At 61.1% G+C, this 56,009-nt stretch overlaps 1 protein-coding gene across 1 annotated transcript; it reads right to left on the minus strand.

Moving 5' to 3' along the window:
* Window positions 1–1,088: 1,088 nt before the first annotated feature.
* LDLRAP1 (low density lipoprotein receptor adaptor protein 1) lies at window positions 1,089–23,655 on the minus strand. The gene is made up of 9 exons (XM_002715969.6): window positions 23,461–23,655; window positions 14,146–14,288; window positions 13,414–13,526; window positions 11,680–11,794; window positions 7,359–7,431; window positions 6,979–7,062; window positions 5,699–5,829; window positions 4,258–4,292; window positions 1,089–2,606 (listed from the first exon to the last, which is right to left on the minus strand). The coding sequence occupies exons 1-9, from the start codon at window positions 23,546–23,548 to the stop codon at window positions 2,462–2,464; spliced, it is 927 nt and encodes a 308-aa protein (XP_002716015.3). The 5' UTR covers window positions 23,549–23,655; the 3' UTR covers window positions 1,089–2,461.
* Between the last annotated feature and the right edge of the window lie 32,354 nt (window positions 23,656–56,009).

Here is a 56,009-nt window from a genome sequence, read left to right on the forward strand (position 1 = left end):
CTCCAGGCTGTTACAGGAAAGCCCCGGAGAGAACGAACTGGGACGGAATCTCCTGGTGGGAGGCGAGACCCCGACGTGTGTCCCATGTCCGTGAAGCTGAAGGTCGTGAGGAGGTCATGACACAGCGGAAAGGTGGCTCTGTGCTGGGGACCCGGACACCCAGATTCAAACGGAAAGCTGCACTTGCCGGGTGCCTTTGCAGACCAGTGGGGAAGAATGTCTTAGCCCTTCCGTTACCTGCTCCGGATTCACAGAGACGTCCCAATGGCTGACGTCAGGGGGCGCTGCCTGGGCTCCGGACACTAAACACAGCTTGGAAAGGGAGAGGGAGAGGGGTGTTCCGAGGAGACCCCCACAGCCTGGGGACTCCCTGGCCGGTGGCAGCGGCAGCGGAGGGGAGCTGGAGAGAGCAGCCTGACCCCAGCCAGGGCTCCTGGGAGGCAGGGACAGCAGCTCAGGGCACCAGACTGGGACTTGAAGCGGGTCTGCCTTCCCCCATGAGCCTTGGTGCCCTGGGGAGGCCAGGGAGCTCGCCTGATCCAGGCTCGACACCGCCCGGCGCACAGGCAGGGCTCAGCCAACACCGCTGTCACCGGCTGTGCTTGGTCCGGGAGAGAGGCCTTTGAACCGCCCGAGTGGGGAGACCGCTACACCCTGCTCGCGGTGAGGAAACTGAGGCCCAAAGAAAGATGCGACCGATCCAGTGGCAGAACCACAGCTGGGCTTCGGGCCTCCCCCATCACACTGCGGCCACGAGGCTGGGGTCCATGTTCTGCACAAGGTCAGCAGGATAAACGTCATGGATCGACTCCGGGACGCGATGGAAACTGTCCGCCCGGGGCCCCCAGACCTCGGCTTTCCGAGGCTTCTTCAGGGAGGCTGACAGCCGGCTGGCTGACGCGGCCAGGAATGACCTCATCCCACACACAGCCACCCGCAGGGCGGGCCTGCTGGGCCTCGGAGCAGGTGCCGCGTCAGAGCTCGCGGCCCCGCCAGGCCTGGGTCACTGCAGCTCCTGTGTCAGCCAAGGGCGGGAGCCACGGGATGCTGGCCTCCCTCCCACCTGCCCGTCCCCGTCACAGACCGCCTGCGCTTCCAAAGAACATTTATTATTTGGTTTTGTCCTCGTTAGGACTTCCTTTATAGCATGACAAAGTAAAGCCGGAGATGCGCCCGCAGACACGGGGCGGAAGGTCGCCGCGTTTCTCAGGCCCCGGGGCCCCCTCGGGCCCAGGACGGCCTGGGTCCCACTGAGCCCTGCTGCCTTCCGGCACACGCAGAGCCGGATCCCGGGAAGGCCACGTGGGAGCCGGGTCTGAGAAGCTGGGGCGCGCCCAGAAGTCGGCCCTGCCCCCGCCCCCCCCCCCCCCCCAGTGCGTTCTGATTCACGGCCTCTAAATAGACACAGTGTTTCCCTGGGGCTGCTGGCACCTGCTCCCACCAGCCAGGCCGCTGGGAGGCGCCGCACGCACGGCTGCGGTCAGAGGGGAGGCCCGGTGGAGGGGTTCCGCGGCCACGGCGCTGGGACAGGGCACAGCCAGGCGCCTCTGGGGGCCGGTTTTGTCCTGCTCTCTGAAGGAGCAGACCCCCCAGCGCTGCAGTCGGCAGCGAGACCGCTCGCGGGGCGCCGAGGCTCCTGCCAGTTCCGAGTGGAAAGGCACCAGATGGTGTGTTATGAAACACGTTTTGGTCAGAAAATAGCTGGGGTTTTTTGGTTCCTCGGAGGACAACAAAGCTAAGGGTGGGGGGAAGGCGGCGGAGGCGGGAAGAGCAGCATTGGCATCGGCTCTTGGCTCTCCCCTCGACCTCTTCCACGCACACAGCCTCGGCTTCCTCATCTGTGAAATGGGCAGGAAGTCTCTGCATGAGGCTGGGTGTTGGGCTTCACAGCCGCCCCAGGGAGGGACACGGAGACACAGAGGCCACGGCAGTGAGGAGCCCCTTCTCCTGGAGCTGGGCAGGAAGAAGGCAGCCCGGGGCTGTGCGGGCTTTAAAGTGCTGGGCTTTGGTTAGGGGCTGCCCCTCTGTCTCTGAGGGAGGCGAGCGGGGGCCTCAGTCCTCAGTGGAGGCGGTGGGGGCGGGGGGTGGTCCCCCTGGGCCCAGAGGATGATGGGAATCCAACCGCCATGGAAATCCGCGTCTTCACAGAGAGAGAGGGGACGAGAAATGCTTTGGTCGCCGTCCTGAGCTCCTGGACCGGAGCGGCCTGGGCAGGCAGAGGGTGCAGGAGGCCGGTCCGGGCCCCACCCAAGGCCAGCAGCGGCTGCGAGTCACTGAATAAATATTCAAGGCATCTCTCAGTTCTTAGAGAAAGAGCAGGTTTAAAAAAAAAAAAACAACCTGCTCTTTCCCCGATTTGGCTGGCTGCAGCTTTGATCTGCGGGCTGTGGGAGCCGCCGGCCGGAGCCGGCTCCCCTGCCGCGGGCGGCTTTGGTCCGTCACGTGGTAGGGCCTCGGGCCCTCAGAAACTGAAGAGGTCTTCCTGCTCGGGGCCACTGCTCTCAGGCTTGTCCCAGTCGACAGGTGACAGGCACTGGGCGTAGTGGATGTCCTGCGCTGTCAGGCCCGTGTCCAGCAGCTGAGGGTTGGTGCGCGACTGGGCCAGCCTGGAAGGCAGAGCCGTGTGAGCCAGGAGCCTGGGTGGTGGGCTGGCCCGGCCACCAGCGGGCATGCGTGGGAAAGCGGCAGGACACAGGGCCGCGGGACTAAGTCCCAGATGCCAAGGGACAGAGAGACTCCCCGAGGGTCCGACGACGCCCATGAGTGGCCAGTGCACCCTCACTGTGCCAGGACTGCATCAGGGAAGGCCCGGGAAAGAGCAGAGGCCTGGGCTGGCAGAGCGCGGGAGGGCAGGCCGCGACCACATACAGCACTGTGCTTTTTAAAGCACAAATCTGAGGGGCGGGCGCTTGGGGCAGGGGTTAAGTCACTGCTTGGGATGCCTGCATCCCGTATCTGAGTGCCTGGCCTTTAAGTCCTGGCCACTCTGCTTCAGATCCAGCTTCCTGCTGATGTGCAGGTGGGAGGGAGGCAGCAGGTGACGGCTCAGGTAGTTGGGTTCCTGCTACCCACATGGGAGACCCACGTAGAGCTCCAGGCTCATGGCTTTGGTCCGGCCCAGCACCGGCTGTTGTGGGCATTTGGGCAGTGAACCACCAGATAAAAGAGCTCTCTGCCTTTCAAATAAAAAAAAAAATACATTTTTAAAATTACAAAATGAATCTTAAAAGGGACACACATGTGCAAAAGGAGATCCCATGCCCACGCCCTGGAGGCTGTCGGTCATTGGAAGGGCTGGGGGCTGCTGGGTTCCGAGTCTGAGCAGCCAGAGGGCCAGTGCCCGGCACCGCACACGCACAGCGTTGGCTGACCTGAGCCCACGGTCTGGGTGGCGTCAGCGCCTGCTGAATGCTTTGCTGGGTTTTGAGATCGCTAATAAAGGGCACATGGTACATGAATAATCCGGAAAAAGCAAACGCCAAGGTTTTCTCCAAACCAGGAGGTTGTGGTCAGCCGGGAAGGCAGGAGAGGCGGGAGAAGGTTATCTGTGCCTCCATCGAGGGGTCCCGAGCTAGACCAAGGGGTTTCCACCAGGCTTAGGGGTGGGGGTGGGGGCAGGCAGAGGAGGGAGGGAGAAGGCAAAGGGCAAAGCACCTAGCTCTGCTCCCCCCAGAAGGTCCACAATCATTGGTTCCAACCCCAAGCAAAGTCCTGAATGAGAGGGCAGAGGTTGCAGGGGGCGGCGGGGGGTGGGGGGGGCACTGCCGAGGGCCCCAAGGGGAAAAGGGAGACCAGCTGCCCAGGACGCTGGGCTTCCACCCTGAGCTACCTGGGCCTCTCCTTGGTGGCAGGCAGCCATGGCCACAGGGAGGGGCACGGGACAATGGGGAAATGTCACCAGCCTCCTTCCGGGGCCTCAGGAAGCACCGCCTGCCCCTGCTCATCCCCTGCAGGGCGCAAAGCCTGCAAAAAAGCCAAGGTTCAAGGGCGACACCAAGTGTGGGAAGAGGGGAGCTCAGCTCATCGCGGCAGGGCAGCCACCAGGGTCGTCTTGGCTCAACCGCAGGAGCCTTCTAGAAGCTGGGCCTACCCGCCCTTCCCCAGGAGGCAGCTGAGCGGAGGGCCCCAGTGGTGCCAGGCGCTGGAGGATTCGAGCGGCTCAAGTTCTCAGCCGCAGCAAAGGGTCCCAGGAAGAAAGGGCCCCAGCGTGCGGAGGCCAGGGCCCCCGGGCAGCGCGAGGGACCCAGCGGACGTTACCTTGAGAACGCTTCGTCCAGGCCATCGTCCAGTTCCTTGGGGGGAACAAAGCCACAGGTGAGGATTCCGGAGAGGGGAGGTGGCGCTCAGAGCAGGGCCTGCCCCAGCCCCAGCACAAGGAGGCGCTTGGAGGGAACCTGCCCGGCTGTTGCCGCCAGCAGCTGAGCCCGAGGGGCAGCCAGAGCTGGTGGGCCCCGGGTTTCAATCCCCAGCTCTGCCACTGGCTGCCTGCCCCAGGGCTGGGGGCCCGGCCCGGCTCCTCTTGGAGACAGCGTTCCCATGGGGAGCATGAAGGGGTCTTTCAGACTCCAAAAGCAGGCGGCTGCGGGAGGCGGCTCGCCTGCTCTCCCCCACGCTCACCAGGGAGGGGTCCCGGGATACAGCACGGCACAAAGCTCACGGCCAGGAGGAAGAGCGGGGAGGGCGGGCAAGGGGCTCCTCGACAGTTGTTCAGCGGCCGCAGGGTCCCAGCGGATGGGACTGTACAGCCTCGGTCCCCCCAGAGACAGGACGAGCCGCCGTGGGAGCTCGCATCCGGGGCTGACCACCGCCCTGCGGCTAGGGGAGACTTGAACGCTCCAGGATCTGTGTGAAGCACTGTTTTTGTACCACAGTCTGAAGTAACAACCAAGTGAAAAATTAAAATTAGAAAGCAGGGGCCAGCACTGCAGCACAGCAGTTAATGTGAAAGCCACCTCTGCCTGTAGCACTGGTACCCGACGTGGGCGCCAGTTCCTGTCCCGGCTGCTCCACTTCTGATCCAGCTCCCTGCTAATGCACCTGGGAAAGCAGCGGAAGGTGGCCCAGGTGTTGGCCCCTGAACCCACGTGGGAGACCTAGATAGAGTTTCAGGCTCCTGGCTTCGGCTTGGATCAGATCTGACCATTGTGGCCATTTGGAGAACGAACCAGCGGATGGAAGATCTCTCTCTCCCTCTGCAACTATGCCTTTCAAGTAAATAAACAAATTTTAAAAACAGAACAGAACCAAACCATTCAGGTTCCTCCAAGAGACTGTGCACAGAGGTCACTGCCCTCCCTGAGAACAGGAAAAAGCTGAGGCCGAGGGGTCAGGGCTCGGCCTGAGTCACAGTGAGTGCCGGGAGCCCACGTCCTGGCTCCTCGCTCAGTTGGCTGGGGGGGAGGGGTGCCAGGCGCAAACTCCACCGCACCAGGAACAAGGGAGCCTTTGGCTGGGCCCGGGGTGGCCCAGAGGCCGGGCATTGTGAGGAGACAGCTGTGCTGGGAGCCAGGGCTGCCGGGGACGCAGCCTCGGGCTCAACGGGGACATTGTTCGCCCTCCTCCCTGGGCCTGGGTGCTGCTAGGCTGGGGCCGGTGGTCACAGCGCCAGGGACTGGACCTGAGCAGCCTTAGGCTTGTCCAGGAATCCGACCCAGGCCCCCAGGACCCTGTGGGGGTCCCCAGCCATACAGCCACTCACCCAGACAACACTGCTGCTGCCCAAGGCTTGGGACCGCGGTGCCTCATCCATGTTAGTGGTGTTGGCGCTGACCGTGGACAGCGGGGCCTTGGCCATCTCTTCCAAGTCCAGCAGGTTCCCGGTGGCGACCTCTACGACAGGGTCCGGTTTGGGGTGTCAGCTGGCAAGGAGCCTCTTTTCTTCAGCCCACCCCCCACTGTGTCCTGGAGCCCCCTGGGCTGTCCTGGTCCTGACTCCCCGCTGAGACGTGGCCTTCCCAGGCCCAGCACCCACAGCCCACAGTGATCTCACCCTGGCCCCTTCCCAGCCAGCACCTGGACTGTGGGCCCAGAACCTGTCCCCCCATGTGTTTAAACGGAAGCTCTTCTGTTCACAACAACTTTTAAGTTTGTCAAGACAGGGGTTGGTGTTGGGGCCCAGGGGGAACCGCCACCTGCAGCGCCAGCATCCCACACCGGAGCACCAGTTAGAGCCTGGCTGCTCTGCTTCCAATCCAGTTCCCTGCTGGTGCACTTGGAGAGGCAGTGGAGGACGGCCCAAGTGCTTGGGACCCCGTCATCCACCCTGGGCGACCTGGACGGAGTTCTAGGCTCCTGGCTTCAACCCTGGTTGTTACAGACATTTGGGGAGTGGCCAGCAGATAGAAGACCTCTGTCTCTCCCTCTGTCATTCTGCCTTTCAAAAAAAAAAAAAAAAATCTTAAAAAGGTTTATCAAGCAAGCACACCAGTAAGATGTGGCGTGTGGTGATGGACGGAGACACACTGGCTCCCCGTAACCGTGGGCTGCGCATCCGCGGATTCAGCCAGCCTCGGTCAGAGATGCTGGGGGCGCCCCTGCACCTGCACTGGGGCCGTGCTGGCTTTCGTCCCCATCCTCGTTCCCTGACACCGCAGTATCACGTGTCAGAAGCCACTAGAGACGTTGCAGTGCGGAGGGGGCATGGGCGGGCTCCGCGCGCACACCACACACACTGCCCACACCACCTATCCATACCAGGGCCTGAGCCTTCTCCAGGCCGCCAGTCTGCGGGGGTCCTGGAGCCGACCCCCCAGGGACGCTGGGGGCGGCCATATTTATCTGTTTGCACAGGGCGGCAGCTGGAAGAACACACACCCAAATGAGGACTTTCCGCCCGTGTCCATGTTTTCTAATTTATCTACAGTGAATGTATATTAGTTACCTGACAACAAAACAAAAACAAAAACCCCAAGTGTGCCCTGGGCTCTCTCCTGGTCCTGCAGCTGAGCCAGAGCCCGCCCGCCCCAACCCTGGACTCACGGTTCTTCAGCGACGGGGCGCTGTCCCGGCGGGTCCCCACGGCGTCCCCGCCCTCCTGGCTGGCTTTCTCCCTCTTCTCTTTCTCTGTGGGACCAACGCACAGCACGTGGGAGCCTCGGGCCCCGGCACTCTGTCCCCAGCACTCACTGTCAGAGGCCAGCATCAGCACCCGGCCAGGCAGAAGCCATGAGCCTCCCCAGCCTGGGCTGGGCCACAGCTGCCGCCGCTCTCCAGCGGGGGACACACACTCGGGGGAAGGGCCGAGGGCAGACTCTCGCGCCGGGCCAGGCCGGGCACAGTGCTGGGAGCCAGACCAGGCCTGACTTGGGGCCTCTACCTGTCCCCGACCCCACCCCGCCCAGTCCCTGGGAAACACTCACCTTCCTTGGACACCTGCCAAAACTCGAAGGCGACTCTGAAGGCCTGGGCGACGGTGAGGGTGACAGCCTGCGCCTGCCAACAGGAAGAGGGGCGGGGAGGGGCACGTCTGAACTCCCGCACAGCTGCTCCCGCGGGTTCCACCCCAGGCAGGGCCCCGAGCACCAACGCCACCCCCTGGCGGAGGCAGCAGGGACCCCACCCCACCACCGCTAGGCCGAAGTTCCCTTCACCTCCATCTACCCTCCATCAGATGAACGGGGAGGCTCGCTTCCTCCAAGAAGCCCTCCCTGACTACCTGAGGACTTCATTCACTACCTTAGCCCGTGGAGTTGGAAAACAAAAGAGCCAGGGCTGCAAGGTCAGACCCTGGCCTGGACCGTGCAGGATCAGAGGGGCCGACACTGGGTCTCAGCAAGCGCGAAGGCGGCTTATCAACTTCCCCACGGAAGCCGGGTGTTGGCGAGTGGAGTGTCGGCCCCCAAAACCATCCAGCGCCCGACCCACCTGCCGGGAGGGGCCACGGCCTGGAGAACCCCCTATCCACCCCTTTATTCCCTGTCACCAGCACTGGGCTCCTCCGGCCCTACCCACCTCCCTCTGGCTTGCAGGCCCGTGTGCTCCCTAAAACCAACATGCTGTCTGCACGCGCCAGTGCCCCAGTAGCAGGCGCTGGCCAAGGGCAGACCTGTGGGAGCCTCGCTCCGGCCAGGCCCTGTCCCGGCTCACTCTCACCTCAGCGCTGTCTCCCCGATCCCACGGCAGGATGAGCCAGCACCACTGCCGGGCACGGGAGCCCTGGAGCTTCCTCCTGAAAGCCCAGCCCAGGGAAGACAGCACCCGATCCTTCCAAGGGAGCCGGCCCACGCCCACCCAGGCCCACCCAGGCCCACCCAGGCCCGGCCGGCAGCCCTCCCTCCCCCACTCAACTTAGCTTAATTGAGAAATGAGTCTGTGGCCACTGCCCTGAAAATTCTTTTTCCAAAAAATTTAAGATCCCTAAACAAGCTGACTGATCTGTGCCAATTAAACCTCACGAAGTATAAAATCTCATTTGAATGTCTCCGTCATTTACATTTTTGATGGAAGTACGGGCGCTTTATGGCAAAACTTAAATATGGTAATTAAGTACGAAGCTCTTCACAGCTGTTTACAATTTGAGCTGTCACGTCTGAATCAAGTTTAATAGACCCAGTTACCATTGAGAATCGTCCATGAACTAAAAATATGGGCTAATTACCAGCCCGAGTCAGGCCCTCCGCACCCAGGCGCGGGCTGGTCACCGACGTGGCCAGGACATGGAAACACCCGTACCCCCGCCTGCAGGAAACCTGGGGACCCAGGCGCCCACTGTGTTTGCATAAATCCGCCACATCATTTGCATACATCCCCTCCCCTTTGCCCTGGTGTCCCGAGCTGTAAATTAAACCAAAGATGACCCCAGAGGCTGATATGTGCAGGTGGCCGCAAGCCCAGGCCGCCTGCTTCCTGGTGTGGCCGCAGGAGACTGGCACTACGGCTGGACCTCTCTCCAAAGCCTGATTAGAAACCGCCCTGTGTCTGGAGTGGGGCTGATCCCGAGTTCCTCCCCTCCACCCCGCATGGCCCTTCCCATGACTGCACACGCCCCCCATCCCCTGCCTCGGCCGAGTCCTCGGGTCCTCGGTGCCCAGAACAGGGCTCGGCCCAGGACAGGCGGCCCCACCTCTGGGAGGCCGCTGCTGGCAGGTGGCCGTAGGACCCGAGGCACCCATTTCACCTTACAGGAAACTGCTAGCAAACCTGAGAATCTCGGCTTCCAAATAGGGCCAGCCTGCACTGGGCCAAGGCCCATGCCACGCCAAGGCCTGTGCCGAGCCAAGGCCTTGGGTGCCGGGCGAAAGATGAGCCATCCCCTGCAGAGAGCAGCACAGAGAAAACCTGGAATCCGACTGCCCGGAAGGAACCGGCGCCCGCTCAGCGCGGCCCTCCTGGCCTTGCCTGCACTCAAGCCTGTCTAAAGGTCTCTGGCCCAGGCCGGGCCTCCCTCTGAACCGCTGAGCCATCTCCTTTCTCTTCCTCCCAGACCCCCAACCCACCCCAGAGGAAGACACTGCCCCCAGAAATGCCCCTCACAGCCAGGGCTCACACTTGGCAGTGCCAGGGCACATGAGCTGGCTGGCCCCACCCCCGCCCTGTGCTCACTTGGGTCTGTAGGGAGGAAGAGACGAACAATGGGGACCTGATGAGCTTGTATTTTAAGTCTGTGTGGCCTCCTTAGAGCCACTGTTCGGGGACAAGGCTGTCACGGGAGGAGCCCCTGCGGCTCAGGACCCTGGGGAGTGGCCGGGGACACCATGTCTGCAGGAAACAAGGCAGGAAAAAGAAACCAAGATCTTCGGGCAAGCCCGGTGGTCTCTGCCCTCCCGCAGACCAGAAGCGGCCCCCAGGGGAGCAGGCTCTCACCCCAGGTCACACAGCACATTCAGGCCCTGGCTCGGCCCTACCCGTGACACCTGTGGCAGGGTCGCCACATCCTAACCCGTGCAACCTATGCGGAGCTGAGCTGACACCTGCACAGCAGGGCTCTCTGCCTGGGTAAGGGAAGGACCTCAGGCAGGGATCATCTTGCCTTACCCTGGGAAGCTAATGTCACCACAGGGAGATGGGGGGGGGGGGGGCGGAGTCCAGAGACAAAGGCTAAGCGAGGGGCCTTGGGGGAGGGGCCGAGGTGGCAGGGAGATGTGGAAAGGAGGAATGAGTCTCCCCAGAGCTTCCGGAAGAAACAGACCCAGGGACCTTGTGACCTGCGTGTGCTGCTGTAGGCCATCCAGTCTGTGGTCATTTCCGGCAGCACCCAGAGAATCCCACGCCAATGGCCGAGTGTGCCCCACAGGCAGAGCTATGAGCAGCAGCTAGCAGAGGCCAGCAGCCCCTGTGCAGGGCACCATCTCAGAGCTCAGGGGCCTGAGAAGTGAAAGCTTCAGGGGCCAGCGCTGTGGCGTAGTGGGTAAAGATACTGACTGCAGTGCCGGCATCCCACATGGGCGTTGGTTCTAGTCTGGCTGCTCCACTTCCAATCCAGCTCCCTGCTATGGCCTGGGAAAGCAGTGGAAGATGCCCCGAGTCCTTGGGCCCCTGCACCCATGTGGGAGATAGGGAAGAAACTCCTGGCTTTGGATAAGCTCAGCTTTGTCCGTTGTGGCCATCTTGGAGAGTGAACCAGCAGATGGAAGACCTCTCTCTCTCTCTCTGCCTTTCTGAAACTCTTTCAAATAAATAAATAAATCTTAAAAGAAAAAAGAAATGACAGCTTCAACAGTGAAGGGGACCCGCTCTGGCTCCTGTGCCCAAGTTCAAGTCAGATGTCCAGGGACCAGCAAGGTCCTCCCACCAGTGATGCAGATCACGGGGTCACTAGAAATCGGATAAAGAGCTCTGGGCCCCTCAGGCATGAAGGGTGGGGAGGAAATGAGGGTGTAAGGCCCACTCAGCCCCACCAGCTGCGTCCCCATTGCCACACTGGGCGCCTGGGAGCCTTGTTTCCTCCTAAAAATAATACACTCAACACAGACTGCAACAGCGCTGACCCTGCAGCCTCACCGTGTGGATTAAATGAGATAATACCTGGGGCCAGCGCTGTGGCGCAGCGGGTTAACGCCCAGGCCTAAAGCGCCAGCATCCCATAGGGGCATTGGTTCTAGTCCCAGCTGCTCCACTTCTGATCCAGCTCTCTGCTGTGGCCTGGGAAAGCAGTAGAAGATGGCCCAAGTCCTTGGGCCCCTGCACCCACATGGGAGACCTGGAAGAAGCTCCTGGCTCCTGGCTTCGGACTGGTGCAGCTCTGGCCATTGCGGCCATCTGGGGAGTGAACCATCAGATGGAAGATTCTCTCTCTCTCTCTCTCTCTCTCTGTATAACTCTGATTTTCAAATAAATAAATAAATCTTTTTAAAAAAATGAGGTAATACCTGAGAGCCAGGGGCTGCGAAGGGCTGGGAGCAGGTACCCCAAAGGCCACCTCCCTCCCTGCTCTGGCCCAGCAGGCCTGGCCTCCGGCGGGGGCTCTTGTCTGGGCCCATGCTGGCGACCCCCAGATAACAGCCCACACTACAATGAGGACAGCCTGGGGCCAGTCACCACCCACTGCCCATCCTGACCGTGGCCCTAACTCGGTTCTCAGCATCCACCTGGGGTTCCTGGAGATGGCACCTTTTTAAATAAGGGACTGCCACCTTTGGGTTCCACCTCTCCCAGTGGACGGGCCCTGTAGACCAGGCTTCCAGGGCAAGGCCAGAGCCCAGCCCCAGCCCAGCCCCGCCCCAGCCCCGCCCCCACACTGACCATTTTGCGCTTGGTGCAGAGGAAGGCGTGGCACTCGAGGTTCTCGCTGTGCTGGCTCTGGACGATGTAGGCAAACACCTTGTCGTGCACCTTGTCGGCCGTGCAGTAGGAGATCCTGGAAGGGAAGCGGGAGGGATGACGCTGGCCCGGCCCCTGGGATGCGCTGTGCCCCAGAGGCTGCCACTCCCCCTCCACCAGGGCGGGCCTCCGGAGAGCCAGCCTTGGTCTCTAGACCAGAATCCCAGGCCGCCTCCTGGGGAGGGACCCAGACCAGGTGGGAGGGACGTGGTGGGAGTGGTTAGACCGGAGGAAGGACAGTGCTCCTCTTCCCCTCCCCCCACACTGGGCTGTATCCCCAAACAGCTGAGCCCTGGGCACCCAGCAGGCAGCGTGCCATTGGTTTTCTAGATATCGCCTCTTTCTAATTCTGCCCTCTGGGATGGGTTCCATAATCATCCCCACTGAAATGGAGGCTAAAGATCTAGGAACACAGAGCCGGTGACGGAGCTGGGGCCTGAGCTCCCCTGTGGGACTCGAGGCTACAGGCCCAGCCAGGCTGCCCCGGGAGGGTCTGTGCCTACTGGCCGCACACAGGACCCCACCCTGTGCTCCCGTGCCCTTCGCCTGGCCGCCCCTGCCCAGGGGTCAGAGGAGACCCGGGCCGTCTCTGCCAGGGTGCCTGGGATTGTTAGCGAGTCCCCCTGGAGGCGTGGAGGAGCTGGGAGTCAGGGTGGGAACGTGTGGGTCAGGGGACACAACAGCCCCTCTACATGGAACACGCTGCCCACCCAATCTCTGTGCACAGCCTGGGCACCCTGAGCCCTCGGGACACCGGTCCCCTCTGCATGCCGCCTCAACCACCCTGGCGGCTCAGAGGCGAGACAGGAGCTGGGCAGGCCCGGCCCCTCTCCCATCACAGGAACCAGCCCCACTTAACCCGGGGCTGGGCAGAGGGAGGAGCGCCAGGTCCAGCCTCCTGCCTAACTACTCCTGGGTCCTTGGCACCAATCAACCAGATCTTGCTACTCTTCAAGGCCCAGCAGAGAGGCAGCACTCCCAGCAAGTGGGAACCACTCTTCTCTACCTCCCTTCACCCGCTCCTCGACCGGAAGCTCCTTGTGGGCAGGGGCTGGGCCACACTTCTCATCCGAGAGAGCTCGTGCCTGGGAATGCTGGCAAGAGGCAGGCGTGCAGGGTCAGGAGGGGAAGAGGAAGACATGAGCTGGACCCCCCCGAGCACTGTGGGTGCCCAGCTCAGCCACCTCCTCACCACACCACCTCAGGCCATCCTCAGCCTCAGCATCTCCACAGGCACAGTGGACCTGGGTTCTCCCTTCCAGTTCTGAAACCCCACAACCAGCCAGGCGGGAGGAGGTGGGGGGCAGCCTGAGGCCCCACCGACTGGGGCCAGGGAGCCACTGTCGAGACAGGGCATCTATCCCCGGCCCAGGCTCCGCCTGAGGCCTCCCCGGGAAGGCAGCCAGCCAGAAGTCCAGGGCTGAGCTGCCGCGTTCACGGCGGAAGGCAGGCCATGACTCGGCAGCCCCCTGCTGCGAGCCTGACTCAGCAGCCTCTGCGGGGCAGGCGGGGTGTGCAGGCCTGGCTCGAGCCTCAGCCACCTGCCACTCCCGGCGACTGCAGGGTGACCGAGAGCTACGGACCCAGCGCCTCCCGCCGCCCCATCCAGCAGCTGCGGGAACTGAAGCGGCGTGGTCCCTAGGGTTGGGGGCGTACCTGTAAATGGACACGTTCTCGATGAGCTGGTCGGTGAGGTTGTCGGTCAGGATGATGCCCCGAGGCGACACCTTGAGGGTCACTTTCTGCAGCTTCTTCCCGCTGGCCTTGGCCTTGGGGCAGACAGGGGTCAGAGGCACCTCCCCTGGGGCCCACCCTGGTGGCCACACCCAGCCCTCCTGGGTCTCAGCACAGGAGGCCAGCAGGAAGACCACCCTCTGTGCCGAGCAGTGCCCACCGCCTGCGAGCACTGGACCTTGAGCAAGGCAGGCAGCAGGAAACGGACTCAGAGGCTCAGGGACTTGCCTGGGGACACGCGCTGGAGGGGGCCCAGACTCAGGGCTGAGAGGGCTGTGAACCCACAGGACTCTGCCCCACCCATGCCTCACCCAGGGCCAGGCAGAGGGCAATCTGGTCTCTCGGAGCTGGAGGAGGGGGTTACGTAATCTCTCAGGCCACTGGGAAAATAACTGAGTGACAGCAACCCCCCACCACCTGTCACCAGGGCTTAGGCAGGGAGCCTGCGCCGGGGGAGGGGAAGCTGGAAGGGAATGGGGCCACAATGGCTGGAGTGGAGGATGCTGGCCCCTCCCCCCCAAGACTGGACCCACGGGGACTGGAGGGCAGGACCAGGCTCAGACATGCCTCATGAGTCACAAGCTGGGGACGAGGGCTCTGGGCAGCAGCTGGCCGGGGCTCGTGGCTCCCATCCCACCCGACCCGGGGGCTCACCGTGGCCACGATCCTCTTCACGGCGGCGGCCGACAGCTCCTCGCCCTTGGGCTGCTCCACCAGCGTCATGCCCAGGTACTTGAGGCTGAACAGCATGCCCTCCAGCAGCGTCTCCCGGGTGTCCGTCCAGTTCTCGGGCAGCTCTGGGCGGGATGCAACAGGACAGGCGCTCAGCCCTGCTGGGCACGGCCCCCCCCAGCCCAGCTCTCACCAGCCCTTCTAGGAGAACCCAGCAAGGGGCGCCAGGGTCCTCTCGCCCACCATAACTACGACTTTTAATAAAGGCGTAACATTTTCCAGAACATTCCACGTGCCTTGTAGGAAATTTCCCATACAATCTTCCCATCCACCCTCACAGGGACCCGGGAGGCACTTTTAACCAACCCCCACCCCATCCCAGCCGACGGATGCTGGGGCCCAGGAGGCCCAAGTTCACAGCCCAAATCGGTGCCACGTGCCCCAGTTCTGAACTTCAACACTGACCCTGGTCACGGGCAAACCTTGATGAACCTGGAGTGTGATCTGGGAGGTGGGCATTCGCCCTGTTTCTCAGGCTGAGAGAGGAGGTTCTAAGACCAGGGCCACACAGGTCACCTGGGCGGCTGTCACGGCCCCAGCTCCATTGCCTCAGGCCATCTGCACGGGGTGGGGGAGGGGCTCTTTCCAGTGGCACCACCCACGTGATACAAATCCCAGCTGTGCTCCAGGCCCCTGTGAGAGGGACCACACCCACCCATGGGCCTTGGCTGTGGCACACGGCGGACTACTTGGCAGCTGGGGGTGGTCTTTGAACCCTTTGCTGCTGCCAGAGTCAGGCAGGCTGGGAGAGCAGGAGTCAGCCCCGCCCTGCCCCACCCACGGCGGCAGGGGTGTGAGGGACACAGTCCCCACGGGGGTCCAGACGGCCCACAGCACCCGTCACTCAGCCAGGAGCAAGGAGGCAGCACGGAAGGACGCTCCCCGGGCCCCTAGTGGCCCCATCCCCAGGAAGAATGGATGCCCACGCTGCTGCCTCCTCCTGGGGCTTCGTCCCTGGCTCTGATGGACAAGCCACAGGAACAGGGCTCAGGGCCTTGGGCTTCCTGCACTGTCAGGAGGGAAACCTGGACTCAGGGGTACCATGCCCAGTCGGAGCCCCTGCAGCTTCTCCCAGCTCCTGTCCCAGAGCCCTAGGCCTCTGGGGGGCTCTGCCTCCCTCCACCACGGCCAGGGGCAGCCTGCACAACCCAACACACACACGCACGTCTCTGGATTTGACTGTCCCTCTCTGAGCCCACTTCCGCAAGTGAAGTGAGAGCGTGCATGAGGAGGAGGGGTCAGACAGAAACTGCCAGCTGCACCCGCCCCCTCCCCACCCGCTCAGAGCTGCGTGCGCCGCCGGACGGCTGGGCCTCAGAACCTGGCTTGCAGCTGCTGCTCAGGATTGCTGAGTGGGGGGCCGAGGACAACCCCGCCCCTCCTCCGGCCCCCGCCCGAGGCCTCTTCCGGACACGAGATGACCCCAGGGCCCTAGGCGGCCCCCTCCTCTATCCCATCCACAAGCCTGCCCCACGGGATTTACACAAAGAACCAGCAGGTCCCTGAGGTGCACCCAGTCCTGAGCTGGGTGGTGGAGACCCTGGTGCTCTCAAAGAAATCGAGCCCAACACATCCCCAGGGTCCACCCAGTACACGGCAACGACCGCAATGGCTGTGCCCATTACCTCGGACACACGCAGATACCCTGCAAGCTGGCACCGTCACTCCCATTCTACAGATGAGGGGACGGGCTCAAAGGACCCGGGCTTTAAAGCTCAAGTCTTGACAATCAGACCACACAATAGCTTAATTCTGGCCAAAGGCCAGGAAGAGGTTCTTGGAGCAGGAGATATTCCTATTCCCACCTGGAATTAGGTGCACTTAGTGCCTCCCTTTCTCCCTGCAGGCCAAGATACGCAGACCAACACTCTCACTCTGAAACTCATCTAAGCTGGGATGGCAAGAGGTGCTGACGTGCCCGTCGCCTGTGCCCTTGGCAGACATGGTTAATCGATTGCAGCTCTGATTGCTTCTCAACGCAAGGCCCCCTGCGGGTGATACCAATCGATGGGGGGTGGCCTTGCTCATCTCATTACCCATTCCTGCCCTATAGCAAACAACCTTCCTCCCCCCATTGTCACGTCCCCCCTCTCCCATTTCCTCCTGCTCAGCCCTCTCCTGGCCCCCTTCCAAAGCCACTTCCGCTGCCTCCATTCCAAACGGCCAAAACTTCCAAGGTCACTAGTGATCTCTCTGCTGTCAAAACAGTCCCCAGTGCTCTTGACCTCCAAGATGCCTGGCATTTTTCTGCACTTCCTCCTGCCCTGGGCTGACTCTCCTCTGTCCTACCCCCTCCCTGGATGCTGTCAGCCCCTGCCAGCCTCAGAAACCCTCTGCCCAAACCCCTCACGATGGGGTTACGAGGGAGATCAGAAAGGACGGGAGCTGGGCTAGGTCGTGCGGCAAGTCTTGAGGACCTGACCACCAGCTCTGCCCGTTACTGGCACTCCCCGCGGGGCCTGCGTGTCCCCCCCCCCCCCCCCCAGCAGCTCCACGCAGAACAAGCCTCGCGAGGTGGCACTCGCTCTTCCACTCCAGGCTCCAGTGGCTCCTTCTATGCAAAACACCCTTCTGCTCAGCACGTGACCAGGGCCCCACACCTCCAGCCTCTCCCGGGAGGCCTTCTCTGAGGCAGTGTGGCCCAGTGGTTAGGAGCCAGGGCCTGGATCCGGCATCCCAGGGCTGTCTCATGGCTGCGTGATCCTGAGTCAGTTAATCACCTCCCCCGAGCCGGCTTTCAACAGTCCCTAGTTCACAGGGCTGAGAGCCCTGGGTATAACAAGTGGGATAATGAGATGAAAGAACACACGAAGGGCGGGGCTGTGGCAGGCACTCCCTGAGCCTTCCATGGGGCTGTGCCAGGACAAAGCCAGGAGCTCAAAACTTCATCTGGGTCTCCTATGTGAGTGACAGGGGCCCAAGTGCTTGGACCATCAAGAGCCACGTTCCCAGGGCATGAGTAGGGAGCTGGATCCAAAGTGGAGCAGCTGAGGCCTGACCCCATGCTGACGGCAGCGGCTTAACCTGCAGCACCAGAGCCTCACCCTGTGCACCGTTCTGGAGCGGAAGCCTGCCTCCAGTTCTCTTGCAGCCTCATTGCCCACCAGCCCACCCTCACCGACCTGCCATTTGCATTTGTCCCCAGGGCTCAGAGGAGAAGGGGTCCCCGCCAGTCTCCTCCTCCTCTTCCCTGCCCCATCTCCACCCAGTCACCTGGTCCCCCCCCACCCCCGGCCCAGCAGGATGCTCCTTTCTTCCAGGGAACCCTGTCCCCCGTACTGCACGTCTGGGCACGTGACACCCCCCTTCCCGGGGCCTCTTGGAGCCACATTCTCCCTACAGAAGCCAGCACTGGGGCCTTCAGCCCAGACGTACACGCAGAGCTTCCTGCCCCACCTGGACAGGACGCAGGGCAGCGCTGCAGCCGCCCGGCTGGGGCCACGCGCTCCCCCCACCCCCCGCCCAGGCACATACAGGCCCGCGTCCGCAGCCCCATTTCAGTCCCAGTTATTTCTGGCCCTGTGGTGGGGGAATGACTGCGCTATTTTCACTTAGCACTTTTACAGATGACCTGCTGCTGGCGTTAGCCGGGGACAGACCATATGTCCAGGCTGACCGACAGCAGGGAATCGCTTGCTTCTTCCGTGAAGGCCTCCCACCAGGAGCCAGGGCCGGGCAGGATGCCTCGTGTCCCTTCTGCTGCCCCCGCAGACCCGGCGGATGGTGCCCGGAACATCAGCGCCGCCCGGGCCCTGGCTCCGGCTGCCTCCAGCCTGGAGGGGCAATGGCTTCAGAAGCCGACAACATCTCGGGGTGGCGGGGGGGACCTCAGCTCCACCCTGCTGGAGCAGGCCACGGGCCGGCTGCCTCCTTAGCTGACAAACAGGACCGACACCAGAAGCACCATTGGCCGGAGGCTCTGGGAGCGGAAGTGCTTGGCAAATCCCAGAAGTTAAAGCTGTTGAGACTGTTTCGGAAGCTGCACAGGAGAAACGGGCCCCAGAGTCCAGAGCCCAGCGGGGGCAGTCAGCCGTGTCTTCCCTTTGAAATAGGGACCGGGGCCAGCGCTGGGCTACAGCAGGTTAAGCTGCCTCTTACAAGGCCAGCACCCCATATGGGAGCGCTGGTTCAAGTTCCGGCTGCTCCACTTCTGATCCAGGTCCCCGCTAATGCACCTGGGAAAGCAGTGGAGGAGGGCCCAAGCACTTTGGCCCCCGCACCCATGTGGGAGCCCCTGGGGGGCTGCTGTAGCCATCTGGGGTGTGAATCAACAGATTGAAGATCTCTGTCTCTCCCTCCCTCCATCATTCTACCTCTCAAATAAACAAAATAAATCTTAAAAAAGAAACAGGGACCGTAACAGCGTCCACCTCTTGGGGCAGCTGCGAGGATGAAGCGAGGCCCCACAGGGTGGGCCTGCAGCCTTGTCCTGCGCCCAAGCATGAGTGCCGGTCATTACCAAGGGCCCGGTACGCTGTTTTTAATGTGCACACGCCCTCTTACAGCGCTTCTGGAGAAGGCTCAAGGCTCCATCGGCATTCCCATTTCACAAGCAGACAAACTCAGCGTCATGGCTCCTGGCTCAGCACGGGGACACGAGTCCCACCCCCACTCCTGCAGCCCACCACACCCTGCACCAAGGCAGGGGTCAGGCTGAGCTCTGCTCTCAAACACCCCAGGAGAGGCTGCCCAAAAGAAGCATCTGGCGCTCAGCGGGCAGTGGGGGACCTGTGCCTCCTGGAGGCCACGTGGGTGTCCCTCCCTACCAGAGCTGCCAGAGGCAGAGCTCCAGCCTCTGGTTAAGTGTCCCCTGCACCTGCTGTCCCCTCTGGCCAGCTCGCTCTGCCCAGATCCTTCTCTCCACAGATTCACCTGTGCCTCCCAAGTGTCCTTCCCCCAGAGGCTCACTGAGCAGCCCCAGCCACCCTCATGTCCTCTGTGCCACTGACCGCCAGGCTGCCTGTGGGCGTCTCTGGCTGTGGAGACGCGGCAGCCAGCATGGCCTGGGGAATTCAGATGGCCGGGCACAGCATCCTGCACCCACTGCTGCCAGGAGCCGCCCCTCCCAGGGCACGGCCACCCGGCCTCCCAGAGCACTGCAGTGGCCACAGGCTTCACAGTGCCCTCTCCCGAGTCCCCTTTCTCCTTGTCCTGACGACAGCTCCCAGGACCTCTTCCCAAGTACACGGTTGGCACTCAGATCTGCATCCACCCCTAGAATAACCCGACAAAGACCCCACCCCATCTAAAGCAGCAGTCCCCGTAGGTTCCTCAGCCGCTTTATAGTGGGTCGTAGCATTGCCACCATCACCAGCCCTGCTACCTCTTGGCATCCCTGTCACTTTGTCGACTCTTTCGCCAGGCTGATCAGAAGAGGGGCCGGCTTTGTAGCTGGTTAAGCTGTCTCCTGCAGCGCCAGCATCCCATATGGGCAGTGGTTTGAGCCCCAGCTGCTCCACTTCCAATCCAGCTCCTTGCGAATACACCTGGGAAAGCAGCGGAGGATGGCCCGAGTGCTTGTTCCTGTACCCACATTGGAGATCCAGAAGAAACTCCTGGCTCCTGGCTTCGGATCGGCCCAGCTCCAGCCGTTGCAGCCATTTGGGGAGTGAATGAGTGAATGGACCATCTCTCTCTCTTCCCCTCCCCTCCCCCTGTAATCGTCCCTTTCAAATAAATAAATCTAAAAAAAAATTATCAGAAGCAACACAACTCAGTCCCACAGACTCCGCAGTCAGTGCCCACCTGCCCAGAGCTCAGCAAATGGAGCGGTTTGGGGGGCGTTGAATATTTACACGGGGCGGGCGTTCAGTATAGCAGCTTAGATGCCCACAACCACCATAGGAGCACCTGGGTTCAATTCCGGGCTCCTGACTCGGGCTTCTTGTCAATGCAGACCCTGGGAGGCAGCGACAGTGGCTCAAGTGATTGGGTTCCTGCCACGCACGTGGGAAATCAGGATCAAGTTCCCAATTCCTGGCTTTGAGCTGGCCCAGTGCCAGCCATTACGGGCATTTGGAGAATGAACCAATGGCTGCGAGTTCACTCTCTCTCAAATACCTCTTTAAATACTTATTTATACTCCTACAACAAATATTATAAATCAATATGAATAGATCCTTCCCCCCACTTACCAACATAAACTAACATAAACTAACTTTGCTGGAACCTGCACCCCATGTCCTTTTTTTTTTTTTTTTTTTACAGGCAGAGTGGACAATGAGAGAGAGAGACAGAGAGAAAGGTCTTCCTTTGCCGTTGGTTCACCTTCCAACGGCTGCCGCGGCCAGCGCGCTGCGGCCGGTGCACCATGCTGATCCAAAGGCAGGAGCCAGGTGCTTCTCCTGGTCTCCCATGGGGTGCAGGGCCCAAGCACCTGGGCCATCCTCCACTGCACTCCCTGGCCACAGCAGAGAGCTGGCCTGGAAGAGGAGCAACCGGGACAGAATCCGGCGCCCCGACCGGGACTAGAACCCGGTGTGCTGGCGCCGCAAGGCGGAGGATTAGCCTAGTGAGCCGCGGCGCCAGCCTCCCATGTCCTCTTTAAAGATTTACTTATTTATTTGAATGGCAGAGTGACAGAGAGAGAGAGATCGATCTTCCATCTGCTGGTTCACTCCACAGAAGGCCACAACAGCAGGGGCTGGTCCAGGTCGAAGCCAAGAACTCAGTGGGTCTCCCATGTGGACGGCAGGGGCTTGGGCCTCACCCACTCCTTTCCCAGGTGCACAGCAGGGAGCTGGGTTGGGAGCAGAGCGGCCGGGACTTGAACGAGGTGCTCCGAAGCGGGATGCTGGCATCACAAGCAGCGAAGTGACCTCCTGCACCACAGTGGCGGCCCCTGAACCCCATTTTTCACCCCTTCTCTTTGAGTTCTCTGACAGGTTGGCACATCCCCCAAAGGGGTCTGAGGGTCAGAGTGACCCCGGAACCTTTGGAAAGAAAGGTACTAAGGGACCAAGGTGAGCCACCCTTCTGGGCACTGGGAAGAAAGGAGAATCCTTGGATAGGGAGTGAGGTGAAACATTTACGGTTCCCCGAGAGATGGGAAAAAGCCCTTGTGGGAGAGGGAGCCAGGAGGCCTCGGGCCCAGGGTGGAAGCCTGGGGCGCTGGCTTTGCTGTGTGACCTCAGGCGAGCTGCAGCCACCTCTGGGCTTCTTCCTCCACCAGGAGGAATTAAACAATATTCGCGCTAATCCTAGGTGAGAACCTTGAGGGTGAGGAGCAGGTCACAGGTGGCGGCAGGAGTCAAGTCTACCCCAAACTCAAACCCGAGGCCATAGCCAAGACCTGGCTGGTTCACAGCCCGGAGCAAGGCTGCGCCCGCACCCCAGCACAGGTGCCCCCTCGGCTTCCCTCTGGCAGTCGTGGCCACCGCTGTCTTCAGGGGCTGCCTTCTGCTGCTGCCAGGGCGACAGTCCCCCGGGGCACCGCTGAGACCCCTGCCTCAGCTCCGCCTCTGGGAAGCTCACTTTACTGGGCCTCGTTCCGCTGTCTCTGAATCCCCTGCTCGGGTCCCTCCACAGGAGCATGTGAAATCACGCAAACAAAAACACTGGTCAGACAGCGACAGAGGCCGTGGTCACCGGTCACCGTGGTGACCACTGGCTGAGCTCTTCCTCCATGCGCCAAAGGCCATCTCACTCAACCTGGCACGGTGGGCAGGAAGCAGGCACCACCTCCCTTCCAGTCTGCAGGTGAGGGAAACGAGACGTAAGAAGGGCAGCTGGGACTCTGGCCCTGGGCTCACAGGGGCCTGGGGGAGGGAGACCCACTCTGCTCGTCTTTTCCCTGGAGGTGCAGCCCGGCTGTGGCCTGCCCCAGCACAGCTCCCACCATGTGAGGGTCCACACCGCCCCAGGAGGGAGTGGGAGAGTCCACACAGCAGCCAGGAGAGCTGGGATTATCCGGGCTCTGCTTCCCAGCCCCGCCAGCCCGGGAGCTGTGTCCACTTTGCAGATGAGGAAGGCAGGGGTCAGAGAGGGCAGGGACTTGCTCAAGGGTTGGACAGGCAACAGAAACCCTCCCAGCACCCCATGGCTGCCTCTTCCCCTTCCCCAGAGTGAAGGCACTCCTGGGCCTCCCTCCCGGGGGCTGTGGCACCCACCATCTCCCCTACACCCCTGGACGTCCCGGCGGGGTTCTGCCACCCTGCAACAGCCGGGCATTCCCAGCAGTCCTGGTCAAATCCCACGCATTTTTTTTAAAAGGGCTATTTTGGGAGTAAGTGTGGGAGATGGCACATCCCTGGCCTGCGGCCCCAGCGGGTCGGTGACCCCACCCTCCGCAGCAGGCACCAGCCGCTCCCAAGGCCAGTCTGGGCTAGGAGGCCGGCGCAGCTGCCACCGCAGAGGGGGCAAGAGGCGGGCAGGGCGGGCTCCCAGGCCCAGACACGCTGGCGCGCCCGGGACCAGCGAGGGCGGAGCCCCCGGAGGCCCCGCGGGAATGGAGGGCAGGGCGCACACAGCCCCGGAGCTGCTTCCAGGTGGGGTGAGGGCGGCGGCCCCAGGTGGGCGGCACCGCCAGGAGTGCGGGGCTCGGCTGCACCCCAGCCACAAGGGCCCGTGCGACTGACCCCGCGAAGGAGAAGCGGCCTGGGCTCGGTTTCCCGGGCCGCCGCGGAAGGCGCCAGGTGATGAGTTTCCCGAGCGGAACCTGAGACGGGGCCAGGTGAGGCTCCTCCCAGCCGCGCGGGGAGAAGGGGCGCCCGGGGACCTGGGAGGAGGGGAGGTGCGAGGGCAGGCCGCCGCGGGTCTCGCCACCGGGACCCTCCCGCTGCCAACAGGTGGGTACCTGCCACCTCCTCAGGCTCACACCTGGGCGGCCGGGAGGCGGGGCCGGCGGCGTTCGAGGGGGCGACACCTTCCCCAGCCCGGGCACCGCCGCCGAGCTCCCGCCGCCACCTGGCTGCCCCGCGCGGCGAGGTGGGGAGGTGCGCGCGCGGGGTGGGGGGGTCGCACAGCTCTGTCCTCCGGACTTGCAAGACCACCCCTCGCTGCACCTAGGGACCCCGCCCTCGGCCCCCTCCCCAATCCTGCCCCCACCCCGGCTGCACAGGTAGGGAGCGGCGTGACCCGGGCGACCCCCGAGCCCTGCACGCCGGGCAAGGGCCGCTCCGGGCCGCGAGCGCGGGTCAGGCCCCGCCTCTGCCCCGACTTGGCCGAACTCCGGGCTCCCGCGGGAGGCCAGCGCCTCGGCCCGGCCCGGCCCGGCCCGGCCAGCGCGCACACACTCACTGCGATGCCGGCCGCCGCCCCCCCAGCTCTGCTTGGCCAGGCTGGGGCTCCGGATCAGTGCCCGCCCCGCGGACTTGAGCGCGTCCATGGCCCGTTCCGGCCACCGCCACCGCCGCCGCCGCCGCCAAAACTCCGCCAGGAAAACTTTGCGCCCGGCCAGGCGGCGGCGGGCTGCGCGCTCCTCCCCGCCCCTCCCCTCCCCTCCCCTCCCGCGCCGGCTCGCGGCTACGTCCGGGGGCGGGGCGAAGGCCGCAGGGCACGCCCCGGACACGCCCCCGCGCCCGCCCGCCCCGCCCCTGCTCACGGTCCCGAGGACGGTGCTCCCCCAGGCTGCCCGACAAAGGCGCCGGCTCTTTCCGGGCTCCCAGCCGCCGTCCCCACCCAGTAGGGACCTGGGAATCCGAGAGACCTTGTCAAACCCTCCCCCTCCCCGCCACACACGCACCTCTGGTTCCTAGAGAGCCAGGCCATTGTAGAGATGGGAAGATTGAGGGTCACAGCAGTGGAGGGGGTAGGAGGGGCCGCAGGAGTGCAGGCCGAACCTTGCAGGACACTGGGCAGCAGTAGAAATAAAAGCCTGCCCTTGGTGAGACCAGCTCTGCACTTGAGCTGACCGCCCAGCACCACGGCTCCCTGGCCCCTCCTGGTAGCCTCGGGGACCGGGCAGCCTCTGGCGCTGCCCACTGAGGTGTTTGGGAGGAGACCGTGGCCCTTGACCCTGAGTTGCTGATGCTTCCCCCCGCCTGGGTCTTGTTCTTTAAGTATTTGAAATTTAAATATTTATTTTAAGGGAAGAGAGACTAAGAGGCAGAGATCTTCTATCCGATGGTTCACTCCTGAAGTGGCCACAGCTGCCAGGACTGGGCCAGGTCAAAGCCAGGCCAAAACCCGGAACTCCATCTGGTTCTCCCACGTGGGACCCTTCAGAAAATGCCCACCCGGGTCCAGCTGTGATGTGGCCGGAGCTGTGGTATAGGGAGTAAAGCCTCCGCCTGGTGCCGACATCCCGTGTGGGCAACTGGCTCGAGTCCCAGCTGCTCCACCTCTGATCCAGCTCCCTGCTCCGGCCTGGGAAAAGCAGTGGAAGATGGGCCAAGTGCTTGAGCCCCTGCACCCTCGTGGGAGACCTGGAGGAAGCTCCAGGCTCCTGGCTTTGGATCGGCCCAGCTCCGGCTGTTGCAGCCATTTGGGGAGTGAACCAGCAGACAGAAGAGTGATCTTTCTTTCTCTTTCTCTCTAACTCTGCCTTTCAAATAAATAATTAAAAACCAGAATCCAGCTGTGATCTCTCTGGGACCCTAATGCCCTTCTAGGAGGCTCCTCCCGCACAGTCTGGGCTCTGGGGTTCTTCACGCACCTGCAGAGTCTAGGCCTTCCCATCATGCTGAGCCCGAGGGAAGCAAAGAGCCAGCCCACGTGTGCGTCCTTCCAAAAGTTCACGGAAAATGGGATTAGCAGCGAAGTTTATTTTGATGCCAAACATTGAGAAATCCCCGCAGAGAGGAGTCTGCGGTAAGTTTGCAGGGGGTGCGTGTTAAGACAGAAACTATGCATGGGTTCCGAAATGTTTTTGCACCAACATAAACTTGCCTTTTAGTTCCATTTTTCCATGAAGCTGATGTACCCAAGCCAGAGCCTGGTTTATTCCAGGTGGCAGAGCCTCAGCAGGGCCAGCTTCTGCCCATGTGACGAGGCTGGACGTAGAGGCCTGCGGGCCTGCCTCTGCAGGGAGGGGGCGGGGCCGGCCTCCCTGTAGGGCTCCCTCTCCTCTCTGTGTAGCTGAAGCACTTTGTCAGCCATTCTGTCCTTCGTTCCTCCCAGACACTGGGAGCCAGTGATAGAGCGCCCGTGTAGACACTGTGGCCGGCGGTGGACCGCCTGTGTAGACACTGCGGCCGGTGGTGCACCGCCTGTGTAGACGAGAGCCCTGGGCCAGCCCTTATGAGGCCTCCAGGGCCCAGGGGCTGAGATCAGACTCGAGCCCCTGGGCTGTAGGTCCGAGTACACTGCCAGGAGCGCACACAGCCATCCGTCCTGTGGGTGTGTACACGCCTTTCGGAGCCTCATCTGTAAAAGGGCCAACAATGCCTGACCCACAGAGCTGTCCCTAAGGATTGAAAGACGGGGTTGGGAAGGCCGCGTCCTGCTCTTGAGAGCCTTCCTTTCAAGTTGTGTCCTCCAGGAAGTCTTCCCTGACTGCCACCTGTGGAGTAGGTTTCTTCCTGTGGTCTCCCACAGTCCTGAACACGTAGCATCGCAAGTGTTCTGCTACCTGTTCCCTCTCTTCTCAACTAGAATATGTGTGTTTTTTTTTTTTTTAAGATTTATCTTATTTATTTGAAAGGCAGAGTAACAAAGAAGGAGAGAGAGGTCTTCCATCTGCTGGGTCACTCCCTAAATGGCCACAACAGCTAGAGCTGGGCTGGTCTGAAGCCAGGAGCCAGAAGCTTCTTCCGTATCTCACACATGGGTGCAGGGGCCCAGGGACTTGGACTATCATACACAGCTTGCCTGGCTGCATTAGCAGGGAGCTGGATCAGAAGCAGAGCAGCCGGGACTCGAACTGGCAGCTTTACCACTGCGTCACAACGCCAGCGCCGACACTTGTGTCTTTGAAGGGCAGCAAGGGTTCCTGACTCATTTCTGAATCCCACCAGCTCGGTGAGGCGCCGAAGGGGGCTGCAACTCATTCAGTGCCCCTCAATCCTTCCCCGCCCCCATCTCTCCCTCCCTCAATCCTTCCCTGCCCCATCTCTCCCTCCCTCAATCCTCCCCCGCCCCCATCTCTCCCTCCCTCCACCTCTCCCTCCCTCAATCCTTCCCCGCCCCCATCTCTCCCTCCCTCAATCCTCCCCCGCCCCCATCTCTCCCTCCCTCCACCTCTCCCTCCCTCAATCCTTCCCCGCCCCCATCTCTCCCTCCCTCCATCTCTCCCTCTCTCCATCTCTCCCTCCCTCCATCTCTCCCTCTCTCTAGCTTTTCCCCACAAAGGACGGTGGTAATGGGTTGCTGGGTCCTCAGAGCTGAGCCCCCCAGCTCTCCTGAGCTAGCTGGGTCCTGGGACAGTGGAAAGAACATTCTGGAGCCTGGAGCAAAGCAGTCACGAGGCCTGGCTGCTCAGAGCGGCTGGTGGTGTCCGGCTGGCAGGGGGCACCATATGGGCCCGGGAAGCAGGCAGGCCTGGGAACGCTGAGCCTGCGATGGAGACTGCAGCCTGCCCCCCCCCTCCCGGAGGCGCCGTGCTGGGAGCTGTCAGCCATGCGGCCCCTGCTGAGGGGCGGCCTGCTAGTGCCCCTCTGCCAAGCACACAGACAGAAGGGCAGCGCTGTGAGGGGCCTCCTCGGAGGTCACCGTGTCCAGACGCTCATTGCGCAGGTGGGGAGGCCTGAGGTCCACGGAGGGTCGGGGACTTGGCCAAGGTCACGCAGCCGGCCAGGACCAGGCGCCGGATCTGCCGGCCTCCCGCTCGCTCCGGCTGCCTACGCAAGGCAGCGAGGCGGACGTGGGAGCGCACCAAATTGCAGACGAGGTTTTGAGACGATTTTTCTGATTTGTTTTTCTGTGTTTCTTCTTGGGTGCGTTCTGGAGCATCTGATCTGACTTCGTGCATCTCCCTAGGGGGAGAGAGAACACAGCGGATAGAGAGGGGATCCTGCTGGGATCTTTTGGGATCCTGCAGGTTTCACTGGCTTTCCTTTAGTGAGATGGCATCAGAGTGGCAATTGCACTGTTTTCTGCCGCTGTGGGCCTGCGTGGGCCCCCGGTGGGATGGCAGGTGCCCAGGAGCTGCTCGAGCTCTCAGCCCCTCTCCAGCGGCCTAGGCTGACCCCAGAGGCCCCGCTTTCTCCCCGCCAAGTCAGTCCCCTCGCCTGTTCATCTGTGAGTGAGAGGCAGCAGGAGAGAGAACAGCACCCAGGGGTCAGGCTTGTGGGTGCTGGTGCCTGCCACCCAGGCTGCACGGCTTCTTTACCTCCTGGCCTGGGGCAAGTCCTTCAAATACCATGGTCAGTGCCACGGACTAAATCCCTGTGACCCCCCCATGCCCCAAATTCATATGTACTGGGGCCCAGTGAAGCAGGTTAAGCTGCTGTTTGCAACACCAACATCCCATTTGGGAGTGCTGGTTCGAGTCCCAGCTGCTCCACTTCCGATCCAGCTCCCTAATAATGCACCTTGGAAGGCAGTGGAAGACGGTACAAGTGCTTGGGCCCCTACACCCACATGGGAGACCTGGATGGAGTTTCAGGCTGCTGGCTCAGCCTGGCCCAGCCCTGGCTGTTGTGGCCACTGGGAGTGAACCAGCTAATGGAAGTTCTTCCTCTGTTACTCTGACTTTCAAATAAATAAAGATCTTAAAAAAAATCCAGGGGTTGGCACTGTGGGGTAGTGGGTAAAGATGCCGCCTACAGTGCCAGCATCCCATATGGGTGCCATTTCGAGTCCCAGCTGCTCCACTTCTGATCATCCAGCTCTCTGCTATGACCTGGGAAAGCAGTAGAGGATGGCTCAAGCCCTTGGGCCTCTACACATGTGTGGGAAGACACAGAGGAAGCTCCTGGCTCCTGGCTTCGGATAGGCGCAGCTCTGGTTGTTGCGGCCAATTAGGGAGTGAACCAGCAAGTAGAAGACCTCTCTCTCTCTCTCTCTCTCTCTCTCTCTCTCTCTCTCCCCTTCTCTGTGTAACTCTGCCTTTCAAATAAATAAATAAACCTTAAAAAAAAAAAAAAAAACAGTCCCACATGTTCCAGTCCCCAGGAGGCCGCGTTGGGGGTGATTATGAGCCCAGAGCCCTCATGACTGGGGTCGGAGAGACCCCAGAGAACTCCCAGCCCGTGCTGCCCTGTGCGGTTCCAGTGGGAAGCCGGCCCCCGAGGAGCCAGGAAGGGCCCTCACCAGACAGCGCATCTGCCGGCACCTTGCACTTCCCGGCCCCCAGAGGTGCGGCAAAGAAAGGGCTGTGGCCCCTGCGCGCTCCCTGTGGAGACCCAGTGATTTGTGCAGTGCCCCAGGGTGCACCCCCAGCACCCAGGAAGTGCGTGTGGGGTGCTCTTTTCCTGAAACTAAAATCACTTTCCACACCTTGATCGTTGTCATTCTCAGCTGGTCCCGGGGAGGGGAGCGCTTCCAGTCTGAGCCGGGGTGGGGGGCACTCCTGCCTCAGCCCTCAGCCCCCCCCCCAAACACAAGCCCAGGTCTGAGGCTGCCTCTTCCAGGGAGCCCCGGGGAGCCTGGGTTGCTGGGGAGCCAGGAGCCCCTGTTACTCCTGCTGTGCTCGGCTCTGACCTTGTACCCACTGCCGGGCCTTTCCCGCCCGCTGTGCCCACCCACCCACCATCACCTCCGGGCCCCGCCTCAGACCCTTCCCACGCTGCTTCCTCTTCTAGAATCATCCAGCCAGAGTGCCTTCTCCACTCTCCCAGCCTCCCCACCTTTCCCCAAAACATCTACTCAGCCTCCTCCCCCACACTCACAAGCACAGCTGCCAGCACACACTCCTAAACAACCATCTGTCCACACAGCTGGGCTCTAAAACGGAACCCTCCAAGCCTCAGTGTCCTCATCTGTGCAATGGGCACAATGCCCACCTTAAAAGGCTCTGTGAAGCTTCTGTGGGATACTGTGTGGGCAATGCCTAGCCTGGCTCCTGGCAAGTGGCAAGGAGACAGTCTCTCTGGTCACCACTGATTTTCTGCTTGCTGGTCAACCTGTTTGCCTCTCCCAGCACCTGAGTGTGCCTGAAGCTTGGGAGGCTTGGCCAGGGTCCCAGGGAGGAGCTGCCTAATGCCTGGCCCAGATGAGTGTCTTACTGATACACACCCCAGGATGTGGTTTGGTCCTGACTCTCAGAGTGTGAGCGGAGCCAGGGCAGCGCCCACTGGGGCTGGGGGAGGCGCTGCTGGGGCAGTCCGCCCTGCCCCGTGGGACTAGAGGCTGTGTTCTCCCAGTCAGGGCATCCTGCAGAGTGGCTAAGCTAATTAGGAATGACCCAGCACCCAAGTGTGCCATGCCTCCTCCTGCCCCTCCTCCCCTGGCCCTCCCTGGCGCTGCGTGGCCTGGAGGCCACCAAGTAGAGGCGGCGGAGGCGGGCAGACTGGTGACTGAGCACAGGCTGGGGCCAGGAGACCTGGAGGCCGGCCGCCTCCACCCCTTCTTGCAGCGGGGCCCTGGGCAAGGAAGTTCCCTCTTTAAATCAGCCCCATTTCTCCTTCCTCATCTGCGGGGCTCCTGGTCTTGTGTTGAGATGGGGAGCAGGGGCCCGGCAGGGGGCTCTGCGGGGGGCCGGGCTGCACCTGCCCCGCTGGGCAGCACAAGGCAGACTGTGCAGGGCTGAGTCCCAGCCCCAGCACTCGCCAGCCATGGACCCTGGGCAGCCGCCCTAGTAGCCTTCCCCGAGCAGCGGCTTCCGCAGCTCTGAAATGCCGTGTGTTGGGGCGGGCATTGGGGTGCAGCGGGCGAAGCTGCCACTCGAAACACCCGCACCCCGTGTCAGTTCACATCCCATGCACTCCGCTTCCGATGGAGCTCCCTGCCAGTGCTCCTGGGAGGCAGCAGATGATGGCCCCTGCCCCCTACGCAGGAGATCCGGATGGAGTTCCAGGCTCCTGGCTTCAGCCTGGCCCAGCCCTGGCTGCTTGGGGAGTGAAGATCCCTCTCCCTCTCTTTTCCCTCTCCCTCGCCTCCCCCTCCCCTTCGCCCTCTCCCTCCCCCTTGCCCTGGGCCTTTCCTTCTTTTCTGTCACCTACCTTTCAAATAAATAAATGCATCTTTAAAAAAAATACAGGATTTGTTGGAGAGCACTTACTGCTGCCGCGGACAACTTGTATTCGTCCTAATCCACCTGTGACCGAGACCCCTGGACAAGCCCACCCTGGCAGAATGAGTGTAGACGGTAAGGACTTGGAGAGCCATTTGATAGAGTGACTTCATGTCTATTGATTTCAAATAAAACAACTCAGACTTGGCGTTGTGATTTGGTTTGTTCTTGGTCTTGTGTCCGAGCGTGTCATCAAAGCTCGGGTCTGTAACCGACTAGGAAGTTCTTCCAAAGCTCCCCTTCTCCACAGGTGGCTTGAGAGCACTACCTCGGGGGCTGCATAAAACAGGTGCGTGGCCCTGGCTGCAGGATCCACAGCGCTCCGGGCCGGGTTCCAGGAAGTTTAAACTTGTGCGAAGCCAGCAGGACGAAGCCCACAAGACGGAGGCTGCGCTGTCTGGACCATTCTCCCTGAGAGCCCTGCCTGCTTCCCCCGCTCACTCCCACACTGCCCTGTCTCACTGGGCTCCCGGGCACGCCTTTCCCCAGCCTGCCATCCACCTGACCCTCCAGGTGAGCCTTCAAGGCCCAGACCCAACGTCACGCCCCCGGGAGGCTTTCCCAGTGCTGTGACCGAACTGCCCTCCTTCCTACACCCCGCGCGTGTGTGGGGGAGGGGCGTGCAGGCACCAGGGTCAGTGTGGGTTTTGGACCTGACTTTGCCAGGAGTGTCAGTCCTGGGCAGGTGATTTTTTTTTTGTTTGTTTTTGAAGATTTGTTGCTTTGAAGGTTACAATTACAGGGGATGGGGGGAGACCTTCCATCTGCTGGTTCATTCCTCAGATGGCTGCAAAGGCCAGGGCTGGGCCAGGCTGAAACCAGGAGCCAGGAGTTTCATCTGGGTCTCCCACGCGGGTGGCAGGGGCACAAGCACTTGGGTCATCTTCTTCTGCATTCCCAGGTGCATTAGCAAGAGAGCTGGATCAGAAGCAGAGCAGCCGGGACTGGAACCGGCACCCATAGGGGATGCCAGCGATGCGGGTGGTGGCTTTATCTGCTGTGCCCCAGCACAGGGCAGGGCAGCTGGCTTTCTGTGGCTGAGCCTCAGAGCGGGTCTGGAGATGGTGCGGGCAACGTTTCCAGTGGGCAGCACACAGCAGAGGCTGCAGCCACTGGCCCACAGCTTCCAGTCTCCCTGTGGCTGAGAGCAGGGGCGGGGACAGTGTCTGATGTGCCTGGATGTTTCCTGAGCCCAGCCCGGGGTTTGCACAGACATGATGTTGGCTGGGGGCCCCCGCTGCCCCCTGCTCTGGGACGCTGGTGCCTGTTAGGGTCGACCGCCTGAAAAACGTCACCAAGAGACACTCTCTTATGCAAACAGCAAGGGGAAGCTTTATTGATTATCCAGCATGCTGGGGCTGTCTGATCATACATGAACAGAGCAGCCCCGAGTAACCAAAGGTTAGGGTTTATAAAGGCAAAAACCGCAAAACCGGGAAGGGGAAGAGAATACACGGTTGCTAAGCGGTTGCTAAAGTCTTACAATCAGCAATTATGATCTTTTTTTTTTTTTTTTTTTTGACAGGCAGAGTGGACAGTGAGAGAGAGAGACAGAGAGAAAGGTCTTCCTTTTGCCGTTGGTTCACTCTCCAATGGCCGCCGCGGCCGGCGCGCTGCGGCCGGCGCACCGCGCTGATCCGATGGCAGGAGCCAGGAGCCAGGTGCTTCTCCTGGTCTCCCATGGGGTGCAGGGCCCAAGCACCTGGGCCATCCTCCACTGCACTCCCTGGTCACAGCAGAGAGCTGGCCTGGAAGAGGGGCAACAGGGACAGAATCCGGCGCCCCAACCGGGACTAGAACCCGGTGTGCCGGCGCCGCTAGGCGGAGGATTAGTCTAGTGAGCCGCGGCGCCGGCGCAATTATGATCTTAAGACATAGACAAATCACATCTTCATTATTAGCCCAGGTAACCCAGGTGCAACCTTTCTACTTTTAAGCTTGAGCAATCATGCTAGGGGGTTTTGTGCGTTGCCAAGGGTGATGTAGTGCACTGCTATTGTCCGACTATTTGAGATCATAGTTTCAGACCAGAGTCTCACGGTGGTGGTGGTGGTGGGGGTGTTGCTTTCCCAGAATACAGTCTCAAGTGCTCCAAAATGGAGTCCCTACTGTCAAGGTGCTACTTCACTCTGTCTTATTTTTACAGCTGCACCAGGAAGGTTTAAACCTGTAAGCTTAAGCTTAACTTTTTACACCCGCACATATACAATTTTAACTCTTCAGTGTCCACCCTCAGTCACCTGCTGTCTCTAAGGAGAAACAGCCGCACTCAGACGTGTGGTGTTGGCCAATCCCCATGGTGTAAACGCGCCCACCATGGCTGATTTCAAGTTGCTGAAAGTTGAACAATCAGCTTGCAAAATTCCAGAATATTCACCAGTCTGCCGCCTCCCCCACCCCTCTGGTGCAACCAGAGCTGGCCTGGGCCCCGTTTGAGAGACAGGCTGCCCCATACCCAGCCAGCACGCTGAGGGCCACCCAACAAGGGCCACCAAGAGGTCACCACCCATCTCCCTCCGCTGGCGGCCACCGGGTTGTCCCATGGGATAAGAGCCTGAGACATTGTCCTCAACCGAGGCAGGGAGGAGGCACGGCGCTGGGCTGACCGGCCTGGCAGTTCCATGCACCCCTGACTCCCGGGGGCTGGGCAAGGGGCCTACCCTTGCAGCCAGCAGGGGCCGATGTGCAGAAACCCTGCCCTCCGCTGCTGCGGGCTCCTCAGGCCACACCTGGTCAGGGTGTCGCTGGGTCACAGCAGGGATCTCAGGAGGCTCAGGCACAGCCCCTCTCTCCCCCTCTCCCTGCCTTCTCCTCCCCAACCTGGGCGATTCATGCTCGGCCATTCTTAGCAGGTGCATCTTTGGGTTTGTGAGTCACGTGATGGGACAAGGGCGTGTCCATTGGGGGTGGCGCCTCAGCGTGGGCATGTCCCAGCTCCCTGCTCGCACTCCACAGCTGTGGCCATGTGGCAGGATGCAGGGCATAGTCTGGGGTCAGGTGCACGCTGCCTCTGACCTCTTGGGCAGGGCATGGCAGTGGCTGCCTGCCCACCCTGGGGTCGCAGCAATAGGCATGTCCGGTGGGTGGCTGGTTGGAGGCCACATCCCCCTGGGGGTGAGACTCAGGATCCAGGCGTGAAGCCCGGATGCATGGAGACTTAAAGACCCTGGAGGGAGGCATCTGTCACCCCTGGGGAGAGGCCGCCCACATGCGGGTAGCAAGCAACCTCCCAGTATCTGGATGGAGGGGAGAGCTCACAGCTGCCAGGTTGCAGACAGGGGGGTGCCCCCGTCACGGCGTGGGGCCCTGGAAGGTGTCCCTGTGCCCAGAAGGACTCCCTGTGCTGGAGGTGGGGGTGGCGATCTCCTCCTCCTGGCAGCCTTCCTGGGTTTGGCTCACGTTTGCCTCTTTTTGCTTGCTTGTGGCACCCGCAGAGATGAGCCGTGAAATAGGACCGATGTGTCTGCGACTGCACGACCGAGTTACATGCTCTGGATTTGCATCGGGAGCTGGTGTTTGCACGATGTAGAGATGAATGGGAAAACTCACGCTAATAATTTACATGTTTAATTTTCCTGTACTTAGAGCGACATTAATACAGAACACAGTGACAAGCAAGTGGGGGGGCTGCAGCAGGACGGTGAGCCCTGCCCGTGAGCGCCTGGCCCTTCCTCTCTGCTCTCTGGACGACGCCCCCACCTCTGCATTTCACCTGTGCCAACCGAGGTGCCGCCGGCCTTGCCCCAGTCACTCCAGGCCCTCTTAGCCAGCAGTGACCCAGGTCTAGTCGCGCCCGTCTGTCCATCCTGGCTGTCAGCGGAGCTCACTAGCTCATGGCTGCTGTCCGGGCTCTCCCCTCGCCCCCACTAGAACGTGGGGGTCTCGTCTGTGTGGCTCACAGAGGGGCCCAGTAGGCGGCAGGCTCTCAGCAGGCATCCAGGGAGCATGATGGGCACGGATCCGGGACTGCGGGGGCGTGGGGCTGCCCGGCCTTCTCCCACCTGGCCCCGGGGACTCGGTGGCTCCGGCAATTCCTTTGCAGACCTGAGTGACTCAGCCCTTCCATTTCCTGCCAGCCCCAGGCCCCTGGGTGTGAATGGCGACCCCGCAGGACCCCGGCTGCCTCTGCCCGGGATTCCTTAGGTCACTTCCATCCATTGTCCGGGCTGCGGCTCCCCGGGTTAATCTCCCACTGATGACCGCTGGCATCTGCTTCCAGCTTCAAGTCCGTGTCAGCTGCAGATCCTCTCGGGGTTTCCTCGGCCCCTTCCGCCCATAACTGCCACGCGGCCTCGGAGGCCCTTGTGAAATGGGGGGTGGCAGGGCCAGCCCTGCCCTCCCCCTAGGCCAGGGGCGGAGCCTCCGGAAGAACAAGGCCCAGGGGCCTCCTGTGCCCCTCTGATGCCCCAGGACCCCCCTCCACCCCCAGCTTCCAGTCACTTCACAACAACTGCGACCTGACCCCCGTGGCCACTCATTCATCGTGCAAACGCGGAGGGCCCGGGCTCTGCCGTCCTCTCTCCCACAGAGAACTCTGTCGCTTCTCCCCTTCCCTGCACTGAAATCTGGGAGAGGCCAAGAGATCCCCAAACAACGCAGCCTAGAGAACAGAGTGCCTTTCTCTCCCAGGGAGCAGTTCTGCACGCCCATCACTCAGACACCCGGCTCCCTCCAGGACGGGGCTCTGCCACCCGGGGAGGCTGTGTCGCCATCCCCAGGGGTTGTCGCTCAGCCAGCGAGGAGGTGCAGCTGCGATCCACTGGCTGCCACGGATCTGGGAGGGGAGCCAGCGAAGGCGCAGCACCTGCCGTCGCTCCAAGGGGAGCCTGGCTTTGAGACAACCAGGTTTCCAGAACCAAGAGACTGGCTAGCAGGGCCTGACCGGGAGAAGTGAGTGGACAGGGAGGGAAGAAGAAAGAGCAGCAGAGAGAAACGGCTGAGCTTGGAAGCTGGGGTGATGGTCTCAGTCTTGTTGAATGTCCCGCCCGAGATATGTGGGTCACACACCAACAGTGCACCCCACACTCTCTGCCCTGGTATGCTCCTCTCCTTCTGCACCCCAGCCGTACACTGGTGCCTGCCCTGCTGTAGAACCCAGGGTTAGGAGGATGTTCTCGGGCCAAAGGGGTTCTGTGCCATTCTCACATCAGTGACTCCTACTGGCAAGACTGCTGCCTAGACACAGCTGCCTGGGTTGTGCACTGCACAAGGGCACAGAGCCAGCAGGAAAGGGCAGTGGAAATCTAGTCTGTGCCCAAGGTAGGTATCTGAGGATGGGGGAAGGGGCCTGGCCAGGCACTGATTCTGGACTGCACAGCTACGGTCGCTGCCCTGAAGGACTTCGCAGTCCAGTGAGGAAGACAGATGGGAGACTGGAGGCACTTCTGTCCACACCGCAGAGAGGCCTCCAGGACGGAATTAACTCAGCCCTGGCTGGGCAAGGGAGGAGTAGACACAGCCTGGAAGAGACCTCACATTATAGACCCCCCTCCGCCTGTGGGGGGCTCTCAGCTCCCTGTTGTACGCAGCGGGAGCACCGTATGCCGCGGGAGCACCGGTTCAAGTCCCGGCTGCTCCACTTTGATCCAGCTCCCTGTTAATGCGCCTGGGAAAGCAGCAGAAGACACCTCAAGTGCTTGGGCCCCTGCACCCGTGTGGGAGACCCGGATGGAGTTCCAGGCTCCTGGCTTCAGCCTGGCCCAGCCCTTGCTCTTGTGGCCATTAGGAGAGTGAACCAGCAACCAGCAGGGGGAAGATCTCTCGCGTCTCTCGTCTCTCCCTCTCTGTCACTCTGCCTTTCAAAGGAAAAAGAGAAGGACAAGGAGGGAACCAGTAAGCAACGTGGGTCCTGGTCCTGCCGCCGCGCATCCTCCTGACCTCAGGTTGCGCGCGCTGCTCTCGTGCCCCTAGCACGTCTGGTGGCCTGGGCAGAAGCGCGGAAGGTGAGCTGTGGGCCAAACACGAAATGAAGCCAGTGCCCTGCTGTGCTGGCAGCCCTTAGAACGGCTCGGACTGCAGTGGCCCCCAGGACCCCCCTCTCACCTTGGGTTCCTCAGCAAGGCAGGGAGCCCACGTGGCACAGGGCATGGGGAAGGACGGGGAGGGGTGCTGCGCTAGAGGCCGCCGCAGCACCCAGGCCAGCAGCACGCGGACGGCACAGCCGGTGCTCAGGGCCATCAGCCTTCACCCCGCAGCCAGGTTCAGGGCCACGGGCGCCTTCCCCCGGAGCTGCTTGGAGACTGGGAGCCTGACACCCCCGGCCCCGAGACAAGGACTCAGACTGCCTGTGGGTCACTCACTGCTCTCCAGGCCGGCTGGAAACCAGGATGGACTTGGTCACTTCCCTGGCTCCAGGAGCCCTGGGCCGCGCGTCCAAACTTCTGGCCTCCAAAGCCACTTCCGCTTTTGTCTGTCCAGATTGTTTTTGGTGTTTTCTGAAGAATCAACTCATGTTGACTTAGATCATTTATTCTCAAGGGAAACGACGTGAGTGGAAAACAACGTGGGTGCCACAAATGTTGCTAAGCGAGCTGGCGTCACCGGAGCGAGCTGGGCGTTACATTCCAGGCTGGCTCCAGGGCCGGTCTCTGTGCACAGGGGAGGGCCGCGGAGGCCAGCAGGTGTCCACGGCCCCCCGGGGAGCCTCCCTCCATCAGTGTGCTGCCTGCGCCCACCTGCCACCTCCCAGGAGCTCGCCTGCCTCTCGGGAACAGGCTGCCCCTGTGTCAAGGGCTCTCTGCCCGGCGGGGTCAGCAGGGTCTCCGAGCACGGCGGCCCCGGCCACCCGCAGTTGTGAGGCCGTCCCACGGACACCATCTGAACGCGGCACCTGCAGGTTCCCCCGAGCCAGCGCCTGCCACATCCTCTGCCGGCCATGGGACCCGGGGTGAGGCCCAGGGCCCTGTCCTTGAGCCTGGCTGGGGCGGGCAGCCCTGTGAGGACCAGAGGCGAGCTGAGTCCCTGGCGGGGAGCCCCTGCCCGTGCCCGCAGGCAAGGCCCACCCAGGCTCCTGCTGCTCTCTCCCTGTCACCTCCACCCTGCAGACAAGGACAGTCATGTCACCACTCAGGGTCCTGGGGGCCAGGGAGCAGGAGTGAGGGCAGCGCCCCTCCCACTGCAGCTGAGGAGGGCCCCTTCCCTATCCCCCACCCCCGCAGTGGGCAGGGAAGCTTCCGACGCCTCTCGGTCCTGGCTCCCTCCAACTTCCTCAGCTGCTTCTGCTGTCCACTGGGTCTGTGGGACACACACATGCCCCACAATACACACAACACAGCCCCACAAAACAGCACATGTACACAACACACATACATGCAACACAGTGCACACCCCACAACATACATCGCACACAGCATTTACAACACACGACATACACATGTAACACACACAATACATGAGCCCAACATACACAGGTACCCGGTGCATAACACACAGCATACACACACACAGCACACACAACAAACACCCCACAAAGCATAACACACGTGCGCAACGCAATGCAACACACACAACATACAACACACCCCACAGAACACACGTGTGCACAACATACACACACACATAGTGCAATGCACGATTTGTTATGTGCACACACGCGCACCACAAAACATTCACGTATACACATGCCACACATATTGTGACCCACAGTATACACACAACACACATAACAGACAAGACACAAATGTACGCACCATGCACCACACATATGCACAGGCACCACACAGCGCACAATGCCCACTGGCCTCCGTTCCTGGCGCCACCCTCTGCCTTCGGGCCTCCCTCTTCAGAGAAACCCCGACCCGCCAGCCAGAGCCGCCCGCTCAGGCTCCTGGGTGCCCACCCCGCCATGCGGGCTGTACAGGGCAGGGCCCGTGTCGGTTTTCCAATCATAGTTGGCGCTCAATAAGTGCACAACAGCAGAGCCCTTGGGAGATGGGAAGTGTCGCTAGCTGCTGGGGTGGCTGGGGGGGGGGGCCTGCTTCATCCCGGGTCGGCCCCTGCCTGCCATGGGGCCCCGAGGGGTTGGAAGCGCTGGGCGGGCTCAGGCGGAGGAAAGCACGTGGGGCTGCGGTTTTATGCTAGCGACGGTCTGCGTCTCCCACGTCTGGGGCAGTGATCAAAACAGGAAGTGTAGAAAGGGCAGCGGCGGGGGCCTCCCCCGCCCGGAGCCTGCCCAGCCCCACAGCCAGGCCCGAATCATGCCCACGAGGGCGCCGGGAGCTGCAGCTACGGGACAGACACAGCCCGCGCCGCGCCGTGCCCTGGAACGCCCGGCCACGCGGGGACAGAGCAGTGCACAGGAAGTGACACACAGACTAAACGGGGCTCCCGGGCCTGGCGGGGGCGAGCAGCTCTGTGGGGCGCAGGAGGCTCACCCACCAGGGGCTTATTTATGAGTGTTTTTCCTTATTGAGTCACAATCCGGGAAATGCAAACCTCACAGCCTCAAGGTGTACAAAGCCCAGCCCCGCCCTCCGTCCCGCCCTCCTCCCGCCCCTGCAGCCCCGCCCTCCGTCCCGCCCTGCAGCCCCGCCCTCCTCCCGCCCCTGCAGCCCCACCCCCTGCAGCCCCCCCTCCACTCGGGTCTCAGTGGTTTCACCTGCTCTGTGCCCTGCACCTTTCATTGAGTGCGTGTTCAGGTTGTGTCCATCTGGCTTTTCCTCTCTTTTTTTCAGAGATTTATTTACTTGTTCGAAAGGCAGAGCATCAGGCCAGCGCCGCGGCTCAATAGGCTAATCCTCCGCCTGCGGTGCGGGCACACCGGGTTCTAGCCCTGGTTGGGGCGCTGGATTCTGTCCCGGTTGCCCCTCTTCCATGCCAGCTCTCTGCTGTGGCCCGCGAGTGCGGTGGAGGATGACCCAAGTGCTTGGGCCCTGCACCGGCATGGGAGACCAGGAGGAAGCACCTGGCTCCTGGCTTCAGATCAGTGCAGTGCGCCGGCTGTAGCGGCCATTTGATGGGTGAACCAATGGAAAAGGAAGACCTTTCTCTCTTTCTCTCTCACTGTCCACTCTGCCTGTCAAAAAAAGAAAAGAAAAAAAGAAAGGCAGAGCCGGATCAGACATGGAGCAGCCGGGCCAGCGACGGCCCCAGCACTTCATCCCTCTCTAGGTGGAATGGTATTCCACTGCCAGCTGGGCCACGTTTTGTGGATCCATTTATCACAGGATGGACACTGGGTTGCTTCCCAATCTGGGGCTGTTAGGATCTGCCATGTCTTCCATCCTTTTCTTTTTTTTAATTAATCAATTTAACAGGTAGAGAGAACAGTGAGAGAGAGAAAGGTCTTCCTTCCGTTGGTTCACCCCCCAAATGGCCGCTACGGCCAGAGCTGCACCGATCCGAAGCCAGGAGCCAGGTGCCTCCTCCCTTTCTCCCATGGGGTGCAGGGCCCAAGCACTTGGGCCATCCTCCACTGCCTTCCCGGGCCACAGCAGAGAGCTGGACTCTGGAAGAGGAGCAGCCGGGACTAGAACCCGGCACCCATATGGGATGCCGGTGCTGCAGCAGAGGAATAACCAAGTGAGCCTTGGCGCCGGCCCCTCTTCCATCCTTTTCTGCAGGCTTCCGGGCCCAAGGCCCGTCAGCCCCTCACACCCCTCACACCCCTCACACCCCTCCTGCGAGGTAGACACAGCTCCAGTGCCTCAGGGACAGAGAGGGCACAAGGAGGACTCCGGGATGGGCCTCCGGGAGGTGGTGTCTGCATTAGGACTAACGAGGATGGGCACCCTCCGGGGGTGGGGCCCGCCCTGCACTACCAGGGCCTCCTTCCCTGGGCCACCAAGACCTCAGTGCTGGAGCCGGTGGCTGCTCCTGCACACGCAGGGCCCAGTGGGGGCCCAAGGGCACAGGGAAGGACTAGGGAGAGGTCTCCATTGTTCGGAGCTGAGGGGCGGGGGCAGCAGGTTGCTGTAGCACAGCCAGTCCCCCCAGGGCTGGGACCACGATGCCTCTGTACTCAGGGTCAAGTCCAGGCTGGCATGCACATGGGTGCAACTTGGGGTGTTTTTAAAACAATTGATGGGGCCAACGCTGTGATGTAGTGGGTAAAGCCACCACCTGCAGTGCTGGCATCCCATATGGGCACCATTTTGTGTCCTGGCTGCTTCTCTTCCAGTCCAGCTCTCTGCTATGGCCTGGGAAAGCAGTAGAAGATGGCGCAAGTCCTTGGGCCCCTGCACCTGTGTGGGAGACCCAGAGGAAGCTCCTGGCTCCTGGCTTCGGATTGGTGCAGCTCTGGCCGTTCTGGTCAACTGGGGAGTGAACCAGTGGATGGAAGACCTCTCTCTCTCTCTGCCTCTCCTTCTTTCTGTGTATCTCTAACTTTGAAGTAAATAAATAAATCTTTTTAAAAAAATTGATGATGTGCCAAATTGGGTAAAAATTGAGAGCAAGCTGTGCACTTGGGTTTCCAAGGGACTGGAAGCTTATTTTCACTGCTGCCGCCACCACCATCATCATTACCATCTATCCGCTGAAACTTTGCCAGACGCAGCTCCCTGCTGCCACAGCCTCGTCCCTGAGGGTGGCTCCAGGTGCACGCCCGCTCCGGGAGAACAACCGTCCACTTGGCAGGTGGCCAGAACCAAGGCCGCTGGCCGAGGAGTTTCCAGAAAGTGTGCCGAGCACCGTGGGTGTGTTTTACCTGCCTCAGGGTCCTCGGGGTAGGTGCTGTTGTCTGCATTTTCCAGGTGAGGACTCTGAGGCCCAGAGACGGGGAAAGCTTCCCCCCAAGACCCCACAACGGTGGAGGAAGAGGAAGCGTGCACTCTGCCCCCACGTGCTCCAGGCGGCATCTCAGAGCCCCGACGCCGCCCACCTGTCCTGCAACCCAGCGGGAGTGCACAGCGAGAGCCAAGGGCTGGCAGCTGGGACAGGTGTGACCTGTTTGCTTCCTGGGGGGGGGGGGAGAAATCCAGTCTGATTGGCACCAAGGCTTCTGAGGAAGACTTGAGACCAAAGGTGGCCCCACCGGTGGGTGCCGGAGCCGCCTCACCCCAGACAGGAGAGGCATCACCTTGGCAGCTTGCGACGAACTGCCTGGGAGCGTCCACACCATGGCCATCGGCAAACCCTCCCACTCAGGGCTCTTCTGGTGGGTGCCACCCACAGGAGGATAATTCCTGCCTGTCTGGAAGACCAAAGACCCTGGGGCCGTTTCTGATCCTTGTCCCGCCCTCTCCCAGTCTGTGGCCTCAGACTTCTCATCTGTTAAATGGGGCTGCTGACAGCCCCTCGCTGGTGCGAGGATGAGTGAGATGATGTCCGTGAATCCCTGCCTTCGTCCCCTCCACGCTGTGTGCCTGTGACCCGCTGAGGGCTTTCGCTGGCCCCAGGGCGGGGCCAGCCCCCTTGCAGAGAAGGTTGGCAAGACCAGGAAGCCGTAGCAAGGCGTCCTGACCCACCCTCCCTCCCTGGAGCAGGACCCTCCTGCTCCAGGCGGCAGTGAGAGGAGGAGCAAGGTCACAGTGACCTGAAGAGCAGGCCTCTGCTTGGGGCTCCCTGCCTCTGCTGTCCCCATCACCCCCAGCCCTGGGAGTCTGCCCCCACCAAGTTCCCACGCCCCAGGAGACAGGGGTCAGGGCAAGCCAGTGGCTGTGGCTTGAAAGCTGGGGGTAGCACAGGGGTCCGCCAGTGAATGCGCCTCGACAGTGAGCCACACGGTGCGGAAGGCGCTCGCCACACGTCTCTCACATCCTCGGCCGCCCCCCCGGGTGGTTAGGGGCCTCAGCTCACCCACTGATCACTCAGGGCCGGCGCTGCGGCTCAGTGGGTTAAGCTGCTGCCTGCGATGCTGACATCTCATGTGGGGTTCGCTTCATGCTCTGGCTGCTCCACATCCAATCCAGCTCCCTCCCAATGTGCCTGGGAAAGCAGTGGAAGACGGCCCAAGTCCCAGGGCCCTGCACCCTCATGGGAGGCCTGCATGAAGCTTCTAGCTCCTGGCTTCAGATCAGGCCATCTGGGGAGTGAACCAGCAGATGGAAGCTGGGTTTCTCCCTGTCTCTCCCTCTCTCTGTAACTCTGTCTTTCAAATTAAAATAAAATAAAAAACATCGAGAGATTCCTCAGGGTGGGAGATGTCATTTCCAGCTAGGCTCTGGACCCCATCCCACGCCCTCACCCCCAGGCTTCTCCGTCTGAGCCCATTCTTTCCTCTTCCACTGAGAAGTAACCTGCCTGGAACAGTTCTGCTCCTAAAGGACGTGGGCACGCCGCAGGCGCAGGTTACCATGGTGACCTCACTTCTTGCTTGCTTCCCAGCGCAGGGTGGGGGGGTGCTAGAAACCATGAATCCAGCTCTTGTCACCTCTGGCTGCCCTCAGCAGGTGTGGGGACCACTTACCCAGGGGATTGCCATGCCTCCTCCCCCCAGCAGGGTCCCAGGGCTTCCCAGGGGGCTGAGGGAGGGGCGAGGACCTGCTGACCTCCCTGCCCTTTTAGTAACTGAGCTCCTCTTCACAGTGGGGAATTCAAGGCTCCAGGGGGAGCCAGTGACTCGTCCAGGGCCGCGGAAGCTGCAGATGGGGAGGCCTGGCTCCTCCACTTAAGGACAGGGCCCTGGCGGCTGCGGGCCGGGGTGGGGTGGCTGGGGAGGCTTCTCCTCTGCCCTGTGCCTGCAATGCCCGCACCACCTCTCCCACCTCTCAGGGGCACACAAGGGCGCTGACCAAGGCCTCTCTGGGAGGATTTCCCAGGGCAGGGCCCTGCGGCAGGGGGAGGGGGTTAAGTCTTTGCCCAGTCATTGCCCCTTTGTGCTGAGTGGCTGATGAGACGATCCCAGGCCCTGAGGAAGTTGGGAAGAGGGGACTGGGCAGGAGCTGTCAAGCACCTGCAGGCAGGGCCGGGCCTTGGCTGTGTCTGGCTGGCGAGGGGCCGCCAGGAGCGGGAAGGGCGATGGAGGGGAGTCTGCCCCTCCTGCCCTCTCCGCTTCATTTGCTGGTCTCCACCCACTCCAGCTCTTGTACAAAAAGGAGCAGGAAGACGAGACGTGTGGGAGAAAGAACAAGAAACCTCTGAGTCCCGACTCAGCCCATTTCTCAGCAGAGAGGCCCGGAGACCACAGCCAGTGTGAGGTCAGCAGGGATGTGAACCCATGCCAGCCTGAGCAGCCACAGCTTTATATTAAGAAGTTCATAAATACTAAGTTTATTTTGGTGCAAAACTGTTTTGAAATTTATGCAGTTTTTTTCCATAATATTCATTTCCATAAACTTTTTGAAGTTCTCACCTTCAAAATGTTTTTGCACCAAAGTAAACTCTTTTTTTTTTTTTTTGACAGTTAGACAGTGAGAGAGAGAAAGAGAGAAAGGTCTTCCTTCCGTTGGTTCACCCCACAAGTGGCCACTACCGCCAGCACAGTGAACCGAAGGCAGGAGCCAGGTGCTTCTTCCTGGACTCCCATGGGGTGCAGGGCCCAAGCACTTGGGCCATCCTCCACTGCCTTCCCTGGCCACAGCAGAGAGCTGGACTGGAAGAGGAGCAACCGGGACAGAATCCAGCACCCAAACCGGGACTAGAACCCGGGGTGCTGGCACCGCAGGCAGAGGATTAGCCTAGTGAGCCGTGGCGCCGGCCCCAAAGTAAACTCTTATATTTTTTAAAAGATTTGTTTATTTATTAGAAAGGCAGAGTTAAAGAGAGGCAGAGGCAGAGAGAGAGAGAGAGAGAGATCTTCCATCCACTGGTTCACTCCCCAGATGGCTGCAATGGCCAGAGCTGTACCAATCCGAAGCCAGGAGGCAGGAGCTTCTTCCAGGTCTCCCACGCGGGTGCACTTGAGTCACTGCTTTCCCAGGCCATAGCAGAGAGCTGGATCAGAAGAGGAGCAACCGGGACTTGAACTGGCGCCCATATGGGATGCCGGCACTGCAGGCAGTGGCTTTACCCGCTATGCCACAGCTCTGGTCCCATAAACTTATCTCTTAATTCCATTTTCCACAAACTTGTTGCGGTGCCCTCATACTTTCTGCCTGTTAGCCATTACCCCAGGACAGGGGACCCTCACTGCCCTCGGGGGCTGGCGGAGGGCTTGGGAGGGGTGAGCACCGAGGCAGAGCTGCACCGGGAAGGGCAGGCAACAGGAGGACCAGGTTGGTGCATCTGCTAGAACTGGAGCAGGTGCAGCTTGGGCAAAACTCCGGAAAGTGGGAGCTGCAGCGATGGAGGATGTTCTAGCAGAAGGGTGGGAAGAAGGGGAAAGGGGCATTGGCTGTGGTATCTGCTCAGGTGGGAAAATTCAACTTGTACTGTTTCTTCCCCAGGTGAACCTAAACTTTAGTGTGCTGCCACCAGGTGGCAGTGTAACATGGTTATTCATATTAGAGATGAACTTTTATTAAAATAAAACTCCCTCATTTGTCAAGAAGATAAGAGTCCTTAAACAATTAGACATGGGGCTGGCATTGTGGCACCGCAGGTTAAGCCGCCGCCTGCAGTGCTGGCATTGCATAATGGTGCTGGTTCGTGTCCCAGCTGCTCCACTTCCAATCCCGCTCCCTGCTAATGCACCTGGAAAAAGCAGTGAATGATGGAGACCTGGAAGAAGCTCCTGGCTCCCGGCTTCAGCCTGGCCCAGCCGAAGCTCCAGCCCTTGCAGCAGATGGAAGACCTGTCTCTCTCTCTCTGTCTCTCCTTCTCTCTCTGTAACTCTGCTGTTCAAATAAATAAACAAATCTTTAGAGAAAAAAGAATTAGATGTACGCATTATTTTACCTGGTTTTTAAAAATTAAGATGACTTTTTTGGTTCTTTCTTCCTTAACCCTTCACTTTTATCTCCATACCCTACATCCTGGGCTTCCATTTTCTGGGGCAACTCGCCCACCCAATGCACACACACAAGCCATTTTCATGCCACCTTGACCTTCAGGGGACACAGGGTCAGCTCCCACCCCTCACCTCAACTACCCCCACCCTGCAGGAGCCGTCACCTGCCCAGCACAGCCCATTTCTGCACAGGAGATGTCCCACCCACCGTGGCTCTCCTCCCACCGGCTTTTACCTCCTGATGCCTGCCAAGTCACCATGTTGGTCCCCCAAGGCAGAGACCCTGGCTCACTCAAGTCTGGAGCTGTCCTAGGTCCTCAGCATAGTGCCTGGCACACGGAGGACGATCAGTTTGTTGACTGAGTACGTGTGCAGCCATTTCACAGATGAGAAGACTGAGGCTTGTGGAGGAAAGTGAACCTGGTGCTGCTAGTGGGTCTTTGTGAAGCACCTTCTGTGTGCCAGACACAGGGACTTGCGGGAGGTGAATGCTATTAGTATGCCCATTACCGAGGCTTGGAGACATTTGGGCTGGGGGGACACCCAAGGAGGCAGGACAAGTCCAATCCCTAGCTCATTTGGGTTGGGGGGAGGTGTTGGGCACGGGCAGCATTCACCCCATGAAAGGTGTCTTCAGCTGGGCGCCCCGTATTGATGAGGTTCCTAGTCCTTGCTAGGCATATGGCGGGGGAGCAAGTTCGCCTATGGAGGGGACAAGTGCCCACCTGCTCACCCTCTTCCTCTGGCCAGATGCCAGGCAGCCTGAGGCCAAGCTGTTGCCTTCTGTGCAAGAGCTGCCACCCAACAGTGACCCAGCCGCTGTCCCTGCAAGGACCCAGAAATGGCTCCCACCACCTTCAACTTAGCACCCTCGAGTCTCGCGGCCCCCCGCCAGAGGGAGCGTCTGGGTCTTTTTCTGGGTGGAGACAGTGGAAGCCCCCCCTTCAAGGGCGGGCGGGGCGTGTTTCCTCCATCTCATTGGCTCTCATCGGGTGGAGTGCCTGGCCCAGAACCAATCAGGGCAGCGTGAGGCGGCCTCGGTGGGTAAACTGCGCCCCTGCCCAGGTTGGGTGTTGGTTCCAGCCACAGCCCCAGGGGAAGAAGGCAAGGCAGGGGTCGGCTGGAAGAAGTGCGAGGTGGCCGCGTGTGCCTCCTCCTTGTGCCCAAGGCTGGTAAATCCTCAAGTGAGCTGCTGGCCGTGACAAGGCCAGAGCTGGGTCCAGGAGACCTGAGCTTGGGCTGGCCCTGTCTCCTCACCGGCCGCGGGTGTGGAGTGGCCGGACAGAGGCGCGACACAGGAGGCACCTGCTCGCCGCGGCCCCTCCGGAATGGGTAGGAGCGCCCAGCCGTTGCTTTGCCTGCCAGGCATCTAAAGGCGATTGTCCCCCAGTTTTCTCCTGGGCTGTTGAGCAACTACTGCCAATCAACTCGTCACCCTTCGGTGATTGGCTCAGGGGCGGGTCCAAGGTCTGGCAGAACCAATCAGAGTGGCTCTTTGGAGTTTTACTATTGGAGGGAAACCTGGGTGGATGTAGAACCTGGGGCTGCCACGAATCTGCCACCACGAGGGGATTGGCAATGAGGCCCACCCTCCGAGAGCAGAGCTGAGGCAGGAGGCTGGGAGGAACGGGGTCCGACGGCGCCAGCTGCTCCCCAGGCCTGCTCTCCCTGTGGGGTTCCAGCGACAGGGGCCGACGCTGTCCTCTTTGCTTAAGCCGGTTTTGTCACCTGCACCAGAAGAGCCCTTGGTGATTCCCCTGAGCTTGGGATATGGAGGAGGTGGAGAGGGGACAGGAGAAGCTGGGATTCGGTCTCTTCCCGGCCAGGGCACAGAGCTGGACAGAGGCCCCTGCCTCCGGGGGGAGAGTGCCAGCCACAAAAGTCCCTGGCATAGCAGAGCCTCATGGCTGACAGCAAGTCCCAGAGTGGCCCCTGAGCCTTGGCCACGGCAGCAGCAGGTGGTCCCGACCCAGGCCTGGGGATCTGCAGGGCCATCTGGTGGTTAAAATGCCCAGTCAAGGATCCGGTGGGGCCACTGGGTTTAAATCCCAGCGTCTCCACTGCCTGCCTGTGAGCACTTGGGCTGGGTCCCCTGTCTCTCTGAGCCTCCGGTTCTTCACCTGCGAGACTGAGAGAACGTCACCAACCCCCAGGATGGGTGCGGGTGGACACGGGCCCAGTCCTGGGCAGGCAGCCTTCCCCCAGGATGGGTGCGGCTGGACGCGGGCCCGGTCCTGGGCAGGCGGCCTTCCCCCAGGATGGGTGCGGCTGGACGCGGGCCCGGTCCTGGGCAGGCGGCCTTCCCCCAGGATGGGTGCGGCTGGACGCGGGCCCGGTCCTGGGCAGGCGGTCTTCCCCCAGGATGGGTGCGGCTGGACACGGGCCTGGTCCTGGGGAGGCGGCCTTGGGGACCGGGTGCAGGATGGCCCTGGGGAGGTGGCCTTGGGGACCAGGTGCAGGATGCTGACAGTCGCGGTCCAGAGCTTGCAGTCAGATCTGTTCTGGAGCTCCTTCTTCCATGTGACCAGGCACGGTTCCAAGGGCCGGGGACTCGGCAATGAACGAAGTCCCTGCCCGTGTGGGGCTGCCGTTCGTCAGGGTAAAGAGGGAAAGACAGAAATAAAAAACAGACAGTGATAATAAATAGTATATGTACATTCATTACTCGAAAATAGGCTGGCTGGTGATCCGTGCTGAGAATACAGCAGACAGGGGGCTGAGACCATGCGGTCAGCTGCTCGGAGGGGCTCCCCGGGAAAGTAGCGCCCGGTGAAGACATTGATGGATGCGAGGGATGCGTCAGGTGTTCTAGAAGGGCCACGGGGACCCGGAAGAGTGGCGACCATGAAGTGTCACTCAGGATCCTGGCTGGGACCCTGGGGCAGAAGGACGTGATGCAAACTCAGGGAATCCAGCTTACACGCCGGCTTTCGTCCCTCTGAACGCATCGATGTCGGCTCATTTATCGTAACAAACACCACCTCGTGTAAGATGTTAATAACAGGAAACCAGGAATGAGGTTTGCAGGAAGCCTCTGGACTATCGATTTTTCTGTACATTTAAAATCAAACTCTGGGGCCGGCACTGTGGCATAGCACAGACAGTACTGCCTATGACGCTGGCATCCCATGTGGGTGCCGGTTTGAGTCCCGGCTTCTCCACTTCTGATCTGGCTCCCTGCTAATGTGCCTGGCAAAGCAGCAGAAGACGGCCCAAGTGCTTGGGCCCCTACTATCCTCATGGGAGACCCAGATGAAGCTCCTGGCTTTGCCCAGGCCCAGCCCTGGCCAGTGCGGCCATCTGGGGACTGAGCCAGTGGATGGAAGACCTCTCGTTCACTTGCTCGCTGTGTCTGTAACTCTGACTTTCAAATAAATAAATAAATATATAAATCTTGGAAAAATAACATCTTTTACCAAAAACTGGAAGGACTCAGCGAGTACAAAAAAGCAGAGGTGGTGCCTGGTGGGGTCGGTAAGGCGGCAGCGCTCGGGGGAGCGTGGGAGGGAGGTGGGGGAAGAATCGGCTCTGGCCTTTGCTCTGAGATTTCTTGGGGGTAGGGGCACAGGAGTGACACAGCCTGACCTGTGTTCTAACTGGATCTCTCTGACTGCTTTGTGGAAACAGCAGGGAGACAGGGTGGGAGCAGTGGGGGCGGCGAGAACTGGTGAGAGAGGAGTCGCAGAGGACAGGGGTAGCCCGAGCACCCGGAAGGGTGGCGCTGCCATCAGACGAGATGGGGGCATGGGTCTGCATAGAGATAAGACGCCTGGTGGGAACTCAACCCGCGTAGCCCAGGGGCTCTCCAGGAAGAAGAATCAAGAGGCATCTAGGATTCCAGCCTCGAGTTGGGGAGAGGTCGAAGCCGGAGATGACGAACGTGTGAGTCAGCGGCAAAGAAACTGACAACCCTGGCAGCCGGGGAGGGAGATCATTGCAGGGTGGGGAGTGTGAATGCAGACAGAGGACAGACGGACAGACAGACAGACACGGCTCGTGGAGGTCATGTGCTCAGCTGATTGCATCGTTGCCGCAAGCTCTTGGCCCACTGCTTCCATGCACTGCTCCTTCCTAGGCAGCCCTGGGGCTCAGTGAGCAGCGGGTGAAGCAAGCACAGACCGGCCCGGGGCCTGGCAGGTGCCCACCCACTGCTTCCTCATGGGGACCCTGGGACCGCCAGAGGTCGCTCCCCCATGTGTCAGGCCTAGGAGGTTAGGAGATGCGTCCCAGCTCTGTCCCACTGGGCAGGTCGTATCACTCCACCTCTGCCCTCACAAGGAGTTCGGCTTTAGTCAAAGTCAGGGCCAGGGAGCTGGTAACGTGCCATAGTGGATAAAGCTGCCTGTAACACCGGCATCCCATATGGGCGCCAGTTCGAGTCCTGGCTGCTCCACTTCCGATCCAGCTCTCTGCTAGGACCTGGGAAAAGCAGCAGTAGCTGGCCCAAGTGCTTGGACCCCTGCACTCGTATGGGAGACCAGGAAGGAGCTCCTGGCTCCTGGCTCCAGCCTGGCCCAGCCCTGGCTACTGGGGAGTGAACCAGTGAGTAGAAGATTCTCTCCCCCCACCACCCTCCTGTAATGCTGACTTTCAAGATAAATAACTCTTTTTAAAAAACAAGCCAGGGCTAGTCGGGAGCACAGCCTTGTGCCTGGGATCTGTCGCTCCGGCCATGATACCCGAGATGCCCCACGGAGACAGTTCTGTTGCCCTTGGTTTATTTATTGAGAGGCAGAGAGAGAGAAGGGTGAGAGCACTCAGTCCACTGGTTTCCTCTCCGAATGCCCACAAGAGCCATGGCCCGGCAGAGCCAAGGGCGGGAGCCAGGGACTCCACCCGGGGCGGGGGGGGGGGGGCTCCGGTGTGGGCGGGGGGCGGCGGGGCCCCAGCGACTGCGAGCAGCCAGCAGGCAGCTGGTGTCCGGCCGGAGGCAGCCGCCACGTGGAGGCGCTCTGAGGTGGGACGTGGGTGTGAAGACCCCGCCCTCTGGTGCCTGTGCGGACGTCTTGGGCTCTGGTGTCAGCTTCCGAAATGAGCGTGTGAACCTGTCAGTTCCCGCCCAAGGAGCCAGATGGCGAGGGGCCTGGGGAGGCGGTCATGCGCACGCCCAGAGCAATTCCTCGTATTTCCGAAAGCCGGAGTCCCACACGGGGACGGGAAGGTCGCTTTTCCACTCCAGTGCAGCGGCCATCAGAAGTCGCGGGAGCGGCGCGCCCGGGCTCCTGCAGCGCCGGCAGGCAGTCACGCGTGCGGGTGGTTTCTCTGAGCCGCGGAGCTGGTGCAGGTGACGAGAGCGGCCCCGGCAGCAGAGACGGGGAGAGGGCGCGGGGGCACCACAGCGCCCAACCCCTGGATTCTTTTTCATAAAAAGTGTATGGTTGTGGCATTGGAGGGGCCGCCAGCTGTGTCCTTCCACGAAGCCAGGGAGCTTGGCATGGTCCACGCAGGCCACTGTAACAAATGCCGCACTCGGGGCGGGGCGGGGGGTCTCCCAGCTCCGGGGCAGGCGGGGCTGAGACGGAGGCGTCTGCAGAGTGTGCGTCTCCTGGGAGAGGCCTCACTGGAGGAAGGGGCACGGCGGCTCCACCCCCCGACCTGATCGCCTCCAAAGGCCCCTCCCCCCGGCACCATCACCAGGGGTGCAGAGCTGCCCAGCACCCCAGGTGGGCACCAACATTCAAACCTCAGCAAGGCCCTGAGTGTCCTGCCCGGGGCTCAGCCGGGGTGGGGAGGGGCAGAGGACTCAAACCCGAGCCTTCTCGCTGTTATCTGACGTCGGGTTTCGCTGCAGCGCTCACACCAGGACGTGCACGTGCGCTGGTGATGCGTGCACACCAGCAGCATTCACACCAGTGTTACGTATGTACGCCAGCCACACGCATGTACGCTGCCGGTACGTAGGTGCTCGAGTAACATGGGTGTGCGTTGGTAGCATCCGGGTACGCCTGGGCCACGTGTCCGTGCCACAACTTGTACGCTTTGCTCCCAGGCCTGGGGGCTGCCTTGGCCTCAGCTCACTTCGCACCGGGTGTGGCCCTGCCTGGGGAGGGCTGCTGTCCCGCGGCGAAGCCCCTCTGTGTGCTGAGAGCGCCTGTCCCACGGGGCGTCCACGGCCACAGCAGGTCACCTGCCGGCTCTGACACCGAGGGGACGTCTCTGTCCTTTCAGCAGGCAGGGAGAGGACGTCGGGACGGGGCTGCCTCGGCCAGAACCCCCCGCCCCGTCCCAGGGCCAGCCCGGAGGTGTGTGTGCCCCATCCCCTCCACTCTGTTGCCCTTCGGGCTGATACTGGCCACACTCAGCTTCTCTGGCTTTTAAGGAAACCCTCTGTTCAGAGGACAACCACAGATAAGAAGGCAGTTACCACACACAGAGGTGAGGCCAGCAGTGTCTCTTTGGAGCTCGGAGGGCCACCCACTCCCGGGGTAGACATCAGCGTGGTCGGCGTGGTTCTCGCGGGCAGTCTGGGGCCAGTGCGCTCACATCTCACCACGGCCCCGGCTCCAGGCCCCGGCACAGAGTGTCCTCGGAGGTCCTCGGCCGCAGCCAGGGCAGAGGTGTCCTCTCCTTACCTCTGCGCAGCAGAAGCCCCCAGGGAATTCCAACCAGTCAGCCCAGGGTCCCCAGCTCAGGCTCGGGGAGGGCGTTGGCCCTGGACAGGGGCCATTATGAGAGCACCCAGGGCTGAGCACGGCCCGGCTGCCCCTCACCCTGCGGTGTGCAGAGAGCGAGCCGGCCCTGAGCCACCAGAGCTTCTGCCTTTTCAACAGGAAACCAAAGAATCGAGATATGAAATCTCCCAGGTGTTCACTGTGAGTTCAAACGCAGTCCACTCCTCGCGGGTGGAACACCGCGTCTGCGGGCCGCCGAACAGGACCCAAGGCTGCAGTCTCAGGTGCTAACCTTGCTGCTGCCCTCCCCCCAGGGCCTGCAAGAACAGCCCCCCAGGTCGCACTCGGGTGGGAGCTGCCCCAACCCACACATGCCAGCCACATGAGCCCCGCGACAGGTGTGCGACAGGTGTGCGACAGGTGTGCAACAGCCCTGTCCTCGCAGGTGCCGTGCGTTCCTTGTCCCAGCACTTGGCGCGCCCTCCCCGCCACCCCCCAGGCAGATACCCAAACAGAACCAACAATGGGGGCTTTCTCCCTCCCCCACGCTGCCACCCTCTATCCCCTTGTTTTTTTTTTTTTTTCCTTAGAGTTGTTTTGGCTGTCTGTTGTGGAACATTTAAATGTATAGAGTATCCTTTCGTCTTAAGTGCCTTTTGGATTTTGAATGCAGATTCTAGGGTGCTCTGAAAAGTCATTCCCAGGCCAGCGTGGGAAGCCCCCAGAGAGCTCCTGGGGGGTCGCTGGCCGCTCCTCCTGAGGGCCAGGCCACTGGGCACCACCACGAGGCGGAGGCACCTGACCTGGCCTCTGCTGCCTGTCCAGGCGGGCTCCGAGGTCCCCCTTGCCACCCAGCAGCCAGGCTTACGATGACGCGTCTGGGGCAGAGCCTCGGCTGTGCTGCGCCCTCTGGTGGCAGCAGGGAGAGACGGCTTCAGCGGCACAAGCCACTGGTCCTTCTGAGAAGGGCGGCCGCTCAGGCCCTAGCCCAGAGGGCGAGTCAGGAGCTGGGTAGGGGGGGCCTCGGAAGCTGTCTCACACACAGAGGTGATTGTTTAACAGGCTGCTTCCGGCGGCTGTGAGGACACCTGTCGTTTGACCACGGTGGTCCTGAGTATGGCTGAGTGTCCCAGCAGCACACCGTGTCCATCGAGAGCTCCGGGCAGTCAGGGGAGGGCTGTGCCCAGTCAAACACACCTGGGGAGCACCCCTGCCACCCCTCAGCTGGGCAGGGAGGCAGAATGGGTCATCTCCCAGAGTAACCAATCCAGGGCTTCTTGGTGGTGGTGGGGGGGGGGTCAAAGGCCCCATCAGGGTGTGCAGCTCAGCCTAGAACCCTCGGGAGCCCATCCTGAGGGTCTGCTGGGCTGGGACCCAGGCAAAGGCAGAGGAGCTGAACGCAAGCCCTGAGAGAGAAATCGAGCAGAGATGCTCCGAGCCAGCCGGAGGAGAGAGGGAGAGAGGCAGCGTGGCACCTGGTCAGACTCACCCCCAGAGCCCTCCTGGTGGACGTCTTATACGATCTGCTGGCTGACCGCTGACTTGCATTGCTGGGCGCTGGGTCTAGGGCTGTGTGGGCTGCAGGCTCCCTGCAGCGAGGTCTCTCTCTCACTCTACCTCTCAAATAAATAACTAAAATCTTTTTAAAAAAGAACAAACAAAACACGCTCTCAGTAGAAGCCAGAGATGAGCAGGTGGAAGACGCCACAGTGAACACGCTGCCTGGGCTGTTTCCACGTGTCATTCCTGCAGCCCTCGCGGTCGCAGACCCGCGATTTGACTTTGACTTTGACACGCCTCAGCCTCGCTGCTCAGGAAGCTTCCTTCCCTTGGCGAGCATTTGCGGAGCCCGGTCGTAGTCTGGGTTCCAGGGTCAGGAGCAGACATCCTGACGGCCGTTTCTGTCCCCCTAAAGCTGACACTCTAAGGTGTCCCAAGGGAAAGGGACGAGATGCAGAGTTCTCCGCCTCCCGCGTGGCGGCCCTCGCAAGCTCTTTCTTCCAAAGTCTGTTTTTTTTTTTTTTTTTTTTAAGATTTTATTTTATTTATTTGAAAGAGAGTTACAGAGGGAGGTAGAGACAGAGAGAGAGGTCTTCCACCCGCTGGATCACTCCCCAGATGGCTGCAATGGCCGGAGCTGTGCTGATCTGAAGCCAGGAGCCACGAGCTTCTTCCAGGTCTCCCACGTGGGACCCAATTCTGCTGCTTTCCCAGGCCATAGCAGAGAGCTGGGTCAAAAGAGGAGCAACCAGGACAGGATTCAAACCAGCGCCCATGTGGGATGGCGGCACTGCAGGCCAGGGCTTTCACCCGCTGTGCCACAGCACCAGCCCCTCGGCGTTCTTTCTGCACGAGGTTAAGAAAGTCAGCTCAGGACAGGACTTCTAGAACAACCTGCGACCCCATCACCAGGAGGTCTTGTTAAAACGCAGTCAGGTGGGGGCGGGGCCCACACAGTGGGGCAGTGCTGGGCAAGCGGCCCAGGGGCGGAGCCCGGAGCCAGGGCCCCGCCTTCACCAGGAGTTCTAACTCCCGCCTGGGAGGCCCCGGGGAGTTTCCAGCCTGCTCTTTTGCATCCTGTCTCTTTCAGGCGGGCTGCAAGGGACCTTCCTGAAAACCAGGGAGGAAATGCCCCGGCCCCCGAGGTGAGGGGAGGCCCCGAGCTAAGGGTGGCGAAACCGGGAGCTGCCTCCCATCCCTGTCTGAGGGCCCTGCTGTGCTCCAGGGCCCCGCAGGAAGCCGAGCAGAGGCGGCCAGTGCAGCTGGGCTGCGGGAACCGGCACTCACAGGTCTGGCTGGGGGGGGGGGGGCTCCCCTTCCAGGCCCTGCTGCCAACAGTTTCTGGGGTCCGACTTCACTGACCTGCTCCGAGGCAGGTTTCTGCTGTCCCTCTCTAGGGGTCTCCGTGCAGTATGGATGGCACGGTTGGGGAACGGTTGGGTGGGGCTGGGACATGGCATAGGAGCAGGCCCGCTCCCTCCCTGCCGGCTGGGGGAGCCACAGGAAAGCGTTCACTCCCGCTTTATGGGATCTCTTGGCGAAGATGATTCCAGGGCCACTTCCTTATGCACACTTGGCAGATGTCAACAGAGATGTCAGAACACTCGGCCCGCCCTTCCTGTGAGCCGTAACCATCCAGCAGGCCAACCGATGCTTCCTGGCATGCGGTCAATTACAATGCACTGAGACGTGGAGCCACTGTGGGATGCGCATAAAATAACAAAGACAACTGGAGACTTCCTGGGTGGAAAGGAGAGAGACTTCCTGGGTGGAAAGGAGAGAGCCGTAGGCAGACAGCCCTGCAGGGAGAGCGGCACCCCGGCTGGCCTCGGTGTTTCCCCTGAGGGATTCCCTTCACGGTACTGAGTGTGCTGTGTCTGCAAGTGGCTTAATAGCCCAGCCTCTGGAAGACTACCCAGGGGTCAGGACGCAGGGTGAGGTGCCAGGAGCAGAGTTTTCCAAAACTCCAGCCAAGATCAGTTGCAACAATGGCCAAAAACGGCCGCTGGCTTCTCGGAGGCGAGCACAGAGCCTCCGCGGACCAGGATGACACAAGCGGTGGCCTTGGAGCGCAGCTCCGATCTGAGCAGGTAGCAGGCCCAGCAGGGTACCGGTCACTCTGCAGCCAAACAAGATTCCAGAAATTCGGAGCACAGGCATGGGTGAAGGAAACTTGCTTGCAAGATTTGCTCATTGACACTCCCCACCCCCGACCCTAACTTGCTTTTTTAGGAAAGGAGGGTGGTACTGGAAAACAAGTTGGCCTTGGCTGGAATCAAATGCCAGAGCGGGGAGGGTGGGAGGGAGAGAGAGAGGGGGGAATGAGAAGGAGAGAGGGGCAGAGGGGGAGAGAGAGAGGGGAAAGAGAGGGAGAGATGGGGAGAGAGAGGGGCAGAGGTGGAGAGAGATGGGGAGAGAGGGGCAGAGGGAGAGAGAAGGAGGGGCAGGGACAGAGAGAGAGAGGACAAATGCGAGTGTTTACATGTTGGAGAACAGCAATCAAATTCACATGCACCCTGGCCCTTGGCGGGGCTCCTCTGGGTCGGTGCCTGCTCCCGGCCCGCTGACACTGATGGCAGATGGGCGGAGAGAAGGAGGGACCAAGACAGTGAGCGCGAAGCCCTGCTCAGTCTACCTTGCTGTGCCCTCCTGAACAGTTAAAAAGGCAAAAACAAAAACCAAAACCAAAAAAAAAAAAAAAAAAAACTAGTTTTAGCCATAAGAAAATGTTTATTCTTTTGAACCCCACAAGGAAAAAAAGAATGCAGCCAAGACCAAGTATTAACGAAAAGTGTCCCAAAAGGCAGCAAAATGGGGGCTCCCTCAACACAATTCTCCACGTTGTTGCACAGAGATG

This window comes from Oryctolagus cuniculus, chromosome 7 (assembly GCF_051225735.1).
Source record: "Oryctolagus cuniculus isolate XC-2025 breed Fujian yellow rabbit chromosome 7, ASM5122573v1, whole genome shotgun sequence".
NCBI classification, from domain to species: Eukaryota; Metazoa; Chordata; class Mammalia; order Lagomorpha; family Leporidae; genus Oryctolagus; species Oryctolagus cuniculus.

Excerpts from the sequence above, each read along its gene's own strand:
- LDLRAP1 (XM_002715969.6), bottom strand. The coding sequence starts at position 23,548 with ATGGACGCGCTCAAGTCCGCGGGGCGGGCACTGATCCGGAGCCCCAGC. Across the intron at positions 7,063-7,358 it reads TTGGCAGGTGTCCAAGGAAG|AGAAAGAGAAGAGGGAGAAA; the intron begins GTGAGTGTTTCC and ends TTGGTCCCACAG. Across the intron at positions 4,293-5,698 it reads GCAGCAGCAGTGTTGTCTGG|GAACTGGACGATGGCCTGGA; the intron begins GTGAGTGGCTGT and ends GTTCCCCCCAAG.